The 72,089-nt window shown below is 34.3% G+C and overlaps 2 protein-coding genes across 2 annotated transcripts; one reads left to right on the forward strand and one right to left on the reverse strand.

Annotated features, from left to right (window-relative positions):
- Positions 1–449: 449 nt before the first annotated feature.
- On the reverse strand, positions 450–24,648 carry Riok2 (RIO kinase 2). The gene is made up of 10 exons (XM_026385894.2): positions 24,541–24,648; positions 21,106–21,244; positions 20,341–20,457; positions 17,634–17,809; positions 15,506–15,594; positions 13,674–13,865; positions 9,280–9,372; positions 7,852–8,370; positions 5,245–5,341; positions 450–717 (listed from the first exon to the last, which is right to left on the reverse strand). The coding sequence occupies exons 1-10, from the start codon at positions 24,604–24,606 to the stop codon at positions 553–555; spliced, it is 1,653 nt and encodes a 550-aa protein (XP_026241679.2). The 5' UTR covers positions 24,607–24,648; the 3' UTR covers positions 450–552.
- A 12,253-nt stretch (positions 24,649–36,901) lies between these two features.
- LOC144253681 (stAR-related lipid transfer protein 4) lies at positions 36,902–37,754 on the forward strand. The gene has a single exon (XM_077796302.1). The coding sequence runs from the start codon at positions 36,973–36,975 to the stop codon at positions 37,597–37,599; it is 627 nt and encodes a 208-aa protein (XP_077652428.1). The 5' UTR covers positions 36,902–36,972; the 3' UTR covers positions 37,600–37,754.
- The last annotated feature ends 34,335 nt before the right edge of the window (positions 37,755–72,089 follow it).

The raw sequence follows: 72,089 nt of genomic DNA on the forward strand, positions 1-72,089 counted from the left end.
TAAGATGAATGTCAGTATAATTCTAACAGCTATGCTTTATTAAATGTTTATAATGTGTCAGGCATTATTCTAAATGCCTTATGCACATTGTCTCATGTATTCCTCAAAACAACTGTACAAAATAGGTATAAATCCAATTTTAAAAGTAAGAAAAGTCAGGACAAGAGAAAGAAATATGACTTGCTTTAAATTGTTTGTTATGAAGTGAAAAGGCTGGGATTTGTAACCAAGTAATCTAACTGTTCTTGGTAGACACCAAACAAAATAAAACAAAAATGATGATATTGAGACTTTTAAAAATATGCAAATGCCTCTAACAAAGTTTTTTTGAAAACTTTCTTTTAGTATACTAAAGTCGTATAAATTACTTGAAAAAAATGGTTGTTTTAGCAGAATTACTTTTTCTTTGGAAGACATATTGAGAATGAGTCAAACTGAAGAGGGTTTATTTATCTATTTATTTATTGGCTTTGGTCCAATAAAGAGTACAAGTAGCTGTAAATAGGGTTATGGTAACTTAAAAATATACGTTAAAAATATCCATCCTTTTTATTATTCTCCCCAAAAGCCAGCTGCTTCCAAACTTGATTTAATATTTTGCATGTTTTCTCTCCGCTGCTTGGTAAAAATATTTGCTTCTCCTTTCTGTAATCGACGTCTGACAGCTGATTTTTGCTGTTTCGTCAACTGACGTTTAACCTTCTGTTTCACCAATTCCTGGAAAGATTTCACATATTAGTATTATTGATAACCATTTTGATAAGGAGCACAAATTCACTAATATAAAGATGTACATTGCTAATACCTTATACATTTATATCTTTTAAAAGCATGAGTTTTTACAATTCCACAGTAGTATATAACCAGCAATAAAATAGTAGAAACTGTTACAAAGATTAAAAAAAACTAAAAAAACCCCTAAAACTAAAATTCCTGCTTGACATGGTGGCACATGTTATAATCCCAGTGACTCATGAGGCTAAAGCAGTTTGAGGCCAGCCTCCACAACTTAGTAAAACCCTCAGAAATTTAATGAGACCGTGTCTCTAAATAAAAAATAAAGATTTAAATGACTGTAGCTCAGTAGTAAAGAGTCCCTGGGTTCAATTCCCAGTGCCAAAAACAAAAATGAAAAATCAAATTCCTAACAGAAATATAGATTATATACCTAAAACTTATTATTATATATACCAGTAGCAACAATTATTTAAATACCACCAACAAATGAGAAAACTATGTTGCTTTCTACGTAAAAGTAGACATGGTTTTGTTTTGTTTTTCTGGTATTAGAGATTGAACCCACAGGTGCTTACTACTGATCCACATTCCTAGCCCCACTTTTTTTGTTTTATTGAGACAGGGTTTTGCTAAGTTGCTAAGGCTGGCTTTGAATTGGTGATCCTCCTGCTTCAGTCTCCCGAGTTGCTGGGATTACAGGCGAGTGCCAACACACCCGGCTAGAAATGGTTGGGAAATTATTTTTGAAAGCATTAACTGTTGACAATATATCCAAGAATGCCTTCACAATTTCAGTTGTTGGAATGACATATGGCAGCAGCTACTCATAGAAAAGTTTCTCTATAGTTGTTAGAATGTTTTCTCACAGTAAATGATTAAAAATCCAAAATTGTTTATTAAGATAGGCTGCATGTTCCATGACGTAAATAATGAAAAAGAAATCTGAAATACTTAGTCCACAATGACTTTTTCTTTTTCTGCAGCAGCAGAGCCTGCTGTTTACTAGTATATAACCTTGCACCATTCAACTTGTCTCCTAAAACAGAAGAAAAAATTGCAAAGATAGAAGCAAGGATCATATGCCTTACCAAGTAGCATTTATTAAAAAAAAAAATCTGCTAAGTTAAAAAGTTAAATAACAATGGGTTAGACAAGTAAAATGAGGCGAGATGAACTAGTTGGCTTACTGGACTGTTTCTTCAGTCTTAGGTATAATAAACTGTAAACCAGATAAGTTAAATGCAGTTTAGTTACAATCAATTAACAACAAGCTTTAAAGCTATCCTTTTGTTGTTGTTTAATGATTCTTCATAGAAGGAAAGGTATGAGACAAGAAAGAGAAAAAAGATAGGAAGAATCAGAGCCTAAACAAAAAAAAAGAGAGAGAGGTTTCTACAGAGTCTGATGGCTCCAAATGATGCAGCCTCTTAAACCCAGGAAGGTGGGAGACAAAATAACCTGCCATTCCAGAAGTTTCAAGACTAAAAGCAGAATTAGCTAAGTTTTAGGAGTATTCCCTTACCCCAGAAACTATGAATACCACTCTTTCCCAACTGGAGAAAAGAATCTGAAGCTCTTCTGCATATTCTTAACTACAATACTAATACTGTAAGCTTGAAGACAGAAACAATAATTTCAGAATCCTGAAGGAAAATTATTTCCTAATCACAGGCTAACAGGTAACCAAATTTCCAATCATGTTTGATAACAAAATAAAAATAGTCTTAGTAATAAAAGACCCAGAAAATATCATTCAAAAAAATCACCGGTACCTATATTGCCAAATAGAAACTAAAGAAAAAAATGGGACTAGAAAAGAAAGCATCCAGCAGAGAGAAGATGGAAAGTCACAGGAAGTCAGTAGATTATGTGCCGTGTTTAAATTCGAAAACCAGACAGAGGCCTACATAATATTTCCAAGTGGGGAAAAAAAAAACCTTTGTTCCTAATTATTCTGTTTGAATTTTCCCTTATTTATTTTGAAGAGATTTCCATGTGTCTCCTCTCAAATTCAGACTAACTTACAGATGATACAAAGTTATTTTTTCTTGATGTTAAGAAAACTCCACTTAAAAACTGTGTAAAAATACTTGTGTGTTATATTAGGGAGTATAAAAAAACTAATGAAAAATCATCTCCCTTCATTATTGTTAAAGCAAAAATATTGTTCTACTCGGTGGTAGCTATACATGTATTTATTACAAAGCAATTTCTCTTACTGTTTAATTATAATTTAATTTTGCTATATATTATTAAGAATAGGGTTTATAAATGGCCAAGAAATAGAAATCATAAAACTACTTTAAGGAAGAAAGATTTTATAATTAAATTTTAAGTCACACACACAAAATCTTTTACCTTTGTGCAGGTAACAAAACAACAAATATCAAGTTAATGGAGGTAACAAAGTTTGTTTTCTCCTGGTCCTTTAACAAAATGAAATGTTACCCCCAAAGAAAAGCGTGTGACAAAAATTTTAAGAAAATGTAGAATTAAGATAATAAGTTTGTTTCAAATGATCAGAAGAAATCTTTATTGATCAAGCTAGGTAGAAGAGATATTTTATCCCCTCCCAAGAAAGCAAATTTGTTTTTCATAATGTAACTTATAAAACTCAAGATGTAACAGTTATAGGCCTGACTCCACTCTAAACTCCATTCTAAATGTTCATGATGCTGGCTAGTAAGAGAGATGGTATAAGAATATCAGAGCAGTAAAAATAATGCTTAAAACACGCAAACACAATTTTAACCTGGCTTCTGACAATGTCAATGCCATCATCTTTCCATATGGAAGAAAGCATAAGTTAGAATTTAAAGATGTAGTATAAATTAAGAATCTTTTTTTCAAATTCAATAACTAATTAAAAATTATGCTTTAATTCTGAGAAATCAAAGAAAGAAGGGTAAATAAATCCCAATATTATAGAAAATACTAAAGCCAAGAGTGGACTGGCAGAATAATTATGAGAAATATCTGATAAAGTAGGTTGATGATATTTAAAAGGAAAACTTTTGAATATAATAGATGCTTCATAGATTTCAATTTTATGTTCAGAAAATAGATAAATTGCCAGACCATCATAAAGAGAATAGGGAACCAATAAGATTACTAGGACTTCACATTTTTAATGATGTTTCTGATATCAAGTAAAGGTTCCAGAGCTAAAAGTGTGCTATATTATAAATAGTAGTGTTATTTTTACCTTGTTTTTAATGGCTCTAATTGACTTTTGCAAATATCCCATATTATTCCTCACAGGACATGTATTTTAATTTATTGACAATATTTCTGAACTTGGAATAAGTTCAGAAAAAAGAAGTTATTTTCTTTTTTTAATAAATTTACTTATTTCCTAGCCTTTCCAACTGCTCATTTTATTTCTTCCTTTCTTAGTTTCTAAACTAATTTTATTCTTTTGCTCATTTAAAAAAAGTTATCATTAAAAACTGGCTTTGATAGTACTTAACGTAAATGGGAAAAAGCCAATAAATCAATTATGTACTTTTCATATACGAAAAAAAAAAACCTGACAAATTAGTATGTTGCTTTACTTTCTAATGTTACAAAAGAATCTTAGAACATTCAAACTACAATTTTCAAAACACTGCATAGTCTTTAAAGAAGGCTAGGAAATAAGATAGTATGCTATAGACTTAAACACTAGTTTTTGTTGATTACCAAAGGATTCAGACTTGGTTTTGATAGAAAACCAGGAGTGAGTATATCTCAGTTATCAGAAGAATTATGATACTTATAAATTCATATAATTCCTAAATGGCAAATAAGAGTCACATACAGCTTTATAATATTGATGTCAGAGTGTAGGACAGACACTATCTCCACAGACAATGAGAATGGCTTTGCTCTGTGGGATATAATTAGTTCTAAACTGACTCTTCCTTCTGATCAGCTCTGAAAAAGCTGGCAAGCAAAAGAATTCCTCAGTAGGAGCTAGAATATTTTTGTTCATTGTTCTGTCCAGTGTCCCTTTTGTAATTTCTTTGGATAATTGCTGCTAAATGTTCAAAGGATGTAACAAAAATCTGAGATTTCAAATTTTTTAAATTAACCCATTTTTCTCTTTGAAAATTCAAAAACAAACTAGCTAGTAAAGGAGATGCATCTTTATGCTTTATTCTCACTGCTATTAGTTGTTTCTCTAGATAACTGAACAAAGTTACATAACCTATCTTGGCCGCAATCTTACTCATTGTTAAAATGAAGTAACTAAACCACATGTGAATTTTGGACCTAAAATATCTATGACTTTATCCTTTAAGTTCAAGCTAATTTATATCACTTTTTTTCTGGAAAGCTTTGCACATTCCACTTAAAGTGAACACTATATCTTATATTACTATATTTATACCTGCTATAATTTTATAAAATGTGTGAAGTCCAAATGTCCAAAGGTGTCTTGAAATCCTCACAGTAACTGAGCTCATTAATATGTCCATAGTAGTGATCAAATCAACATTTGGTAAATGCTATGTGAATGCTTACCGGAGGAATTGTTGAACAGCTAACAATACTGCCTGCAGAAGTAACACTCAGAGTTCTTGTTCTTTTCTGATTAATATTTGTCATATTTTCTTCATCTCTAAAATAAAAAAACCACACAATTTCTTTAGTTAATTCTTATAATGTAACTAGTCATACTTGATTAATTTATATTACTTCTTACATAAAAATAAAGCTTAGACATAAAATACCTCAAGATCAATTACAGTTAGAATTTCTATGAAGGTAAAACTACCTAAAATTCAGCCCAACATATTAACAATTTTTCAACATTCTCATAGTCACTATTGAAAATCCAAAATGGCAGATTGTCAGTTATCAAAATTCATTGCTTCTCTTCATGTCTCTTTTCCTCCTCTTTCACTGCACTATACAAATCTTCCTCTCACAATCTAAATCTCTGCTTTACTTTTCCTTCCTTCCTTGTAGCAAACAATAGTAGATAGAATGGGGACAGAGATAGTAGTGCATGATTCTGCTCTGCTAAGGCAGAAAAAACTATAAGCATGGAGCTGGGCATGGTGATGCATGCTTAAAACCCAAGCAAATTGGGAAGCTGAAACAGGAAGATTACAAGTTCAAAGCCAGCATCAGCAACTTATGGAGGCCCTAAGAAATTCAGCAAGACCCTGTCTCAACATAAAAATAAACAATGGCTGGGGATGTAGCTCAGTGGTTAAGCACTCCTGGGTTCAATTCCTGATACCAAAAACAAACAAACAAACAAACAAACAATCCCCCCACCCCCCAAAAAACAAAACAACAACAACAAAAAAAACCTATAAGCATGGGAACTGTCTAACTTGTTTTTCACTTTGCATAAAAAACTCAGACAATATTAATGGGTGATATTTTTCAGCAACACCTATTTGGCTTCTATTGCAAATAATAAGTTTTGCCCAGCACGTGTTCAGAGTGAAAACAATTACTTCCATTCCCTGCTTAGAAAACTACTTAAAGCTATGTAGGTTTTTTTTTTTTTTTTTTAATTATCACTGTGATAGTTAATTTTATGTATAACTTCACTGCACCACGGGGTGCCAGATATTTGTTTGAACATTATGCAGGGTGTATCTAGTGAGACTGTTTTTGAATTGGTAGACAAAGTAAAGGAGATGGACCTCCCCCATGTAGCTAGGCCTCATACAATCCACTGAAGGTTTGGTTAGAACAAAAAGGCAGAATAAAGAGAAACTGCTTTCTTTGCCTGTCTCAGAGCTGGGACATTATTAGTCTTCTGCTTTTGACCTCAGACTGGAACCTACATTATTGACTCTCCTGGTTGTTAGGCCTTCAGATTTGGGTTAGTATTATATCACTAGATCTCCTGGGTCTCCAACAGATCCTGGGACTTCTCAGCCTATATTACCACATGAGTCAATTCCTTATACAGACTGTTTTCAATTATGATTTTACTTTTTTTTTTTTTTAACTTCACACCGAGCAAAAGAGGTATGTATTTACTAAAAACAATATTTTTAATTTTGACCTTTCCTCAGGCTAGTGATATAATATTTTACTTTCTCAAGGTACTGGACAATGACAGTGAAGTTGCAGCTACTAGTCAACCAAGGAATCATGAGGGTAAATAATACATACTCTACAGTGTACTGTGTTACGAAGCAATGATGTTCAACAGGTTAAGTGTATTAAATGCATTTTGACTTACAATATAATCTATTTACGAGTTTTATCAGAATGTAGCCCCATAGTAAGTTGAAGAGCATCTGTAATAAATCTATTAGTTTTTTCTATGGAGAACCCAGACCAACACATTCACTCAAAATTCTGAACCACTGATAAGCTGGACTTTTTTCCTTAAATGCTTATGCTTTAAATTTTAAGTTTATTATTTAAATGGCAATAGCCATGAGACTGAAGACACAGAGCTATGAGGAAAAGGAACAAAATTCTCAAGTTGTGCTTCATAAATAAAAGTATAAAGATAAAGGCAGCCTTGAGATGCAAGCCCAATCATTTAGTAAGTGTGGAGCTGATTTAATTTTGCTCTATTATTATTTTTAGATAAACAAAACCAGTATTTATTGAACTGTAGTTTGATTCTGAATATGCTTCCCAAATCTAGAGGAAAACAATACTATCATATAATTTTAACTAATATGAATAAAAAAGAAAGGGTTCAAAGTCCAAGAAAATTCACTGTAGTCATTTTATATTGAAAGCACATTTACTACACATTGCATATACTTACATGTTTTTATCTAGCTCAAACATACACATTATACATGTCACTATGAAAACAAAAGAACTCATCCATCTAAAATGCAATCAATTTATCAAGATACCTATATTAATTTGTTGAAAGTCATCAATTTGTACTTTAAGCCAGAATTATTTGAAATTTAGTGAACAGATTGCCTCAAATCAGGCTAAATGAAAAGGAAGGTATTTTGAAGTTTTACAACAAAAAGGTTATTTGGCTTTCATTTTACACATAATGATGGCAGACTACAACTGTCATACTATTTGGTTTCTCTTCAAAAACATTCATTTACCAGAAGAAGAAGAAAAAAAAAAGCATTGGTCTCAAGAAAAAAAAAAAAAAAAGCAATCAACAAAAATATATACCTGAAAGGCATGAAATCTTTGTTTAATGATGACAAAGCAATCAGATGAGGGCATTCATCTTCATACTCTTCAGAGCCAGCAGGAATTTCTTCTTGACCTGTCTGACCATCTTGCTTGATATCATTTTGGTTCTTCTCCTCAGAAAATTCAGTTTCTGACTTGTGTTCACATTCCCATCCATTTATTTCTTCCAAAGCTTGACTGAATTCAGTCATTTCAAGTGTGTGTGCCTCAGCACTCTCCTCTGACAAACTGTCTTTTTTTGTTTGTTCAGATTCTCCAGATAAGCTGCAACAGTAGCCACCTGATTCATCTTCAAAGTTCTGTTCCCTTTCAATTTCTGACCTACAATCCTCTGCTTTTTCTGATACTTCTTCATCAGAAAATGAGAAATCAGATCCCTCCCCAGTTTCAGTATTTTCATCATCTGGACCTACTGGATGTAGCAGTTCATCATCTGCCTGCATTTCCTTTGTGTAACCACTGGCAGAAACCTCAACATCAAGAGAATCCTCTCTCCTACGAAGAAAAAAAAGTGTCAAACACTGAAAGAGGGGGAAAAAAATGAGATGGATAAATATCAACTCCTCTAATAAGCTATGATTCAAGTGAGTTCAATAGTCTACAATATTTTTCCTTGCCTAAAATATAATACTTAAATTACTTAAGTACACAAAAAAGATACAGGTGTCACTTTAAGAATAAAATATAATAAGAGAAAAGCAACACATATTAATAACAAAGTTGTAAAGATTTCAGTTGGGGGACTGCTGTTGTAGCTCAGTGATAGAGTGCTTGCCTAGCACAGGTGAGGCACTGGATTTGACCCTTTGCACCATAATAAATAAATAAATAAATAGATAGATAGATGGATGGATGGATAGTTCAATTCTTTAAAAAACACAAAACCAAAAACTTCAGCTGGTATTTAACTTAGTAAATTAGCTTTCAAAAACAGCTAAAGATTTCTTTTAACTTATGTAAGGTATCCCAAATCAAGAATATCTTAAGTACACAAAACAAATGAGGAAACTTAGAGAGTATACATGATTATGTTTCAAGAGTGAATTAAAGACAGTTTGTACTCTGAATAAAGGAAAAAACAAAAATTTAAGAAAGTATTTTGTTAGATTTCTTATGAATAGGTTATTTACACAGCCTTCAAAATAGAATAAAGGTTCTTGAATTTGTAAGAAACTATATATCTATTCCATTTCAAAATTTAAGCAATGCCTTAATAGATCAAAGGCAGATGTTTTCAAATTTTTAAGTTCCATTGTTATACTGTAGGGCAATGAAATTCAAAAGCAAACACAAAGTGTCAAACATTACTATTTGACATCTTTTAAAGTATTAACCTTTAGAATTAAATAAATCAGATATTTAGTGAGCCCTAGCATTGCATTTTAAGCCATGTTGAGGACAAACCTGATATCACTAAAGGCAGGGTAAAGTTCACTTTCATAGCCAAAACGTTTCATGAAGAAATCTCTAATGCATTTAACATCTCTGTCGAAATACCTGCAAAAGCAAAAAATCACTTTTTTATATTGCCTCATCACTTGCCATTTTCCTAATTAGCCAATGTCAATAACATTAGTTATGATATTTGTGCTCCAAGCATAAAGGAGAAAAATGTTACATGAAAGAAATATAAATCAGTGACATTACATTTGAAAAAATGAAAATAGGAGGAACTCTTTAGAGATATAAGCTTGTCAATACAGTTCCTATGATTAGAAAAATCAGGGTTTTCTCACATTGTTACTTAATATGCAGTAAGATACATTGGGGGGTGGGGGACTGAGCATGAACTAATGAGTGAAGAAGACCATGGGTCTACAGGTTGGGAGGTTTCCACTTATCCTCTTTAGTCCCCGATCTGTCTGGTAATGTACCCATTAGCAATACCCACTAGAATCCCTTGCCAACTGGGAAAGCTAAAGATAAAAAAAGAGATTAATGATTCAAGGAAAAGTTTAGAGACTACTGAATTAAGTTTATATATCTTTGCTATCCATTAGCTAAACTATAGTAATACCCAAAGGGATAAATCACGCTGTAGCTTATAAATAATGATCTGAAGACATGTTAATCTGAACTGAGAGCAGTTTAGGTTGTTTTTTGGTCACCAGTATGCTGCAAAAATTGATTCACTTCTGTAGACAATTTCCAGATAATGCAGAATTAAGGACAGGATGACATGGAATTGACCATCTTCTTGGATCTTAACTATTTTTTAATTGATTTTATTTTTAAATGCATGACAGTGCAATGCATTACATTCTTATTACACATAGAAAACATAATTTTTCATATCTCTGTAATATAAGATATGTTCATACCAATTCATGTCTTCATACATGTACTTTGGATAATGATATCTATCACATTCCACCATCATTGCTAACCTCCTGCCCCTTCCTTTTCCCTCCCACCCCTCTGCCTATTCGTCTATTCCATGCTCCACCTCCGTACCCATTATGGGTCAGTTGCCTTATATCAGAGAAAACATTTGGCATTTGTTTGGGATTGGCTAATTTTACTTAGCATTATATTCTCCAACTCCATCCATTTACTTGCAAATGCTATGATTTTATTCTCTTTCATTACTGAGTAGTATTCCATTGCGTATATATGCCACATTTTTTTTTTTTTTTAACCATTCATCTACTAAGGGGCATCTAGGTTGGTTCCACAGTTGAGCTATTGTGAATTGTGCTGCTATAAACAATGATGTGGCTGTGTCCCTATAGTATGCTGTTTTTAAGTCCTTTGGGTATAGACCCAAAGAAGTCAAATGGTGGTTCCATTCCCAATTTTCCAAGGATTTTCCATACTGCTTTCCATTTTGGTTGCACCAATTTGCAGTCCCACCAGCAGAATATGAGTGTGCCTTTTCCCCCATATCCTCGCCAACATTCATTGTTGTTTGTCTTCATAGCTGCCATTCTGACTGGACTGAGATGATATCTTAGAGTAGTTTTGATTTGCATTTCTCTAATTGTGAGAGATGATGAACATTTTTTCATATATTTGTTAACTGATATACAATCAGTTATATCTCCTTCTGAGAAGTGTCTGTTCATGTCCTTGGTCCATTTACTGAATGGGTTATTTGGTTTTTTGGTGCTTAGCTTTTTGAGTTCTTTATATACCCTAGAGATTAGTGCTCTATCTGATGTGTGAGGGGTAAAAATTGGCTCCCAAGATGTAGGCTCTCAATTCACCTCATACATCGTTTCTTTTGCTGAGAAGAAACTTTTTAGTTTGAGTCCATCCCATTTATTGATTCTTGGTTTTAATTCTTGTGCTATAGAAGCCTTATTAAGGAAAATGGAACCTAATCCCACATGATGAAGATTAGGGCCTACTCATTCTTCTATTAGACACCAGGGATGCCCTCTTTTACCACTTCTATTGAACATAGTTCTTGAAACACTGGCCAGAGCAATTAGACAGATGAAAGAAATTAAAGGGATACACATAAGAAAAGAACAACTTCAATCAGCACTATTTGCTGACGAAATGATTCTATACCTAGAAGACCCAGAAAACTTCTAGAACTAGTAAATGAATTGAGCAAAGTAACAGGATATAAAGTCAACACCCATAAGTCAAAGGCATTTCTGTATATCAGTGACAAATCCTCTGAAAGGGAAACGAGGAAAACTACCCAATTTACAATAGCCTCAAAAAACAAACAAACAAACCAAAACAACAATAACAAAAAAACTTGGGAATCAATGAAAGAGGTGAAAGATCTATATAATGAAAACTACAGAACCCTAAAGAAATCAAAGACCTCAGAAGATGGAAAGATCTACCTTGCTCTTGGATAGGCAGAATTAATATTATCAAAATGACCATACTACCAAAAGCACTATCATATTTAATGCCATTCTGATCAAAATCCCAATGGCATTCCTCATAGAAAGAGAGAAAGCAATCATGAAATTCATCTGGAAAAATAAAAGACCCAGAATAGCTAAAGCAATCCTTAGCAGGAAGAGCAAAGCAGGTGGCATCACTATACCAGACATTTAAACTATACTACAGAGCAATAGTAACAAAAACAGCATGGTACTGGCACCAAAACAGACTGGTAGACCAAAGATACAGAATAGAGGACACAGAGACTAACCCACAACATTACAATTATCTTCTGTTAGACAAAGGAGCCAAAAACATGCATTGGAGAAAAGATAGCCTCTCCAACAAATGGTGCTGGGAAAACTGGAAATCCATATGCAACAAAATGAAATTAAACCCCTCTTTCTCACCATGCACTAAACTCAAAGTGGATCAAGGACCTAGGAATTAACTAAGTTATTTTTAGAACAATGAAGTCTCGGAGTAGGAAGACAATGCCACCATTACTTGCTGTCAGGGTATCCTAGGTAAAACCTTAATAAATTTTTAAGTTATCATTTTATACATGTTCACATTTTACCCAATAGACAATAACTTTTTCAAAAGCAGAAACTGGATTTATTTATACTGAAATCTCTAGTACTTAGCACAAGTCCTTTGCCCCAGTATTCTTCCATAAAAATTTGAATTAAATCACAATGTCTCCCTAAAAAATAATGCAGCTTAAACTTAGAACATAGTCATCAATTCCTTCTCTAAATGGTGGTTCCCACATGTTCCTTTATTGTATAACTATATGCTATTCCATATAATAAAAATGGTTTAGTTAATAACCAGAGTACTGACCATCCAAATGTAAGCCATTAATCTTCTAGTATTGTTTTCTTGGAAATATTTTTTAAATGATACTTCTTCCTCTACCATATGTATAGACATTTTCTAATGGAAACCAGGAGGAAGATAAGCTTCACTTAATGTAAACTGCTTCAAGCTCAAACTTTGCAAAAAATGAATATACCCTACTACATAAGTGGTACCAGCAATTACTTTATGAAAAAGATGTTTCTCATAAAACTTGGAACAGAAGAGAAAAAACACACTTAACCTTAATTAGATTACACTGAACTGCATCATGAAATACATGTAAATAAAGGAAAAGGTCATATTTCACAACTTGGCTGGCTTTAGATGGTTAGGTAATATAAAGAATATGATTATTGCAGCATTTAAATTGATTCTGCCTTGTGCCAGGGAAGAAATATTATATGAATTCCAACAAAAGCTAAAAATGACATAAGAGATAATTATTATTGGTCTGGTAATTGAGTCCAGTTCAAAACTACAACTTTTACTTAGGGCTGTCCAACATTATTGAGTTATGTTTGGTGAAGTTCTCTTGAAGCTAACCACAGAAGAGAGAAAAGGGGAAAGTTAAAAAAGTTATGTGGTGGTTCTAGGGTTCCCCCCTTCATGTATGTCTCTATTTCTTCTGAGTAGTCTTTTATGTTTAAAAAACTGTTCCTAAAAAGTCTGTTTGAACAAAAGTTTTCATGGCTAAGAAAATCTAACTTGAATATCCGTCAAATTACAATTACTTCATTGTAGTTTATATACATAAAAGCCTCAATTTCTTTAGCTTTCCAATATGTACATAAGTTTTAAGAATAGGATTTAAAAACTGGATCAAAGCACATTTTTCCCCTTCAAAATACTAAGAAATAAAAAGAGATTATCTTATGGGGAAAATTCTAGTAGTTGAATAACCTTCAATAAATAGGAATCTATTTATCTTTCTAATGTTTGTTATCTTTTTTGTATCAATATAACCAGCCATTTCAAACCAGTTATTGACCTAAATGATAGTGTTCCAAAATTGGAAAATTATACATAAAAAATAATTTCATTCATGCACAAACACATCCTTCTGTATAATCAATTTCAGAATATACCATTCAGCATTGGGATGAGAAGTTGATACCATTTGTGGAAAATCAATCATGGTAATATGGTCATCTTTATCCAATATGAGATTGAATTCATTGAAATCTCCATGAATCAGCCCATGATTTGCAAGTTTCACAATTAATTCCATAGCTTCATCATATACTGATGCAGGATCTTCAACATGGTGTATCTGACATCTGAAGTAACAATAACAGGTTATTTGTATACATTCATGATTGTAATGAAATTAATTATTAAAGTGTGTGTACATATATATTATTTCCATTCCCTATCTTCCTAGTTTTTAAGATTATCTGATCATTCCAAGATCAGGTACAATATGTTCCAGCTATTAAAACAAAAAGCCACAGCCTACTTCAATTCCATATGCTCTTTCCATGACAACCTCCTTTCTTTGGACATTCCTTAGAGCCAAATTCTTTTTACATGAGACTTTTTCAATTCCTTTTTCCCCCCTTCCTTTTTAGTGTCCAGGGCCACTTACCACTGAGCCATATCATCAGCCCTTCTTTTACATTTTTATTTAGAGACAGGGTCTGACCAAGTTGCTTAGGGCCTTGCTAAGTTGCTGAGGCTGGCTTTGAACTTGATATTCTCCTGCCTCAACCTCCTAGCTGCTGGGATTATAGGTGTGCACCACTGTCCCCGGCTTTCCTCCCACTTTCTAATGAACCCACTTCAAACAAACAAGCATCTACTTCATTCCAATAAGTAGCTCTTATCAAAATTTCAGTGTCCAAATTCTTAGTTCAAGTTCCTAGTTGTCATCATTTCTAATTAGTCAACTTCTTTCTCCTCCTTGAAATACTTTTTTTTTTTTTTTTACTTGGGGCACCATGATATTCAGGTTTTCCTCATTAATCAGTACTCAGGCCAAAAAACTTGCTGTAATCATTGACTCCTTGCTTCCTTCACATCCAAATTCAACCTGAAACAAGTCATGTTGGTTCTCCCTGCAAAACATATACAGAATCTGACCACTTTTAATCACTTTCATGATTATCACTAAGCAGAGCTACTATCACTTCTTGCCTAGATTATAAGTCTTCTAATTTATTTTTCTAATATGTTTTTGTGTTTTGTTAAGTATACTTTTAATACAGAGTAGCCAGAGTGATCACATTTCTTCTCTGCTCAAAATACTGCAATGGCATCCTATCTAAATAAAAATTAAAAATCCCTTACAAGGGTCTACAAATCCTAAGTTAACTAGCCGCTTGCTCACCTATCTGATGTTACTCCTTAAAATGCTCCCACCTCTCTTAGTTACTTGCCTCTGTTGCACTGCCCTGTTCTCACTCCAGGCATGGCTGCAAACATGTCTATAACAGTCTTAGATAAATGCATGATATCCTCTCCAAGTTTCTGGACCCAGGTTTCACCTTATTAATGAGACTCTTCCTGATGGGCCTATGTAAGATAGCAATCCTTTATTCCCACCTTAGTATTTCTATTCCTTTTATCCTTCTTATTTTTATCCACAGTTTACTGATATGCCCCATATATATTTCCTTGTTTAGTTACTTATTGTATGTATTCTTCCATCAGAATATAAGTTCCACAAAGGCAGGAATTTTATTTTGTTCATGGCTGAGTTATAAGTACCTGTCACATAACAGACTCAAAAAATACTGAATGAATCAGAGATTACAAAACCAAAATGTCAGAATGAAATTGAGTTTTCAACTTGTCTTAGAGTCTACTCCTTCAAGTCAATTTCTAATTTCCCAAAAGCAGTATTTCACTAATTAAAAAAATAACTGAACTTTGAACTCATTTATTAGGACCTATGATTTCAAGAATGATGAATACTTACAGAGGATAACCATTTATGAGTTCCATGACCACTGCATGGCGATTATAATCAATTGGTTTTGGAACTGGAAATTTCCTCTCATATAATGCCTAAAACATAGCAAACAAATAAATTAATGAAGAGGTCTTTTTGTATTAGCTTTTCCTCTAAAAATCAATGTTTACTAAATATCATGCACTGTGCTAGGGTTATAAAAATGATAGTAAAAACTTTGCTCTCAAGAAGCTCATGGTCTATTAAGACATTTCCCTATTTTGTCTCTACTATTTGTCAACATGTGCTTAAAATATTTCAATGAAAACAAATTGTGATATAGGACATGCTCTGTCATCTAGCTTATTAGGAAATAATGCATTCTAAAGGTCAGGCATCTTGGTTTACAGATCACTAAACTTTTTTTTTCCAGAGCACAATATGCAAAAAAAATCTATTTATATATGTAACAAATATGTAGACTGTAGTCATCTGAATCAAATGTTACTCCAAATCATTCACACATCTATTTTCCCCTATGCATAATTTCTTCTATCAAAGTCCTGTTACTTCTTTCAAAATACATCTGTGCTCTCTGGCATTTAAAAGGGAACATTTCTAAGCAAATCTTTGTCATTTATGCCAGATTACTCTGCTAGAATTCTCTCTCTTGCCACCGAACCTAACTCATTCTATGAATCAACACCAAATCAAGATGCTTACACCAATGCTCCATTTTAAAAAATCTTCAATGGACATATAAATATTGACTTCAGTTTGAACACCTTTTTCTGGTTTTCAAATACTCTTTAATCCATTGTCTTCTCATAGTCAAATCATATCTAAGTTTTATGAATCTAACTCCTAATCACTTCATGAGAACACTTTCATCAATTATTCTATTCTACCAAATTTTCTCTAAATTTATCATATGATTTGTTTTTAAAAATGTGTTCTTCATTTTCTGTGTGTTACAGTACCAACTTTAACACACCACAGACTATACTAGTTATTCCCTTTAGTATCCACTCTGTTACCCCACCCCGACACCAGTACTTAATTTTGAAAGATTGTCTATTCTACCTCCCACCTTTGATAGACAGGATTTAAATTACTTCCAACTCACTAGAGACTTCTGCTTGTTTTTAAAGTTATTTTCCAAATGCAGATCATTTTGAACACGCTTTGGCAGTTTAACAGAAATGATAACCTTAAGGAACATCAATATTTGCACAGAACTTGTGATTTAGTGTAACTCTCAACCTATAGCTTAATCTTTATGTCTTATTCTTTCCCTTTTAGGAAAATACTAGTGCATTTAAGGAGTGTTATTTATATTATGTGCAAACAAGTTCCACTTCTGTACCTTTAATTAAAAAATAAAATAAAATAAATAAATACTCTGAAAAAACACTAATACAGTTTTGGGAAAATGTCTCAATTCCTACCAAACTGCTTACTTACAGAATGAATATCATAGCATACAAATTATCATGTATGTTATCAGTCACTTATTTACACTACCTTAAGAACTCTCCCATGATTGCTAGAAACTTAAGCACATAAATTAAAACAACCTACTCAAAGAACAAACTGAATCTCCAAATAACTGCACACTAAAGCAATTTTCAATAATTCAATTTTTTTGTATTGTTGGAGATCAAATTCAACAATAATTCAATATTTTTTAAAACACAAAGATAAATCATAACAAACTCTATTGAAAAAAATAATAAAACCCATCTCATTTTCTGTTTAGTTATTGAAGATATTTGAGTATTATTAAGGATATTTAATGAATATGCTGAGCTTTTGAAAGTGAAAGATTAAAAATTAAAGATTTTGTAAACATCCTTTTTTATGTTAAAAAAATACTAGTTAACTTGGTTTTGGTTTCAATGGTAATTATCTGATGTTTTCAATTAAAAACAGATAAATATATAGATAGCTATATGTTGAACAAATATTAAACACATACAAATTTGCATTAACAACAATTAAAAGTACCTTTACTAGGAGGAAATCACTAGAAAAATAACAAGCAACAAAGTTAGAAGTGACTTTCTATAGAAATGGAGTTTGAGGTTAATGAAATGGTTACCATTAAGGTCTTTATATTATTTGGTTAAAAAATATAAAATCATTTAGAAATTACCTTCATGTAGGCAAATTCTTTCATGGCAGAGAGACGAGATAAATACAGCCAAGAAACATTATGCCTGTGTTTATGGTAATCCCGCTTGTTTTTCAGATTTCGAAAAGAGGTTCTTCCTAGTCTGTGAAGCTTTAATGCAAACTGCTGTCCTTCTTCATTTGCAACAATGTAAATATCTAGACCCAGATTTAAAAATAATATCTTATTACTTTTATTGCAATAAGATAAAATAATTCTAACTTTACCTGACTTTATTTGTATGTCATCTTTCCCCTTAGTAGTAACTTATCTATTTACATCTATCACTTGTCACTAAGTAGTAACTTATTTGACAAAACTTTTCATGACCATGCATTCACCATTTTACTATATAATACAAAATGACAAGCCAACACATATTCATATCTACTACAAAAGAAAGCAGAGATGCAATGTATTAAAGGTGATTGTTTTCAAAGATGCTCAGTGCCCACATCTACCCTATGTCAGAACAATCAATGTAGTGGGGAAACATTTAATTGTTCCTTAAATGTCCCCTTGTAGAAGTTACTTAATATCTTCCCTTTCAAAAATATAAACTTCAATTCTTCAATTGTGTGAGAATACAATCCTATAATAAGTAAAGACCTAATAGTTTTATCAACTATCAAACAACTTGCTATATGCAATGTCGACATTTAGAGCATGTTCTAATTATTCATGAGGTAATTTAACTTATTTCTGTTAAGAAATAGGCTCTGTTATACACTGTTGAATAGAGTATAAATTGGTACAAGCTTTTTGGAGGAAAATTTGATAATACACAAATTTAAATGCCTATTAATTTTCAATGCCTTTTGCCCTGTTATGGACTGAGTTGTGTACTCTCCAAAATTCCTTTGTTGAAATCATAACCTCCAATGTAACTATCTGGGCAGAGGGCATTTAAAGAGATAATTAAAGTTAAATGAAGTCATAAGAGTGAGGTCCTCATCTATTAGAACTGGTGACCGTATCAGAAGAGGATGAGATGTAAAGGACAGAACAAAAGCCATGAGAAGACACAGCAAGAAGGCTTGTATCCGCAAGCTACCTTGAGGTTTTAGGAGAAACCAAACACTGATCTTAGACTTCTAGCCTTCAAAACTGTGAGAAAATAAATTCCCATTTAAGCTACCTATTGTATTTAGCTATAGAAGAAGCCCTAGCAAGCTAATACATGCCCTGATAATTCAATTTCAAGAATATATTTACAAATTTATTTGTATATACATATAGAGGCATCTATATAAGGGTGTTAATCATATTACTACTCACAAAAATGAAAGTAACTTAAATCAATATGTGAAATAATACTGTTTGCTGTCACTTGTGATTAAAATTAGTATGTGAATGTATATACATATTATTTTTAATACATATAATATACTAGTATTTACACAGAACATTTCTAGAGGGTTAACTAAGTGTGTTAGCTTCAGGATGTAATAATAGGAGACAAAGACTTGAGTTAGGAGTAAGATTAGTTTTTATTGTATTCTCTTTTGTACATTCATTATTTTGCCAAGCAATAAATTTCTTAAAAATCAAAAAATGAACACTTTTTAAGAGTTAATGGGAAGCCTACCCCAAAGTTTATCTATCTATCAATTTATTTATTTATTTTTTTGCGGTGCTGGGGATTGAACCCAGGGCCTTGTGCATGCTAGGTAAGTGTTCTAACACTGAGCCACATTCCCCAGCCTCCAAAGTATTTCATTACTTCTGTTTATATATTACACACACAGACTGTATTTAGTAATCTTATATCACTTTTAAATATATACCATAATCTAGATATAGAGAGGACATACAAATCATATGAACCTTCTTTGGTGGAGATTTCCTAATAATTCCTTTACTTCTAATTTTTGTTTTCTTTAAATTTTGGTACCAGGGATTGAATCCAGAGGTGCGTAACCACTAACCAACATCTCCAGCCTTTTTTAATATTTTATTTAGAGAGAGGGTCTTGCTGAGTTGTTTAAAGCCTCATTATGTTGCCGAGTCTGGCTTTGAACTCATGATCCTCCTGCCTCAGCCTCCCAAGCGGCTGGGATTTAAAGCGTGTGCCACTGCATCTGGCTCGATCCAAGTTTAATTCTGCTCCCACAATTTAGACAAATAATGGAACTAGAATAAACTACATAGGGTAAAATAATGGTAATAAGAGGGTATGCTATAAAAAAAATCATCTTTTTATTCCCGTCTTCCACATACAAAATAAATAAACACACAAGTATTTGTTCAATGCTATCTTAGAATGCTTTTTTTTTTGCCTGCATTTTACACATACTCATCGTTCCTTTAATGGTCAGAATTTTGCGATGGAAAAATAAGTTTATGGTTTCAGATATTAATTGTCTTCTACTACATCTATGTGGTACATATTTTTAACTGATGTAAATGTACAATTTATCAAATACAAAATAAGAGCAAATAAAATATGTGCCAAAGATTTGAGTCATTAGAGAAAAATTAATTCTTCAAATGACTTTTCAGAGAAAGACCTATGGAAATAACAATAACTAAACCAAACTAAGGATGTTTCTAATCTGCACTGCTCCTAACCAACTTTACAATTTACTATTTTGTTGGAAAATATGGAAACATGAAAAAGAAATGTTTCTCAAGGGAAAATATAGACTAAAGACAAAAAAAAGCTGTTATCAGTACAATTAGCACTTACCTGATTCTTTGCCAACACCCATCTGGTTTCCAACAGACTCAACTACCTGTCTGGAGGAAAGTGTTTTCAAAGCTAGATAATCATAGCCTGCATTTGTCAATCGATAGCCCTGGACAGCTAGACAAAAAATCAAATGAGAAAGATTATATTTTAGTTGTATTATATTAATAAGTCACATCAGTTCAAGTCTTAAGAAGAAACTTAAAGTTAGGAAGCTTTAGTTGGAATAAGATAAACTATATAGATTTATAAGTTTAAATTTTTTTCTGTAATTTTCATTTTTTCTCTACTGTGCAGTTACTCAAAGTGTGCCCCATATACAGACAACAGTCTGTAAGCATCTATAAAAAGATAAATGTTTTAAGCTCAGAAATTTTTATGTTGATTTGACCAATAATTTGTACTTTTGTATACACCTGTTATCTGCCTTATTACAGGTTAAAAAAAAAAAAAATCCTTCACCAAACAAGTTTGAGAACTAATGCTCTGGAGTCCTGTGGCAGAATGAATTCACAAAAATGGTAACAATAATATCTCTATTCTACTTGCTCTTCTGCAGTATAATTTTGCTACTCCTTTGTCTACTTCCTTTGATCTGCACAGTTCTGTGACTATTTCTGACCAACAGAATATGTCACAAAAGAATGATCAGTTCTTGGTCTAGTGCTTTACTTGTCTGGCAATTCTCATTTCTTGCCTTTCAAACACCTGCTCTGGGGGAACCAATTATTGGAAAATTCACAAATGTTGCCTCAAAATACTTACTTTTGGTACGCTCCCAAGCTATGAGTTTATGTTTCACTAATTCTCTTAAAACTTTATTACAGCCACCATGTTTCAGGCTGGCTATAGAAGCAATCAAACTGCAGGGAACTATTTCATGGTTCTTCATACCCATTTCAACCTGAAATTAAAGGAAATGTTATGAAATTATAATCATCACCAAGTCTTGAATATCAAAACCTTGCTAAGAAATTAACTTCTTGAAATTCTCCTGACCACACAGTTCTCCAGCTACAGTTAGGTGTCACATAGTTTAATAATAAGCATACATTCTGAGAAATGTCTGATTAGGCAATTTTCTCCTTGTGCAAACATGATAGAACATACTTTCACAAAGACAGTTTTGATGTCAATAGGTGATATAATCTTATGGGATAGCATACAAGTGGTCTATGGTTGACTGAATGTTGTCATGTATCACATAACTGTAATTCTACATTATTATTCTCTTTTCTTAATATTTTCAATTACAACTTGACATACACAGTAATCACTGATATTCACTTTTACTGTACTTTGCTTTATGGACAGGAATTGTGAGTGCTGGACAAAGTTAATGACACATGGCAAATACCAAAATACTTGTAGTAGTATAGCATAAGATGTAGGCATTGTATTAGGCAACATAGAGAATAAAAGGAATATAAAAGTACTATTTACCCCTGGAGACTCAAAAGAAGTAGCTTGGGGCAGACTGAGAATAGTTCTAGCTGAGGGATCACTTTTAAGGAAGGAATACTTGAAATTGACTTTGAGGGCATAAGAGAAAGCAGACAGCAGGATAGCAGAAATAAACAAAGCTTGTACAATGAATTGTAGAGTTCATGCAAATAAGGCTAGAAAATGCTAAAATACAGAGGGCCCTGAAATGTAGACCAAGAAAAGAGAGGAAGAGGAGGAAGAGAAGGAGGTGGGGGGGAGGGGAGGAGGAGGAGAAAAGAACAGAACATATATACGCATACACACAAACATATATGTAATATGTGCATTATAATTACACATAATAGTGGGGCTCATTTTGACATATTCATAAAAGCATATAATAATTTTCTCCATTCAATTCCCAGTAATTCTATTTCCCTCCCCCACTCGCTTTCCTCTATTGGTCTTCTATTAATTCTTCAGAGCAGTATAGTTACATAAACAATTGGGATGCATTGTGATATACTCATACATGCATATAGCATAATATAATTAACTTTCCTTTTCTCTCCCCTCCTCCCTCTTCCTGTCCCCACTTTCTACTCTACTATCTCCTATTTTCACAAATTCCCCACCCCCAGCTTTTTTTCATTCCTTCTTTTGTCTCTAGCTTCCTCATATGAGAGAAAACATTTTACCCTAGAGTTTTATATTTTATACTGAGGAAAGCAGGAAACTCTTGAAAATGGTTAGGTGCAGGAAATACATGAACAGTTATTTTGGGGACCTTAATTAGCAGGGATATGCAAGTAGTTTAGAGGGCAAAAACTGGAGGAAGTAGACTGGAGAATTAAGATAGCTTTCCAGCTCAGAGGAAATAGCAACCAGAACAGGTTAAATGGCAGTGATAATGAAAGGAAGAAATGGAAGACCTTTAGGAAATAGTATGGCATTATGGCATAGCTTGGCAAATGGATGAGAAGGTAAAAGGAATGAAGAATCGAAGTTGGAAATGAAGACAGAGAAAGCTTTAAAATAGATATATTTTTGGTGGAGTTAAAGAAAGGAGGAAGACAGTTGATGAAACTGCCTTGAACAGTCAAATGAAGATGTTTAAAGGAAAACTAAGGGTCTATTCTTAGGAATGAAGTCTTAAATTGAGGGAAATATTACTTAAATTCGCCAGAGATGAAAAATGAACCTGTGAGGTGGATGCAATCACCAGCAAGATATAAATGGATAAAAAAGGAGGACTATGGGACAGAATTTGGGGGAAAATTTATACTGAAAGTTAAGGTGAGTTAAACAATCATAATTGATACAGAAGGAACCAAAGACATTAAGGGGAAGGGGAGGTCAAGGAAAGGTAACAACACTGATAAGATTCAACTGAGATTGAGATGTTACCTTAATGACTAGGTCTCTTTGGTGAGATTAAAAAAATAATTTAAATACTGCAGACCTAAATAAATCTGGCATAATTTCAGTAACCCACAAAAAGTCATACTTAAACTTTACTCTTTTCCCATGCTTTGTCCCTGCTGCTGCTAGCATCCAACACTCTTTCTTTGACTCCCTTATTTCTGTCAGAGGCACTGAGAAATGAGTATGTGTTCTGAAGAAGCAGAAAGAAGGTATCTTTCAGAGGTGACAGTAGGTATTTAAAGAAAGCCCAGAGGAATTGAAGAATCTACATGAGAAAGGAAGGTGCCTCCCAACTTTCATACTGATCTTGCATTGGATAGTCTAATCCTTAAGTATTGCTTATTTAAGACTAATTTCAAAAACCCAAAACATGAAGCCTTAAAATAATACAAGAATCAGTGAGTCACATCACATTCTAATACATAATTACAACAATATAGAACCCCTTATCATGGTGCTTATTCCTTACCAAAAGATAATGGATCTTAAATCAATACACTAATTTATTCTGCAAATGCCGAGATCTATGTATTGATCTTTGTGTCATAAGACTAATAATAAAATCACATTTTATCACTCTGATTAAAAAACATTCAGTGGCTTCTGCCACACTACTCTGTTCAATGCCTACCAAAGGCCGAATTTGAACAAAAACCCTTATAGACGTCGGTTACAGATTCTTGTATTCAAGTTGTCTTTCCTGAAAACATTTCAGATTGTACTTGCCCCCAGCTTCCACCAGCTGCATTTTGTTATCCTTTGTCATCTTCATAGTATTTATTATCTGATGTTATCTAGCTTATTTATTCATTTACTTGATGATGAAGAGTATATCCTTCCGTTCTTGTCTGTTTTGTACCCTAAAATTGCTACTAAAAACTTGACAAATGTTTTCTGAATTAACTATAAGGAACGCTTTGTGACTGAGTCTGTGAGTGGGAAAGACAATGCTCTAAGTCTAACGAATCCTTTCAGGAGAGGACTTAAACCTTTCTCAGCTGGGTCGGATGCCAACAATCAGAAAAGTTTCCCAAGCCAGAGATGCAAGCGTCTCGAGCTCAAGAAGGGGACAGGAAAGAAAAAATTAGAAGAGGGGGGCTTCTGCTCTATTTAGCGAAAGATAAGCACCTTAAGAAAAGCAGGCGAGTGCGTTACTGCTTTAGCCACATCCCCAGCCCAAGAAAAGCTTTTTTAAAAGTCCGACTCCATGGTACTCTGTTCCCCCTACCCAGTCTCTGCTAAGTCCCAGGGACCCGAGGGAGCCCACTCAGTTCCCAACAAACCTAAAGAAACAGGAAGAAGGAAGCATGTTGTGGAGAGACAAGGGAGAAGGTGAAAGGCGTTTCTTACCGCGGTCAAGACCCTGAAGTCATCCCGGCTCATGTAACGCAACTTAGCCACATTCACCTTCCCCATGGCTGCAAGCCCCAGAAACCTCTCCCAAGACAGCCGGACCGCGCAAAGCTGCTGGGTAATCTCGCGTGAGTTGTAGCCACCGCCGTGCGCATGCGCCGCGTCACTACAGGTCCTGTTACTAGATAAAAATGATATTTTCACTTGCATGGGAAAACGAACCATCTTCTATGTCTTATGAAGCCCAACATATGGAACATAGAAAATTCTATCTTTAAGTGACTCTGTCATGTGACTCAGTTGTCAGACTGTAAATGTTCTCTAAAATATACCGTTTTATTTTTTATATCTGTCAAGACTTGATGCGCAGGCTCAGAGAGTAAGTCTGGTAACAGAGAGAGGAGCAATTTTTGTCCCCAAATTGCAACTTCTACTTTTTGTAAAATGACTTTTGACAGTGGAAGCCGGGGAAAAGACCCTGATCTAGATTCTAGGCATCCAAAGTAGATAATGATAAAAACGACAGTAGTTACGCAGTCCCTCCATTCCTAACCACGCCTGCTCTAGGCACGTGAAGATAAGGTTAAAGAGAGCTCGGTGGCACTTGATCAGTACCTGGCTTTGGTTGACGCTAGAGGATTCGGAGTCACTGAGATTGTTTGGGCGGGGTTAAGTAACACGTGGAAGCCTGGCTCCTTTGCGTTATTCTGCATCCGTTTACAGAAAAAAAGTGGTATGCATTTAGTCCTTTTCAGGTGGACCTGTGCTGGTAGCACTTTCAAGGTCCGGGAGCGATTTAAGGTCTTTAGGAGAGCTACCCACCCTGGGTCTGCAACTCCTCTCCATCCGGTTTAGGACTGTAAACATCTTGCACCCACGCGAATGTTTACTCTACCATAACGTCGCCACAACAGCAGCAACTGGATAACAATAAAGCTTGAATGATACTATTTGCATTTGTGTTTTGTTTCACGAACTACACTTTAAACATTTAACAAGCACATATTTTGGTACCTAAAGTGTGAGTGCTATATATTGTCATACAGGATTGTGGTCCACTTCAGCCTTGACCTCATTTCTAGTTACTGATGTTTCACCTCTTTCTGGGTCCTTACTCAAAACTTTCAGTGTAAACGTTGATAACTATTTCGAAATAGTTATTTCGAAAGTTCCATTTTCCCCTCTACGCTTTCACAGATCAATGTGTTAATTTTGCTTTCAGACCCATTTTGAGTATGTTGCTCCATACAAAGAGTTGGTCCATTCGTAAAACAGGGGCTAGATTTTGGAGACAGGTACAGACTACAATCTGTCCTGCCTTTCCAGCTAAGATAGTTGGTACTATAAAATCATAGAATGGAAAAATAAGATCAGCCTTCTGTCTTCTCTGCCCCAACCTTTGACTTCTTTTTACTTTAATGTAGCATTCTTTGATTAACTATGCTCAACTAATGGACATCTCCATTTAAATGGAAATGCTCTTTCTGTACTTCACATAAGAATATGTAAAAATTAAAACTTTTTAAAGAAACCAAGTAACTAATTTCTGGAGCAAGAATGGAATAGCAAGCACAAATCATTTGGGTGAACTCTTCAATACAGCCCTTTAGCAAACATTGCTAGTCTGTTATGGCACAATCCTTACAGACAGCTACCACTAATTGAATAGATTTGGCTAGAATTGCGATCTAGTTCTTGAATATACCCTATGGATAATCACATTGGATCCCAAATTAAACTTTCACTAATTTTTTATAGTAAAATCATTTTAATAATCAGGGCATTTAGGAATAAAAGGGATTCAAGTTCAGTCTGGTATTCTTTTCTGCTCCAAAATACGATGCTTAGTAAGACTAAAACAATAAATACACAGCGTTCTTCATTCACTTTTTTTTTTTTTACCATTTATCAAAGATGTATGTCAGATATTTTGCTAGGTTCTGGGGAAACTATCATTTCCACCTATGGTAGAAGGAGATAAATAAATACAGAGTATGTGACAGAAGCCCAAAGTACTTTCGTTATTTCCTCCAGATCTCTCCATTGTAATCACACGCATACACACCCAGACCTTACAGGCAACAGAGGACTGTCTACATAGTAAAGTTCAAACTTCTTAGGCTGCCATTCAAGATCTTTAGCAAGTTGTATCGTTACCTTTGAAGTAGTGCATATTCTTATCTAAGTGAACTGTTTTTTTTCCCCTTGTATAACTTCCTTAAAATTTTTTTCCTGCTACCTTTATTCTTCTTCTGTAATACTCACCTTCTCTACCCTTATTTATTTTTACAATCACCATATAGGTAAGTTTATGTACTAGTTTTCAACTCTACACACCCCATAACACTTTTCTTTATTGTTTCTATTTCTGTTTATTTCCTGTAACAAATTACCACAACATTGGTGGCTGAAAACAATAGAAGTTTATTCTGTTGTAGCTCTAAAGGCTAGAAATATGAAATAATTTTTACTAGGTCAAAATCCAGGTGTTGGTGGGACCATGTTCTCTGCAGAAGCTCAGGGAAGAATCTATTGCTTATCTCTTTCAGCTTCTGCCAGCATTTGGAGACTGCTGATATTCCTTTAGCTTGTGGTGTATCATTTCTGTCTCTGTCTCTATAGTCACATTATTGCCTTTTCTACTTTTGGGTATGTGTAGTTTTTCTTCTCTATCCTATAAAAACACATATAACTGCACTTACTGCTCATCTAAACCCTTAATTACATCTGCAAAATATTCTTTTTTTAAAAAAATTGGTGTTTCTTTCTTTCTTTATTTATTTATTTTTATGTGGTGCTGAGGATCGAACCCAGGGCCTTGCATGTGCTAGGCAAGCGCTCTACCACTGAGCCACAACCCAGCCCCAAAATATTCTTTTGTTTGTTTAATATATGGTAAATTCATCAGCTTAAGGATTAGAATGTGAATACCTTTTTTGGGGGGTCATTATTCACTTTATAACATCCTCAGAAGTAAGTAAATATTCCCTCCTCTAATCTGTATTCTATTATCTTTAATGATTCTGTTTGCTTTTTAACTTCCTCTACTTTCCCATAAATCAGGTTAATTTCGGAAAAGTTTGAATAAGGAGATTAAAAAGGAAAATAAAAATCGCACATTTATGTTTAAGATACTATAATAACATAAACTCAGAAAAATTACAGTTGATTTTTCTACATATGAGTGGTAGTGCCATAATATATCAATAATGAGAAATAACACAATATGTAATCTACGGATGTGTGGAGTTTATGGAAAGTTCCAAGGAGAGAGTCACAATGCAGACTTGTAAAGTTTTGGGAGAATGACAGACAATGCAACAGAAAATTACATACCTTTTTAAAACAGCTCCTGGCCTTGCTACAAAGTCTTGGAACAGATGGTGTGCTTAGCATTGGAGGTATCAAATAACACTGACTACAATTATCCTTCAGACACTGGATTTTGTCAAATCAACCATTGTTATAAAGGCAGGCAAGTTAGCAACTATCCTTCATAAGATGACGATAGTACATTTAAGATTGAGCTCAAGCAAACTGCATGGCAGCCACTACTGATCTCTCCCTCAGCTCATGTCTACATGGGTTGAAAGCACATCAAGGAAAACACCAAAAGAAAACGAAAATGGAGGGAGAACTCATGGACCAGCAATGCTTTATTCAGCACATCTTTGTGGGTGGGGGAATGGCAGGGGGTCATCATGAAGGTCGGGTTTTATAGAGTTTAGCAGAGCCAGGTCATGGGAAGAATTACTTTCGGTAGGCATAGAATATCTTTCTAAGAGGAAGGTCTTTCAGAGGTGTTCCTGGTCATCTACTTGTGTAGCAAGAGAAATAGCTCAAGTTTAAAATATACGTGATCTCTGGATCAAAGGTGAATAGCTTGGGTAGCTGGCCAGGGACATTAAACAGAAAAAAAAATGGTAGATTGGGGACAAGGAAGTCCAAGATAGAGATATATAAGAGGTCTATGGGAGTGAACAAGAAATAGGAAGATCTTTGGATAACACCCATCAGAAAGCATCTAACAGAGAAAAGACACTAAATAACCAGATAGATCAAAATCTTGTCTAGTTAACAACAGTTATCCTCTGTCATTGGGGTCTTCCCTCACAGTGAAGGTACAAGGGGTACACAAGTGAATTTGTGATTATAGCCAGGATGGAGGTTGGTAGGCACAGGCCTGACTACATGGGCTCCAACTTACCATGGCTGAAGTACCAACTGCTGTTCCTGAACACTCAGTCTGCCTTTAATAGACACCAATGCTGAGTTTCCAGTATGATGCCATCTCTTGAGTCATCAATCCTCACCAGCATTGACTTTGTGTGTGTATAAATAATATTGCCATGGGTTTACTATTCCAGTCTATAGGGACTTAGTTGTGTCAGTACCTTAAGTCTTATAAAATGTTTGCTTTAACAGCATGTAATAGCATGTGTCTATATATCAAAATAGGTACAGAAGAATACACGTTACTATAGGATTCCCTGCTTATATCCCACACTACACTACTAGAAGCAGCATGATGGAAAATGCCACAGGCTGTTGAAGGAAAAACCTGTTTAAGGTAATACTTTTGAGTTTTATATGGTCCCCAACAAGCTGACTACATGAGTAAGATCAAGAGTAGACATAGTATTGGCTTTAGCTGCTATCATTCTCAGTGATCCACTGGGGGAATTTTGATCTCAGCAACTCTAGGCTCAGAGGTTTTAGAGTGTTGTTTTTCAAATGAGAATATTTCCACCAAGGGACATAGCCAGAATTCAGTTGAACAATAATCTATGGCTGACATCTTGTTTCAAGATGAGAAGGCAAGAAGATTTTGGAATAAAGATTGAGATTATACTGCTAGACAAATCAAAGGGATTGGCAGCATCCCAGTTTAGGGTGAGAGGAATTTAGAATAGAGATCATATAAGAGTTATTATTAGTATCAATTTTAGGCTAAGCCTGCTATAGTGATGGGGGATATGGTTCATTTAATTTTCCTTACTTTTTTAAGATTACCCCCAGGAAGAGATAGATACTCACTGGAATTCTGAAGTAGTTGCTTGCAGAATTTAAACAAAGCATGGATCCAAGCAGCATAAGGTTGGACTCTGGTACACACTGTGACATAAAACCCAGAAAACCCTTTTCAGGAATGCAAGATTTAGCTCCCCCCACTACGGGGAGTGCTGCCAACAGAAAGTGCTTAGCTGGCAGCCTGTGTTATAGCCTGTGTTATGAAAAACTTCATATTTTCCTATTACCTCAATATCCCCACAAACAGCTTGTAAGTACCCCACCCAGTGATTAGATGCACCAGTGTGCTCAACGCTGGCCCTGCTATAAGTTCTCTGTCTTTTCCTCCCCTGGCTGTGACCTAGTGATATCCAAATACTCTTTTGCTAGTGTATTCCTTGACTCTGAATAAATGTGTTTACCGGGGCTCCTCACTTTTTCTCTCAGTTCCTCACCAGCATGTTTGAGGATACTCCTTGGCACTCCTGTCTTATTGCTCCCTGCATGCAGTTCTGTGCCCTTTTATTCTAGAAAGTGTGAGTGTAATAAACCACTGTCATAGTTGTACACCTCTGTGTAGTGGTATTCCATGTCTGCACCAGGACTAATCATAAAAAAAGACCCATTTTAAAATATAGTCAGGTGTTGCTTCATGATGGGGCTATTTCTAAGGAATGCATCATTAGGCAATTTCATCTTTCTGTGAACATGATAGAATGTACTTGCACAAACTGAGATCTTATTACACACCTACACTATATTGTATAGCTCTCAGACTACAAAACTATATAATATATTACTGTAGGCAATTGTAACATAATAGTAAGTATTTCTGTATCTAAACATAGAAAAGTTACTGTAAAGATACAGTAAAAAAAGTTAAAAAATGGTACATATGTACAGAATATTTACCATGAATGGAGATTTTAGGGGTGGAAATTGCTCTGGGTAAGTCAGTGAGTGAATGAAGGCAAAGGCCCAGAATGTTACTACACTGCTGTAGACTTTATAAACACAATACACTAAGCTTCACTAAATTTACTTTAAACTCTTCTTATTTCTTCAATAATTACTCTTAGTTTACTTTAAAGTTTTACTTTGTAAGCTTTTTAATTTTTAAAAATTTTGACTCTGATAATAATATATTTTACAACATACATTGTACAGTTGTACAAAAATACTTTCTTTGTATTCTTATTCTATAAGTTTTTTTCTGTTTGTTTGAAACTTTTTAAACTTGTTAAGAATTAAGACAAGGTCAGGAGTAACTTGTGTTTCTCTCCTTTGCTAGCAAAACAGTAAACCTTATTTTCCCTTTTACTCAAAACCATGTCCTCATTATTGGATTGGCATCGGGGACAAGGACTGAGATTTTGGCAAAAAATTTGACGACCCAACTGACAACTACCTGAAAGTAGCCCCTGCCCTTTTTTTCCTGGACAGGCCTGGCTCTCTAAGGAACCAGACTTCCATGCTGAGGATTCATGGTGCTGTCAAACTTGTTGAGAGCCAACTGCAGGGGAGTTTGTCCTTTAATTCATGGACCATGCTGCATTGATGTTACTGGTAGTTTCTTGATCAGAGAGATTTTGATTACATGGGCCACCTATAGGGATATGCCTAAGAGAAACAGAGTTTACTGTAATACAATCTGGTCTTTAAATGGTTTTTCTGGATTATTATACACTCTTTATGTTGAAGTTGGTCTGTTAGAGGTAAAGTATATGAAAGAGATTCTGTATGTACAGGCATTTATGCAGTTGCATGATAAGGAATCTGAACCATCAGGAACTAATATGAAGGTGCCAAAAGGCACTGACTCTGGTGTGCAAGGTAGCAGAAGGTTTGTGAAAGGTAAATCTCAAAAAGTTTGTGTTTTTGATTACATTAAAATTTGGTTGTCATTATCACAGTCAGTTAAAGTTACTGCACTTTAATGTATTGATATGAAGCAAAGTCTGAAACACTGATCTGGTCTTATCTATCAAGAGAATTTTCTGGTATTTGTTAGATTTTATTACTTGTGGAAACCAAGTCTTAAAGGAATTAGGGACTTTGTGTCTAGTTAAACAAACAACTTTCACTTAGTTTATAACAATATAGTTGACATCCTAAATATATGTGACTTAGTATATCTGAGAACTTAATCTTGTCTAAGTGTTATGTAAAAGATTATAAAATGAAAGTTTATGTAAGTTTACTGGCAAGATAACCAATAAGTGCTTTCTTTTATACATTGTATCTGCCATAGAAGGGCCACACTGTCATTTGAAGACCTGTCTTATATGTTTGCTTTGACTAACTCAATTTATGATCATTAACACTGTTTCCTAAATTTGTAAGAGGTTTAAGGCTATCTTTTGATTTTTGTTAACCCATGCAGAACCGTGATTATTGTTACCATACACTCTGAATTCTAAATTGTACTTTAAATGTTAAATATAAACCTTTTTTTTCTTTTTCTCAAAAAATAAAGCAAAACTAAGACACAAACACATATGTTGTCTCTGCATACACAGTGTCAAGATCAAGTTTCACTGTCTTCCACTCCACATTTTATCCCACTGAAGATCTTCAGGTGAATAACACCATGGAGGTAGTATCTCCTGTGGTCACAGTCTTTTGGCATACTTCCTGAGGAACCTGAAGCAGGCTGTTAGTGAGAAGCTGTCACTCTTTTCACAAATATGTCCTTGGTGGTTTGCTTATTTGTTTGTTTATCATTGCAGATTTACTTGTAAGCAGATAACATACCTTGAATATTGCTCTCAAAGAAAGTCTTGATGTTGTTGTCTAAGTTTTCAAATTATTAGGAGCTTGTGGAGGTCTATAAAAGCTCTTTCTATACTCTTTACTGGGAATTTTCTTGGGGGTTCTTTATATTCATCTTCAGTTTTCATTTGCATCTTCGTTAGCTATGTATTTACTAGGTGAAAGGATTTTTCAGCTTCATTTAAATCCTGTGGGACCACTGTCATTTTTGCAGTTCATCATTGCCTGAAATGTCATACAGTACCAGATTATACTGATTGTTCCTTGTACCACACAGTTTTTACTTTGATTGCCTATGCTGAAAGGAGCCAGCTCACCTAAGATCACACTTCCATTTGGGGCTTACTTAGATGCATGAAATGACTGATTGATGTGATCATCTCAAGGACACATTTGTCCCAATGCAGCATAATTTCAAAGGATTCTGCTGTCTTCACAATTCCCTGTAGAGTCAACCGAAGCCTCCTTTGGTACTGCATTACATTTCAACCTCTTTTTTTAAAATTTTTTTTCTCAATCCTACTTATTTCCCTGCTGTCCTCCAAGGATTGGTAATAAGAACACTCCATCTTGTACTCCTACACACTAATCTCCAGTACAAAGTCTGCTTTCTGGGGAAATCAACCATCTCCAGTGTTTTTTTTTTTTTCCTGAACTCTTAGCCTAGTGTTAATGGGACCCTTCCAAGGAAGTGGGATGGACAGGATAAGAGCTCTAACTGAAAGATAGGTAGTTGGCTTAAATCCTGTCACTAAAGAACATTTTGACTGTGGGAAAATTCAACTTACCTCATTCATAAAAATTTCCATTTTTAATGTTTACTAAATAATGTTTTTTTGTTAAGACAAATATCAATTAATTTCATCAGGGAGCTTATAGATCTAATGGATATTAGTTTCTTTATTTCTGTCATGAAGGAATTGGGCCTGAATTAATGTTTCTAAACCTCTTGTTAAATCCCCATTTCAAGTCACCTGCATTCCTATCTGGTTATGTTCATTTTCTTCTGTGTTTCTTTCTTTGGTTAACTGAGTATCTCAAACAATTTGAGCAAAAAGAAAAATTTGGAGGTATCACACACCCTGATCTAAAAAATGTAAAGTGACTGTAATAAAGGCATCATAGTACTGGCAAAAAAAAAAAATCAACCAATGGAACAGGATAGAAAATCTAGAAATAAATACATGCATTTATGGTCAGTTTATTTTTGATAAAAATATCAAGAAATTGCATCAGGGAAAAGATAGTATCTTCAATAAATTATGTTGGGTAACTTGTTATCCACATGCACAGGATTGAAATTGGTTCTGATATCACACTGTATAAATCTTCAACTCAAAATGGATTAAGGACTTCTATATAAGGTCAATAGAAGAAAACATGGAACGCTCCATGACATTGGTCTGGACAGCAATTGTTTTTGGATATGACTCCAAAAGCACAGGCAACAAAGCCAAACATAGACAAATTGAATTTCATTAAACTAAATATTTCTTTACAACAAAAGAAATGCTTAACAGAATGGGAAAAAATATTTTCAAACCACATATTTGATAAGGATCTAAAATCCAAACTATTTAAAAAGCTTAACTCAGTAGCAAGGAAAAAGATAACCTGATTAAAATAAAATGAACAAAGAACATGAACAGACATTTCTCAAAAGAAGACATACAGATGGCCACTAGGTACATGAGCAAGCACTTAACATATCTAATCATTAGGAAAATGCAAATTAACAATATGTTATTACCTCACATCTTTTGGAAACCTTTTATAAAAGTGATGAAAGGTAACAAGTGTTCAAGATGATGCAGAGAAAAGGGAATGAATTCTTGTGTATTGTTCATGGTAATGTAAATTAGTAAGGCCATTATGGAAAACTGAATGAGTATTACTCAAAATATAAAAAAGAGAATGTTGTTATGATCCATCCAACTACTTCTAGGTCTATAATCAAAAAATTTGCAATCCATTTGTTCAAGAAATATCTACACTCCCATGCTTATTGAAACATTGTTAACAATAGTCAAACTATGCAATCAATCTAAGTTTCCATCAATAGATGAATGAGTAAAGAATATGTGGGATTTAAACATGTTTTATATAATTTTCCCATTGCTGTAACAGAATACCTGAGTCTGGATACTCTGTGAAGTAAAGTGATTGATTTGGCTCACAGTTCTGGAGGCTTAAGAATATGACATTGGCTTCTGCTCTGCTTTGATGAGGACCTCATGGTAGATGACATTATAATGGTACAGTCATATCAGGCAGAGGTCATATGGAGAAACAGAAAGCTAGAGACAATCAGGGGTCATGCTTACTATTTTACAATAATCCATTCTTGTGGAACTAGCATGGATTCCATGAGAACAACCATAATCTCTTCTGAGAGCAGGACCCCCAATGACCTGTGTGGCCAACACCCTTAAACAACACCCTCAGCACCATCATGCTGAGAACCAAGCTTTCAGCACATGAGTTTAGGAGATGTACTGAAACCATACCATACATGGTAAAAAAAAAAAAAAAATTCATCCTTAAAACAGAAGCAAATCTTGTTATTTGTGACAATGTGGACAAACCTGGAATGCATTATGCTAATTGTAATAAGCCAGGCACAGAAAGACAAATACTACTTCTCACTTACATGTGGACTATAAAAAAAGTTGAACTCATAGAAAAAGAGAGTACAATAATAGTTACTAGAGGTTGAGAGGCAGGGAGAAGGAAAGATAGGGGAATTGTTGGTCAAAGGATACAAAGTTTCAGATAGATTGAAGAAATATGTTTTGAAGTCTATTGCAAAGCAGGATGCATAATATGTATTATATATTTTAAAACAACTAACAGTGAATTTCAAATATCTTACCACAAAAAAATTATAAAAGCAAGGTGACTGATGTTAACTTGATTTAATCAATCTCTGTGTGTGTGTGTGTGTGTGTGTGTGTGTGTGTGTGTGTGTGTATCACATTATACCCACAAATGTATAAAACTGTGATTTTCACTTAAAAATAAAGAATATTTGGTTAAGTTATATGTTATGAAAACATTTTTAATTTTCTATTATTTGAAAATTATTCATTTTCAAAAAGTTTGCCTCAAACCCTTGGTGATTTCAATAGCATCACTCACCTAAACAATCACAGGACAGGTGATCCGTCTGGGTCTAATTAAGTTAGAAAATATGTTGGTTATTTAGATAGAAAATTTAATATTAAGAATTGTAATTAGGCATAAAATTAACTAGATAACTGAAAAAGGGTAAAGGACAGCTATCACTACTCAGATGAGAGGAACAAACAATAAGAAATTGAAATTATTTAAAGTTAGATGCTTAAAATAGAGTCCTCATAGACCTGAAACCCAGACCTTTGAGAAGGGGGCACTACCATACTGGTGCAAATATTGCTGGAGCAGGAGGATAGGATAAGCGTTTTTCAATAATTTGGAAAAATTGTCAACTAGATTCATCTGATGCTATGGGAAGACTCTGCTCCTGCTGGGAGAAAAGGTGTTGAATGATGCTAAAAATACCCAACAAATACACAGGAAGTTTGGTGGAAACAACCCAAGGACCAAGTTGATGCTTCCTTGTAGGACTCCTTTTTGGCAGAGTCTGACATGGAGCTAGTGGGCAAAGAAATGTAGTTTACTGGATCCTAGCCCTTGTATCAGTGAGTGGAGTGTAGAAGTCTGAATTTGAAGGTAAGAGGCAGGAGCTGGATATTGGCACAAACTCTGAGGCATTTTTGAGCTTTAAGATTCTATTTGTCTGTGAGTTCTGCATTGGGTAATAAGTAAGCTTCTTAAAGTTTTCCCTCTTTTTAGGTGTTTTCTTTTTGTGTGGCTTCATTTAGAAATTAAATGACTTGTTTCAGATTTTTTTTGTTTGTTACTTTATTTCCTAACTTGAATGAGTTTTCCTGTTTTAGTCCTGAGTTTGCTATTGTTGTTGTTATATCTTCATTTATACAAATTGAAAAATAATTCCATAGCTTTTTATGAGATTCTTTTGTAACAGAACTTTTGACCCTCAACATATTCTTAGCACATTATTCCAGGTATTCTGTCAAATGCTAGAATTTTAAATGCATATACACATTAAATTTTACAAAATTTTATGATTTTTTTCTTTGGATAATGAATCTTGGCTTTAATAATATTCTCTAAACTATGAGATTTTTAACTTCTCACAATTTGGACAGCATTTTAAATCTAAGCTACTGCCTGACTTCCAAACTTGGTTAAACATTCTTACTACGTCCCTTTTACGTGGCTTAATGTGCTCTTTAACATGAAAACATTACTTGCTCAAAAGGAGTTCTCATGAAAGTAGTCTTTCTGTAAAATGTGGTATTAAACTTTCAGTAGGAAATGGTCAAATAAATAGAGAATATTAAAAATGAGGTGTTCAAAAGGTGGAATGGTGGTTTAATTAGCTGAAGAGTACTTAAAAATGTCTGTTGACTTAAAACTAACAAACATGAAAATGTAGTCACTTAGTCACTTGTGTTTATCAGTGGAAACCTTATTATAAATAATAATCTATGGTGTTGCTGGAGGCGGTGAGTCCGGCGTTTACCTGGAGCACTGGAGCTGCACCCTAGAACCTCTGGTGTTGACGGGGAGAGAGAGAAAAATATGGAAGGCCTGCCTGATGTTGCTTCTTTTTCAAGTCAACTCAAAAACACTCTTATCCAGTACCATAATATTGAAGATGACAAATGGCGAGTTGCAAAAAAAACGAAAGATGTAACAGTTTGGAGAAAACCTTCAGAAGAATTTAATGGGTATCTCTATAAAGCTCAAGGTGTTATAGATGACATTGTCAATAGTGTAATAGACCATATACGCCCAGGGCCCTGTCGCTTGGATTGGGACCGTTTAATGACTTCATTGGATATTTTGGAGCACTTTGAAGAGAATTGTTGTGTGATGCGTTACACTACTGCTGGTCAGCTTTGGAATATAATTTCCCCAAGAGAGTTTGTTGATTTCTCTTACACTGTGGGCTATAAAGACGGACTTTTATCCTGTGGAATAAGTCTTGATTGGAGTGAAAAGAGACCTGAATTTGTTCGTGGATATAATCATCCCTGTGGTTGGTTTTGTGTTCCACTCAAAGACAATCCAAACCAAAGTCTTTTGACAGGCTATATTCAGACAGATCTATGTGGAATGATTCCTCAGTCTGCGGTGGATACTGCCATGGCAAGCACTTTAACCAACTTCTACAGTGATTTACGGAAAGCCTTACAAAAGGCATAATATGTTCAAACTTGCAATACTGTGACCCCTGACTCTGCTCTTTCCCTCCTGCTGCAAGTCCTCTAAAGATCATCTATTTTTCTCTTCTGCAGAACCTGTAGAAACATTTGGGATGTTTTTTGTAGCGTAATGTTTTATTTTATTCCTAAATTAAATTTCTGTATAAAAGAGATTATTGTTATTATTACATAATATTAATAATGTAATAATTGGTAATAATAATTAATAATCATTGCATATTATTATTATTACATTTTTGTTTGTCCATTGTCTGGTATGATAGTGTGTCTAGGAATGGAGAGTGTGACAGAAATGCATAAAGAAGTAAGTACAGTTCTTTGGCCTAGACTGTTCACATAAATTGAATAGTGCCTCAGTGTGAATATTTTGATTGCTTAGAAATTAGATGAAGCACAAACTTCATGTTTTCATACTATTTAAGAGCTTTATGAACATTTGTAGGATTTTAATTTTTTTGAAGGTAAATGTTAGTCTTTTCCTTTTGGTGTTTTCTATTAGTTTGCCAATGTCTTGAACAAAAGAAAAAAAAGCCTTTCTTTATATTTTATAAGATAGACTTCAATGTCAATTGAACTTGCACTATAAATAATAATCTATGGAAAAACTTTCATTTTGTATGTAACTGTATATGATGGTCCAAAAATATATTCTTCTTTAAGTTCCAAATTGCAAAAATGGGTTCTAGTTAAGTTTAATGAAAGGCAGTAACCATGCCAGGTCTCCAAATACTATAAATTCTTGTCCATAGGTAAATTTATAAATACCTCAGAATGCTTGCTGAAAGCCCAACATGCACTGGGAATTTTATATACAAGATTCTTTCATGCTAGTTTTGGGACCCCCACCCCTTCTCAAGACGTGTTCAAATGGCTCTCCTTTTATTAATACAGGTGTCCCTTTTCAAACAAGTCTCTCAAGGATAAAATTATTTGTTTTCTTTGAATTCTCAATTTTATTAAGCTGCCATCCAAAGTCTCAGAAGACATTGGAAAATATTGAAGTTATTCTTGAAAGCAGTGACTGTGGTTACCATAGTCACAATTACCCGATATTCCAAACTCATTTATTAACCTAGGGTGTTCTTGTCAAGGAAGTCAGAGGTTGGCATTAACTGATCTGTAGTTGCCATCCAAATACCAATTTATGTTGAGATGATTTTGTTCTGAAGCATATCTAACATATGTTAAGCCTGTATGGAATAAAGCTTGCACAGTGTAGTTTAGCCAAAAATAACCTGTTGACTGGCAATTTTGGGAACTTTCACTATTTCTATAAATATTAGTGGTAGTATGTTCTAGTACTTAACACATGGTATTTTATAGTCACTGGAGCAACTTATTATTCAGTTTGTGAATAAATTGAATCTGCATTTTGGATTTTTCCTTTTTAGTTCCTGCTCTGAGCATTTCACTATCTCTGTCACTCAAAGTAGTGGTTAAAAGGAAGTGAGATGAAATGAAAATTCTGCTATTTTTATTGCTTTTATTTCTAAGAAAAATACAAATCCTTTCCCTAATTCCCATTTCTTTTCACTCAAAATCTGAGTTCTAAATGATTATATAAAATCTTACAAAGCTTTCTTTCTTCCTTTCTTTTAATAAAGGTTGTTTTTATAAGTGCCAGAAGAATAGGGAATACTTACCAAATTATTCTAAGACCCTATGCCAAAATCAGATAAAAATATCACAAAAGAGAAAACTACAGACCAATATCCTTTATGAACATAAAACTAAAATATCTCATCAGAGTATTAGCAAACTGAACTCAGTGATATATGAAAAGGATTATATACTATAATCAACCGGGGTTTATCCTAGAAAAGCAAAATTGGCTTAATATAAAAGAAATTGATAAACTAGAGCATACTAATAGAGTAAAGGATAAAAATCACATGATCATCTGAAAAGATGTAGAAAAAGTTCAATACTTTTTCATGATTGAAAGCATTTGAGGGGCTGGGATTATGGCTCAGTGGTAGAGTACCTGTTTAGCATGTATGAGGCACTAGTTTCGATTCTCAGCACCATATACAAATAAATAAATAAAATAAAAATTTCATCAACAACTAATATAAATATTTAAAAAACAAAACAAAACAAAACAAACAAACAACAACAACAACAACAAAAAACACAAGCTCCAGTAATTAAACAAGTAAAAGAAATATATGGCACCTAGACTAGAAAGGAAGAAGTAAAATTATCTTTATTCACAGGTGACATTTGATATTGTATAAAGAAAATTCTGAAGAATGTACAGAGAGAAAAACTGTCAAAATTAATAAATGAATTCAACAAGATTTTAGAACACATAAGCAACATGAAGTCTTAGAGACTGGAGAAGATTAAGGAGATAGTGTCCAATCCAAGTGTAAAATGGTATCTTGATTTGGATCCTGGAGACAAAAAAAAGTCATTACTGGAAAAACTGGTAAAATCGAATCTGAACTTTGATAAACAGTGTTGTACGACTTTTAATTTCTTAATTTTAGATAAGTCTACTATCATTATGCAAAATGTTAAGATTGAGAGATTAAGGGAAGCTTCATATAACACTCCTACAAATCTAAAATTATTTCAAAGCCCAAAATTTTAAACTTCATATAATTTCTCTGTTCTGTTATTTATTATTTTATGTCTTTTGTGTGAATTTTGATCTCTCAAAAAGAATTCATGCAAAATAATGCTAATTGCCTTGTGGGCTATTTATTTGCTTTTCCTATTTAAAAGGAGCAGTCTACAATCCTTATCAATCCAACCATTATGCTTTAAAACCTATAACAACATGCTTTTGTTCTCATGATTGCAGAAATCATATTATTTGGTTGAACAATCTGAAGGTCACAGAGCTTTTGATCCAATAAAAAATCTGAACATATATTTAAATTCAAGACACTATTTCAATTTATTTTAATCTATAATGTAGATTATTTTGCCTTTTTATAATGATAAAAATAAGGTTAAACTGATGTTAGGGTAATAGTGTTAATATATATTTTATATTCTACCAGTGTTCTAAAAACTTTTGAGTTAGGTAACAACTCAAACACACAGTTATTTAAAAGCCATATTCTAGAAAAATATTTGAGCACTTGAAAAAGGCAATTTCTACATTAAAAAAGTGCATAAGACCTTCTAAAAATATAAAGTTTTTAGTTTCTTGAAAGAAAAACTAAATAAACCAATTTTCACAGGGGTAATTATCTTTCAGTTGTGGGGTTAAAGGTTTTTTGTTGTCCCTTTCTATGTTTTCAAAAGTTTGCAAAGTGTATGTTCATTACTTTTACAATTAGAAAAACAGTAAGTATTAAAAACATATATATATAATAGAATTATTAAAAATAAAGAGAAAATAGAAACAGCACAAAGTAAAGAAAGTCAATTAATTTTGTTCTGAATAAATGAATCTAAAATTTCCAAGATTTGTTCACTTTCTGAGACTTGTAAAACTTCTAATTCCTCATGCTTAGTGTTTTACTTTACACTTACTCATTTAAACAGATGCAAACCTCATATCTGTCTCCATTAAGAGATTAGACTTATGCCCATATTTATAGGGTGGTGACTTCCCATATAAATGATTCTTTGTCTATTGTTTATATTGCTGACCAATATATTGTACAACACCACTCACCTAACTCAGATTATAGAGATAATATATAATTAAAAAACAAGCTTAAAAATTTATTAAAATTTTGATTTTTATAGAGATTATATAGCATTTAGAAATAACAAAAACAAATCTGTATCAAAATTTGGGTTATCATTCCATCACAAATTGAATGATTTCAGATTATACAGAAGTAACGAGAAAGAGGAAGAGGAGAAGAAGAAGAAAAGGAGGAGAAAAAGAGAAGAGGAAGGAGAAGAAAGAAGGAGGAGAAGGAGTAGGAGTAGAAAGAAAAAGAAACAAAAGAGAGAAGAAGGAGAAAGAGAAAAGCTCTGATCTTTGTAAGTTGCCTACCAGCCCTTCTTTCTCACTGGTTTTTTTGTCCACATAGAATCATGATGACATGGCCCATCTGTTTGTTGGAAATTCTACTTGACATATCATATAATTTCATGATAGGGTTTATAGGGCTTTCAGACCTTTTATTTTTAACCAGCTTTTAGTTCAAGGCTATAGATTGTCAGAAGTTTGACCAAGATTAAGTGGAAGCATTATTATATTCTTATAACTAAGTTAATTAAAAGGATATTACCCAATGATTTGAGACTACTGCTTGCTTTTGATCTAAAAACAACTTTCTTACATTTTTGGCTAATCTCAATTGCAGAAGGCTGTAATTAAAGTACCTGTAGTAAATCCTTTTACTGAACAGCATATTTGGCTCTTCCATGGCAAGGTGTTTGCTTCTCTTGTGTAAACAATAGCTGGATCAATCCCACAACATTTTGAAGGGATTGAATAGAATGTTTATGTAAAGGGCTTATAATGTACTTGGAGCATAAAGTGCACAGTAATTCTTATCTAGGAAAGGAAGAGAAAACCAGTGTGTTGAAGAAGTGTATTCTATGCCATTAGAAGCTATAGAATATATAGAAATTTGACCAAGATTAAGTGGAAGCATTATTGTATTCTTATGATTAAGTTAATTGTATTCTTATGACTAAGTTATCTTCTAGATACTCAGATAGACAAGGGGAAAATCAGCCTATTAGCATTTTTACTCTATTCCAGATTAAAGTAGAAATCATTGAAAGGTGTTCAGCAAGATATGATGTAATCAAATTTGTATTTTGAAAGAATATTTAGCTATTTGAAGATTGGATATCAGAGAAGTGAGGGTACATGTTCTTTCCTCTGGTTATATATTTGAATTGAAGTGAGCATTTAAAAAATTTAAACCAATGGTTTAAGTTTTTCCCATGAGTACAGGTGGAGTTTCAGCTTCTTATTTTTATTTTGACATAGGCATAGCACATGTGTAACAAGGCATGCAGCCCTAGTTTCTTGGTATTATTTGAAAACACTTGTGCTAATAGGGCTACCACATTCAACAGAGAACAGGTAGGATGCTAAGGAGGAGACCATCTTTTAATGTGGCTTTGCATTTCAATGATGTTGACTTCCTTGATTTTGCCTCCTAGATTCTCATGACTTTTACATGGAAGCTTTGTTTCCACACCAGTTTTTATTACTTCAGCTTTCAGGTTAGAAATTACAATGCTGTGGTATAGATGCTACTATTTCCTTCCCTATTCCCCCTTCATCTTGTATACCACCCCCACCCTCATTCTATCTCCTCACTTCATCTAATTAATATGTCTCTATTGTTGCCCATATCCCAGGCTGATTTTACCCATTTTTTTTTCCTGATTGTCTTTCTTCGGGGGTAAATAAAGTAAAACTGAACTATAAATTGGTGAAATACTATGTTGTTTGGAATTTGCTTGTAGAACTCAGAAAAACCAATAAATTGACAGAAGCACAGATAAAAAAATTAAAAAGACACAAGTTAATACTTGTTAAAGCCAAATGATGGCTATTTCATTCTGTTTTGTGTATATATGCATATTGAAATAATAGAAAGCAAGAAAGACACATATAAAATTGGAACATATTAATTTCCAGTCAAGTAGAGGTCCTGGGGAAGTGGGTCAGAAATATGAAAGCAATTGGTTAATGGTCAAAAAGAGGGTGCTCTTTGTCATCTTGGCATATTATACAGGCCAATCATGTTATATTATGCATACACATTATACATTATATTATATATGACATATTATACAGTCTCTCTCCATTCCACCCCAAATTGTGAGAACCCAAACTTTCTCTGGATATTTTCAAATGCTCTCTAGGGAAGACAAGTTGCAAACCACTGAAGTATGGTGATGATATATATATTTTTCTATCTTGGTTCTGGCTATGTAGATGGGGATAGACTTGATATAAGCATTTGGATGCCATTGTTTCTCCATGCTAAATTAAAAGCTGATTGTACTATAAATAAATAATTTAAAAATAAAAATTTCAAGTACTATATGTTTGTTAAAACAACGTTAACTAATGTCCTGCTTTTTCAGGTCTATCATATGAAGCCTTGGTATATGTATATCACATAAGATTTTCTTAGGATCATTATTTTTCCAGTATCTTCATAAAATACTGATTTAATAATATCTTTTGTACATTGTTCCTTTTATCAATTTTTGAATATTACTTCTTCATTTTTTTTCTTTGTGTCTTTAGATACAATTATGTAGTTGTAATTTTTTATTTTTAAGTTAACCTAAATTTTGCAGTGTCTTTGGAAATGTAAGCTCTACTTGGATGGGAGAGTCTGGAAATTTATTTGATAAATTTTGTGGTTCTGGGCACAGGGTAAATGAGACATTTTCAGGTGCTACAGTATATAAATAAATGAATGTTTTTCCTGGCTCCGTTTTGTACCATAACTAGCCCACAAGTCTTGTATTAACTTCTTCAACTGAATGGAAGCACACTAGTACATACTTCTGATTTAATAAAATTCTCAAAATAGGTTTTTGTGCTAATATATTTATAACATGCAGGTGTTTGACATAGGAAAATAAATTACATATACAGAAAATTGGTTCAGGGAATTACTAAAATGTGCTGGGGAGGATATTAAAATATATATTTTTACACTTATTTTACAATTCAGCGTGAACATTTTTCAGAAGTGGTAGAGTTCATTGCTCTGTTATATAATTCATTTTTCTGTTGAACATTTCTAATCTTGTATGTTTTTTTTGTTTTTCTGTTGTCTTGAATTTTTAAAATTATTTACTTAATCTGGTTGTGTAATTCTTTTTGGAACACACACAGAGATATGAATTCTTAAAAATCTGTTTAATTATACCCAAGAATATTTGTCAGTTCTTTTTTACTCTTATTTTCCCCCTTGGTACTGGGGATTGAACCCAGGGATGCTTTACCATTGAGCTACATCCTCAGCCCTCTTTTAGTTTTTATTTTTAGGCGGGCAGGATGTCACTAAGTTGCCAAGACTGGCCTTGAACTTTTGATCCTCCTGCTTCAGCCTCCTGAGTACCTAGGAATACAAGCATGTGCCACTATGTCCAGTTTCTTTTTATTCTTTAGAAACATGCATAGTATATGGTTATCTTGCTCCACAAGAGCCACAAGTCTGCTAGTTTATCAAGAATGATAATCATATTTGTATGTTATGTTAAAAAAATCAGTTACATATTTAAGTGATTTTAGAGACACACCACCAATGAATTATTTAAAAAAGACATTTAAGTTGGTGAAGGGTGATCTCTGAAATTCAAGCATGCTAATTTAATTTGCCCCATAAAAGATATTTATTAAAAATGCATTGAAATATTTATTGAGTGCCACTATTTGACAGTGTTTTTCATTTGATTTTTTAAAGAGATGTAGACTTACACCAGTGGAAGGGAAGAGAGGAAAGCAAAGGGAAATACTGGGGAATTATATGGGCCAAATGATATTATATCGTGTGCATGTGTGAGTATGTTAACAATATATCTCACCATTATGTACAACTGTAATGTACCAGTTGAAATATGGGGAAAAATAAAAATTAAAAAAAATGATGTGAACTTGCTATGTTATTTAGGTTGGCCTTAAATGATCCCCTTATCTGAGTCTCCTGGGTAGCTAGGACTATAGGCACAGACCATCATAACTGGTTTGAATTTTTTTGATCATTGTTTTTCGTCTGTTATTGCAAAGATTTTTTCATGATTAAAAATAGTATAAATAATTAGAGAATTAATTCTCAAAATAAAAAAAATATGCATGTTTTTAGAGTGATATCCACATGGCTAAGTTCCTTGGTTCCTTTAAATCTTTTCCTAAAAATCCTTTTCTTAATGAGACTTACTATGATTATCCAATTTGAAATTATACTCTCCCTCCCAACCTCCCTGTATGCTCAATCTTCACAGTCTATGCTCTATCTTTTGGTAACACTTGTTCTTTGATGGCATACCATATATTACATATTTATGTTTTTTTGTTAATTGTCTGCCCCCATCAAACAATAATATCTTTAAGGAGTTTTTGTTGTTTCATAGGATTGTCATGCAGATGTCTTGTATACAGTCGTTCATGCATTAGAAGGGTCTTGAATTTTAGCTGTTAGTTCTTTACTAATTGCCTTTCTGCTATTATTTTGTTGTTTTCAGGAATGCAAACTAAGAATTCTGAAAGATCTTGAAGTTTGACCTAGTGAGCAAACAAACAAATAAACAAACAAACCCCAAACACTGGTATGGATTTTTATGGTTTAGTTATTTTTAAAAATATTGTTTATTTGGAATGATAATAGCTACCCTTTTTTTTAATCAAATGCTATACCACATACTTACCTATTTTCTGCAAGTCTTCTCACTATCTTTATTGAGATTGGCAGGCTTCTTAGTTCATTTTGTATTGCTATAACAAAATACTAGATTCTGGGTATTTGTGAAGAAAAGTGGTCTATTTAGTTCATTGTTTTTGAGGTCCAAGAACATGGTGCTGGCATCTAGTTGGCTTCTGGCAAGGGCCTAATTGTGTATCTCAACATGATGGAGAAGTAGAAGAAGAAAGGACGCATATGAGAAAAATATATACGTAAGAGAAGAAATGAGAGAGACATGGCTCTGCTTTAACATAACTTGGCCTTGTAGTAAGTAATCCAGTCCTGCAAGAGTAAGAACTCATCCTTCCTGGCAAGACAGCATGAATTCATTCATGAGGATTTGCTCTATGACCTAATTAACTTTCAAATGTTCTATCACCTCTCAACACCATTATTTTTATTGGGAACTGCAAGCAAAAATAACGAAAATGGGAACAGACCTCAATAGATCAGCAAGCTTTCTTTATTAAGCTGCGGTGGAATGGCACAGTTTCAGGGGAGAAAATGGCAACTGATTACAAGAGGGGTGCATTTTTAAATAGATTTTAAATGAGATTTAATCATAGTAGAACGTTTAGTGTGACTTAATCATTAAAAACTCAGAGCATGAGGTTGGGTCCTCAGGAAACTAGTTGTGCAGGTTCAAAGTCTGAACAGTTGCAAAAGTTTGAAACCCATTGTTACTGGAATGAAAGTCCAGAGCCCAGAGCCCATTCATTATTTGTCTTCTTCCTCCCTGGGGTTATTACTCCACATCCTTCAGGAACAAAGCCTCAACATGAGTTTTGTTTTTTTTCCCAATCACTATTTTATTATTTTGTTTCTAATGATATTAGCAATGTTTCAGGACTTCATTGTCCAATTCACACAATTGAAACTGGGCCATAAAATGGCAACTTACCTTTTTACTAAACGGGAAATTGTTCAATCTGATTTCCAGGCCATAGGCTTAGAAACCTAGAACCTGATCTAAAATGATTTTGAGAACGTGGTGGAATCAAAAGTCTGGGAAAAGTGAACCTAATGAATAAAAACAGGCCCTCACAGATGTATATTACAAGTTAGGGTGCTATCAACAGTAGCAAAGGGATTAGAGTAGTGGAGAGACTATGTACTAAGTGTACGTAAGTTCATCTCCATGATCTCCATCTGGACCAGCAAACTGGTGTGGACTGAATGTACTATCAACACTCTCAGGATTAATCCATCAGTTTCTATTTCCATTTTCCCCAGGATCCTGAAATCCCTTCACTCTTGGCCAACTGGGAGACAAATTTGAGCTGCCTGTTGTCTTCTTGTCCATCACTGTTTCTTTTGCAAAACTTGATGTCACAGTATTGTCTTCTATGCAACTCTATGCAATGTCTATGACACTTCTATGCAACTATGCAGCAAGTCCTTGCTTGGTTTCAATATTCTTAACTATTTACCTTGGCCTGAAGTTTCTCTACTCATTTCTTTTATTTAAATTATTATTTTATTTTATATAAGACAGTGGAATGCATTACAATTCTTATTGCACATATAGAGCACATTTTTTTTTACATCTCTGATTGTATACAAAGTATATTCACACCAATTCCTGTCTTCATATATATACTTTGGATAATAATGTCCATCACATTCCACCTTCATTTCTAACCCCTCCCTTCCCTTCCCACCCCTCTGCCCTATCTAGAGTTTGTCTATTCTTCCCATGCTCCCCTTCCCTACCTGACTATCAATCAACCTCCTTATATCAGAGAAAACATTCGGCATTTGGTTTTTTGGGATTGGCTAACTTCACTTAGCATTATCTTCTCTAATTCCATCCATTTATCTGCAAATGCCATGATTTTATTATCTTTTATTGCTGAGTAATATTCCATTGTGTATAGATGCACACTTTTTTATCCTTTCATCTATTGAAGGGCATCTAGGTTGGTTCCATAGTTTTGCTATTGTGAATTATGTTGCTATAAACATTGATGTGGCTGTGTCCTTGTAGTATGCTGTTTTTAAGTCCTTTGGGTATAGTCCGAGGAGAGAGATAGCTGGGTCAAATGGTGGTTCCATTTCAAGTTTTCCAAGGAATCTTCATACTGTTTTCCATATTGGCTGCACCAATTTGCAGTCCTACCAGCAGTGTATGAGTGTACCTTTCCCCCCACATCCTCACCAACACTTATTGTTGTTTGTTTTCATAATAGCTGCCATTCTGACTGGTGTGAGACAAAATCTTAGAGTAGTTTTGATTTGCATTTCTCTAATTGCCAGCGATGATAAACATTTTTTCATATATTTCTTGATTAATTGTATATCATCTTCTGAGAAGTGTATGTTCAGGTCCTAGGCCCATTTATTGATTGGGTTATTTGGGGTTTTTTTGGTGCTTAGATTTTTAAGTTCTTTATGTACCCTAGATATTAGTGATCTATCTGATGTGTGAGGGGTAAAGATTTGCTCTCAAGATGTAGGCTCTCTATTCACCTCACAGATTTTTTTTTTTAGCTGAGAAGAAACTTAGTTTGAGCCTATTCTATTTATTAATTCTTGAATTTAATTCTTGTGCCAAAGGAGTCTTATTAAGGAATTTAGGGCCTAATCCCATGTGATGGACATTAGGGCCCACTTTTTCTTCTATTAGATGTAGGGTCTCTAGTTTTATTCCTAGGTCCTTGGTCCATTTTGAGTTGAGTTTTGTGTATGGAGAGAGATAGGGGTTTAATTTCATATTGTTGCATATGGATTTCCAGTTTTCCCAGCACAATTTGTTGAAGAGGCTGTCTTTTCTCCAATGCATGTTTTTGGCACCTTTGTCTAATATAAGATAATTGTAATGTTATAGGTTAGTCTCTGTGTCCTCTATTCTGTACCATTGGTCTACCAGTCTGTTTTGGTGTCAATACCATGCTGTTTTATTACTATTGCTCTGTAGTATAGTTGAAGGTGTGGTATAGTGATGCCACCTGCTTCACTTTTCCTGCTAAGGATTGCTTTAGCTATTCTGGGTCTCTTATTTTTCTAGATGAGTTTCATGAGTGCTTTTTTTTTTAATTTCTGTGAAGAATGTCATTGGGATTTTGATTGGAATTGCATTAAATCTATATAGTGCTTTTTTGGTAGTATGGTCAAAATTTGATGACATTAATTCTGCCTATCCAAGAGCAAGGTAGATCTTTCCATCTTCTAAGGTCATCTTTGATTTCTTTCTTTAGGGTTCTGTAGTTTCTTTTTTTTTATTGTTGGTTGTTCAAAACATTACATAGTTCTTGATATATCATATTTCACATCTTGATTCAAGCGGGTTATGAACTCCCATTTTACCCCGTATACAGCTTGCAGAATCACATCAGTTACACTTCATTGCTTTACATATTGATATACTCATGTCTGTTGTATTCTGCTGCCTTTGGGTTCTGTAGTTTCATTGTATAGATCTTTCACCTCTTTCGTTAAGTTGATTCCCAAGTATTTATTATTATTTTTTTGAGGCTATTGTAAATGGGGTAGTTTTCTCATTTCCCTTTCAGAGGATTTGTCACTGATATACAGAAATGCCTTTGATTTATGGGTGTTGATTTATGTCTTGCGACTTTGCTGAATTCATTTACTAGTTTTAGAAGTTTTCTGGTGGAACTTTTAGGGTCTTCCAGGTAGAGAATCATGTCATCAGCAAATACTGCCATTTTGAGTTGTTCTTTTCCTATGTGTATCCCTTTAATTTCTTTCATCTGTCTAATTGTTCTGGCCAGTGTTTCAAGTGGTGAAAGAGGGCATCTCTGTCTTGTTCCAGTTTTTAGAGGGAATGTTTTCAATTTTTCTCCATTTAGAATAAATTTGGCCTGGGGCTTATCAGAGTTAGTGTTTATGATATTGAGATGTTTCTGTTATTCCTAATTTTTCTAGTGTTTTAAACATGAAAGGGTGCTGTATTTTGTCAAATGCTTTTTCTGTGTCAATTGAGATGATCATATGATTCTTATCTTTAAGTCTATTGTGTACTTTGTCTTTATTATCTGACATTCTTTCTTCCAAGTTATCTAGTCTGTTGGGTATGCTTTCTATTGAGTTTTTTATTTTATTTATTGTATCCTTCATTTCAAGGATTTCTGGTTTTTTTCAGAGTCTCTCTCTGAAGTAATCTTTTTATACCCATATTTGCTCTCATCTCTTTGTAGGAGTGATCAATTTTTGTCTGTATTTGCTCATTTAGGTCATTCTTTAATTCACAGATCATTTTTAATTATGAACCTTCTGAATTCCTTCTCTGATATTTCATCAACTTCGCTGTCCATGGGTTCTGTTATTATAGTGTCCTGGTTTGTTTGGGGCACTTTTCTCCCTTTTTTTTTTTCATTTTGTCTATGTGTCTTCCTTTCTTGCAGTGTAGCTATAAGATGTTACAGTTTCTTCCCTATATTCTTGTAGTACCCATAGGGATTGTCTGAACCTCACCTTGATGTTAGGCTTCCAGACCCTGCTGGTGTTCCTCAGTGTATGCTACTGCATCTAAAGATGGTGGCAGCAATAGCAGAAGTAACTCGAGATAATAGTTAAGGTGCCCCAAGATGGAAGCAATGTCTTACAAAGATGGGACTGAAAGGGTGAACCTTATTCTCTCCTTGGGATGCCTGCTCTGAGATGCAGCTGCTTCCAGGCCCTGTCTACTGTCAAAAGTTAGGGGCTACTGTGTGGGGAAGGCTATACCGATGACTGCAGTGTCCTAAGATGGAAGTGAGTTAGGCTTAGGCTCCCAGTGTGTGTGTGGGGTGATCTCAGACCTACTCTAGATCTGGGCCCTGCATAAGTCAGTGTGGGTGAATTTGGGCTGGGTTTGGGGTCCTGTGGTAATCTGCTGGTTAGAAGAGGTGGTCCTGAGCTGAAGGCTGGGTTCCATTGGGTATCTCTACTGCTGGTAAAGGGGTGGACCCGGGCGTACTCTGAGCCTGAGTCCTGGGCAGGCTGGTGTGGACAGATCTGGGCTGAGCCTGGGCTCCTGCTCAACATGAGTTTTAGAGGGGATAAACCAGATCCAAATCACGGCAGCAGTGTTACTCCCACTTTATAGATGAGAAAACTGAAACTCAGAGAGAGGCTAAATAATGATAAATGGAAAACCTAGGAACTAAGTTTGTCAGACTGAATTTAAAGAGTTCCTCTTTTTCTTTTATAAAAATCTATCTGTATGTGAAAAGGGAATTTCTCTATTAACAGTATTATTTAATGAGAAATCTTTTTCAATGACCATATTGAATAAAATATTTAGGAAAGTTTATAGTGTAATTATTAGCACATAATATACTTATATATTCCATTCATTTATTAAAGTACTTGTTATCTATGTGCTAAGTACTAGGTATGCCATGAATACAATAGATAATGGCTCCTACCCTTAAGGAGCTTGTAGTCTACTGAGAAAGAGATGCAACATCAAAGATTCAGAACTCTATTCTCTTCTTCACTTAATTTTTCCCACCCTTACTTCTGGCATTTTGCATCATCACTGAAAATAGAAAATATTTTGGTAACTTTTAATTTTTGTATTGTTTGTTCAGAAAACATGGCTAAATGTTGCTTTTTCAGATGATGTCATCAGGGTTATATGGTCTAATGCTTCCCATCACCTGCCCCCTGCAAAATTTTTTCTTTTCACTTTCTTGACCCTTTGCAGTCTGAGTCAGAAGGAAAAGTCAAAACAACAGCAAAATAGGTTGTTTATGATCTATTTTATTCTACTATGGTGAGAGTAAAAGTTAGTTATATATAATGTTATAAGCAACTGAAAGGTAGCTTGAATTTTTGAAATACCGAATTTAGCCAAAAATACATACCTTCGTCATTTTTAAGTCATTTGCATATTGCTCTGTTCAAACACTTTGTAATACATTATTTATTTAATAATGCGACCTTGAGTATTTAAATTACTTTCATTAAACTACTACAAGGTTAATATTTTCACTCTTTGTGGATTGTGACCAAGTCTTATGTATAAATAAATTCTAACAAATCTAGAAATTGAATAAATCTAGGATTGAATAAAGAATTCTTGATTTGCATTTCAACATGGTATCCCAGTTTGTGCTAAATGATAAACTTATATATTTTCAGGATAACTTGATGTTTCTGTATTTCATAAATATCTGTATTTTTATGATGAATGAAAGATAAGTAACAGGAAGTAAAACTAAGGCATTCATCATCAGCTCTGAGTAATTGAGATTCTGGGCTATTTTTCCTTTCTGCTTGTATTTGCATAATCATAATCTATTCAAAGTTCCATTTCCTTTAGAGATTATGAGTCTTAAAAATCCTTTTAAAATAATATTTTATTAATAAAGTAAAGACCTTACTGTAGTGCCACCCCTTCCTCCAAAGGAAATCTTAACTAAGCTCCTCCAGGGATACACACCATAATTGTTCTTAGACTATCAGTAAGAATTTCGATAAAAAAGTTCAAATGTGAGTAGGTTTCCTATTTCCTGTTGCTCTATCTCGCAATAACTAAAATTGGTAATAGCCCCAGAGGAGATCAGCACTCTCGAATCAGAGCACCCATTACTAGTTTTTCACATCATTTATAGACTATCTAGTGTCATAAATTATCTAGTCTAAAACTAAAAATAGTTGTGCACAGTTTTCAAAAAAAACTTATATATGACTGTTTGTAAGAGTTTTCAGGTGGGAAGTGTGTTTACAAAAGCAGAGTGGTTAAGGACCATGGGCTTTTCTTACAAGGCCTCTAGCCTTGGGCCTGGAGCCTTCACAGAAAGGTTTATGCTTCAAAGAAAAGTAGTTAGATCCTAGGGAAAGTCCTTTACCATCCAAAAGGTAAGAGTGAATGGTGTTAATTAGGTTCCTTAAAACAAGCTGACATGCAAAGGGAGGGAAACCCTCCCTTTTCTAAATACTAATTTTCAGAGAGCTTCCTTGGTTTATTTTTGTATTCAGGACTGGGTTAGTTACCCAGTACATTAAAAAAACAAACAAGGCTGGGGATGTGGCTTAAGTGGTAGTGTGCTAGTCTGGCATGTGCGCGGTGCTGGGTTTGATCCTCAACACCACATAAAAAGTAAAAAATAAAGATGTTGTGTCCACTGAAAACTAAAAAATAAATACTAAAAAAAAATTCTCTCTCTCTTAAAAAAACAAAAACAACCTAAATTGTGGTATAAAGGCGTATTAAGAATTGCAATGCAAAAAAATTATGAATGTAATGCACTTCTCTATTGTGATGTATGTAAGAAATAATAAAAAAAATTAAAAATAAATAAATAAAATTTAAAAATCCCCAAACTCTACTTATATAGACTTTTGCAAATTATGAAACTTTGAGCCCCCCAGCCCCCACCACACACTGGGTATAAAGTTCTAAAAATTTCTGGACTTGGGGTTAAGTGGGATGAAGTGATTTAGGGGAAAGCCCGGCTCTGGACCAGCTGCAGCCAATAAACCTGCTTCCTGCTAATTCCTCAGTGTCTAGCCTCCTCTGTCCTACACCATTACAACAGATATTTTGAGCATTTAGGTTTTGACGTCATCCAGATGCACAATTCTGAGGGGATATTTCTAATAGAGTATTTATATCTTTGATCTTTCAGAATAGCTTACAACTGGAAGCACTTGTAATTTAATGTTTCTGAGAACATATGATAATAATGGAAAAATTATAGGATGGAGGTTGAAGGACACTTTTTGCATGTGTTGCATAAAGACTTTTAAACCTACCAAAGTCAAGGATTAAGAAAAGAAACAATTGAGTATCATTATGGATTGTGAAGTTGGTTTTAACCTATATGCTTGGATCTGGAGGGGTCAGAGAGAACTACAGGGGGAGATTTTAAACAGCTACTTTATGTGCTGATCTAGCCTACAGATATATTTTGTTTGGACTACATGGTATTTTTGAAAAGTGGGAGTTAATGGCAAGTGTTTAATAGCTTAGAATTTTTACACAAAAATTCAGATTTCAACTTCTGAAAAACTGGAATATCTAACCATGGTGAAACTGCTTTCCCACAAAGCAACATTTAACTGGGTTGAGTAAGTGGTACCTTTGGAACATACTCCAGTTTCCCATAGTTCTAACAATTCCCTTTCCTTCTTGGATACAGACATGTAGTTTCAATTGTCATTTATCATTGTGTATGTACTGTCTTTTTTTTTCTTTTTGTATTTGGTATGTAGTTATGAGTTGCTTTCTTTCCCTATAGCCTTACCCCCAATCTTCAGTATTTGGCTTCTTCTTACTGCCCTCATAGTACCCTCATAGTACCCATAGTACACTTTTTGGATCTGTAAATTTTGAGTTTTCATCAAGTTCAAAAAAATTCCAGGTGTTATTTCTTCAAATGTTTCCATTGTCTCCTCATCGTCTTCCTATTTAGAGACTCTACATGTATACTGGTCTAACCAAAGGTACCCTGTAGCTCACTGACACGCTTTTCATTTTTAGTCTTTTTCTGTTTGCGTTTATTTTGAATTGTTTCTATGCTATATCTTTGGGTTCAATAATGTTTTCTTCTGTACTAATTACTATTAGTCATATCCAATGTATTTCTCATTTCAGACACTTACAGTTTTCATACTTAGATATTTAATTTAAATTTTTAGTATGTCTTTTATATCTATGTATGAGATGCTAAATTTTTCCTCTCACCTCTTTTTATATGGACCAGAATAATGGTGATCATTTTAACATTGTCTCTTAAATCTAACCTATATGTTAATTATGGATTAGTTTCAATGACTGATTTTTCTAATCATTATGGACTGCACTTTTCTGCTTCTTTGTATGTCTAGTATTAGATGCCTGACATTGTAGTTTTAGTTTGTTGGTTGCTATATATTTTTGAATTTCTATATATACTCTCAAGCTTTGTTTTGGGACTTAGTTAATTTTATTATAAACAGCTTTATCCTTTATAGGTGATATGAATATTTAAGGCACAGAGAAAAAAGAAACATCCAGGAATACAGCTGTGGAAAGGGAATTGTCCTAGAGGTCAAGGAAACAATGTTAAGAAATAGAGAAAAGTAAGTAGATCACATGCTGCTGGGACTTCAAGCCGGATAAGAACTTTAAAAACCTAAAGAACAAGTTTATTTATTTGATAAGAGAATATTTTGTAGCCTTTTGAGTAGAAATCAGATTATAGAAAGTTTGAGGAGTGAGTGAAAAAATGAAATAGGGTTAAGAGTAGATCCTTTCTCCCCATCCTCCTTCTTTTTCCTTTTTCTACTTTTTCTCTCAGATTCTTTTCCTCCTTAATTTTTACTCCATTTTTAAAGCAAATTAACTAACAGCCTTATTATGGAATATATTCTTTCTTGAAAAAATCTTTTGATATAAAGTATATTTACATAAAACACATATTCAATTCAGATATTATCAAGAGGATAAAATACCTTTACTTTTGGAGGTTGTCTAGTAACTACCAATTTTTATTTAGATATCTTTCCTCAGCTTACAAGATAAGTTGTAAGGGAATTCACGACCACCAGACCAGTTTTACAAAAGATGCTAAATAGAGTCAGACACCCAGAAATTGAAGAAAATATAACTACTATCGTGATAGCATCTGAAAGTATAAGTCCCACTAGAAAAGTAGACATATAAAGAGAATTAGTAAAGAATCAAACATTATTAGTACAGTAAACTATCAAGCACAAAGATGAATAAGAGAGGAAGAAATAAACAGAAAGTATTCAAAACAACCAGAATAAAATTAACAAAGTGACAGGTATAAATCCTTACTTTTATTAATAACTATAAAATATAAATGATATTAATTCTTCAATGGATTAAAAATCTCAGGGGCTGGGGAAGTGGCTCAAGTGGTAACGCACTTGCCTGGCATGTGCAGGACACTGGGTTCGATCCTCAGCAACACATAAAAAAATAAAATAAATGTCTTGAGCAAATAAGAAAAAAAAAATAAAATAAAGATGTTGTGTCCACCGAAAACTGAAAAATAAATGTTAAAAATTCTCTCTCTCTCTCTTAAAAAATATCTCAAAAGAAACTCACTTCATAATGTGATAAACTTCTTCATAATGAAGAAACTCACTTCACATATTGAAAGTGAAAGAATAGAACATGTTATCCCAAGAAAGTGGAATCTGAAAAGAAGCAGGGATAGCTATACTTATATTTGACTAAATAGACTTTCAGACAAAAATGGTAAGAAGAAACAAACAAGGTCATTATGTAATGATCAAGAGAGGAATTCATCAAGATGACATAACAATTACAAGTTTATATGGACTTAATATCAGAGCATCCAGTTATAAAACAAGCGCTCATATCTAAAGGGTAAGATAGGCTCCAATACAGTGGTGGTGGTGGGTTCTAATCCCTATGTTTCACTACTGATAGATCAACTGAATCTCCCCTGAAATCACCAAAGAAGCACCAGAGTTAAACTACACTATGGAGCAAATAGGCTTAAAAGTCATTTATAGGACACTCCATCCAATAGCTGTAGAATACACATTGTTTTCATCAGCACACAGAAATCTCTCTAGAATCAACTATATATTAGGTAACCAAAAAAGTCTTAACAAATTAAAAAAATTGACATCATATTCTATACTTTTTCTCACCCCAATGGAATTAAACCAGAAATCAATTCTAAGGGAAATATTATAAATTACATAAATACATAGAGACAGAACAACACACTTTTGAATGAGTGGTGCATCATTGTGGAAACCAGAAGAGATATTTAAAAATTACTTGAGATAAAATAAAATGGAAATACAACATACCAAAACCTGTGTGGCACAGCAAAAGCAATACTGAGAAGGAAGTTTATAGAAATAACATGGGCCTAGGGTTGGGGCTGTAGCTCAGTGACAGAGCACTTGCCTAGAGTGTATGAGGCACTGGGTTTGATCCTCAGCACCACACAAAAATAAACAAATAAAATAAAGGCATTCTGTCCATCTGCAACTACAAAAAAAGTTAAAAGAAAGGAAATGACATTGGCCTACATCAAAGATATAGAAAGAGTTCAAATAAACAGCATAATCATGTTGTCTCAAGTTCAAAAGCAAGAAAAAAATTAAGCCATATCCAAAATTAATAGAAGAAAAGAAATAAAAAATATCAGAGCAGAAATAAATAAAGTCTAACAGAACTATACTAAGGATCAAACAGTTGGTTCTTTGAAAAGAAACAAAATTGACAAATCTTTAGTTAAACAAATGAACAAACAAAAACAGAAAGAGAAGACCCAAATAGGGGCTGGGGATGTGGCTCAAGCGGTAGCGCGCTCGCCTGGCATGTGTGCGACCCGGGTTCGATCCTCAGCACCACATACCAACAAAGATGTTGTGTCCGCCGAGAACTAAAAAATAAATATTAAAAATTCTCTCTCTCTCTCTCTCTCTCTCTCTCTCTCTCTCTCTCTCTCTCTCTCCTCTCTCACTCTCTCTTTAAAAAAAAGAAAAAAAAAGAAGACCCAAATAAATAAAATTATAAATGAGAAAGCAGATATTACAATTGATACCAGAGACATTTAAAGGATCATTAGAAATTGTTTTGAAAAATGACCCACAAATTGCAAAACTTAGAAGAATGGGCAAACTTTTTAACCAAAATTAAACCAGGAGAGTATAAAAAAACCCAGAATAGACCACTAGCAAGTAATCAGATATGATCAGGAGTAAAATATTTCCCAGCAAAGAAAAGCCAAGGACTGGATAGTTTTACTGCTGAATTTTATCAAACTTTTAAAGAAGAACTAATGGCAATGCTTCCCAAGGTAGTGTTAGACCAGGACGCAAGAAAAGACCACTGACTCCAATTAAAATCAAATTAAAGCAAGCTTATTATTTCGACCGGCCGGGCTGCCTTTCCCTCCCAAAACGGCGGGAACAAGACAGCCCCGAGGCTTCTTTGTGGCCCAGTTTTATAGCCCAAAAAGTTACACAAAGGGGGTTACAGATAACAACATTCTGAAGAGCATAACACAAGTTTACATTTTTGCTGGCCCCGGCATCAGAATTTATGGAGATCTTAGAGACTCAGAGAGGGTCATTGTCCAGCCAGGGAAGGCCAGAATTTATGAGGCGTCACTAAGGTTTAGGAAAGGGTTGTTATCTGGTCAGGGAAAACCGGACCTGGGTGAGTTCAGGGCACGGGCAGGCATTCCAAGTAGGTTCAGAATTTGCAGTAATTTATAGTAAAGCCGAAATTATCTTTTCATGGTTTTATGGCGAGATGCCCAATTTTAAGAAAGGTTGGGTCTATCAGTAGTTTGTAGAATTAAAAGGCGGGAGAAAAGTTTCAAACTCAATCTGTAAGGCTGATATTACCTTGTTACCAAAACCTGACAAGGACACAACAAAAACAACACAAAACTATAGATCAATATCCCTGATGAACATAGATGTAAATTTTGACCAGACTACCAGCAAATCAGATTCAATGGCATATCAAAAAGATCACACACCAATCAAGCTGGTTTCAATCCGGGGATGCAATGATGATTCAAATAATGACCCAAATCAATAAATGTAATAAATGGAATTGCCGCAGTCTGGCTGGGCACAGATTCAGGAGCCACCACACAGCTTTGTAGATTCAAACAGCAATTCTTTATTCCCGAACTTACACTGGCCTCTACACACGTTCTGGGGAAATCCAAGTTCTGCTGCCAAATTCACCTACTCCACCAGGCTTTCAATCCCAAAATCTTTCTGAATTCCACGAGAACTCAAGGAACTCAAGGGGAACTCAAGGATCGGGCATGCCTGAGGCAGCAGGATACGCCCTATTCCCAGCAGGAATAACCTTAAACCTGGAACTACCCTAAACCCAAGGATGGACGGGATACTCCCTAAAACCTGATCAGCTCTAAACCCGGATCCGCCCTGGTCCTTGAGCAAGGTCACCTTACTAAAGCATACATACAATGTCACAGCAAGTCCATTTCCACGAGTCCTTCCTCAAAGCAACATGGGGTATGCTGGCAAGGAAATTTTGATGCATCATTCCTATTTGGCAATGGCCCTCAGCATCTCCCCCCTTCTGATTAATTAAACAACAAGCAATGTGGCTTAAGGACCATGCCTAGTAGGTTGTCCAATTCAACATATGGTTCTTACCCCTCATGGGAAAAACTGACCTCTAGGCGTCAGCCTCCTGTCTTAGGTTGATACCACTGCAACTGGATCATACCCGTCACTGACTACCAGTCCAGCATTCAGCCATACTTGTGGATAGGCCTATGCACCAGTGGGGGGGGGTGAGGTTCTTGCCTCACCTCTGTTGGCCCCCAAATTTTAGACCATCACTAGCAGAAGGGAGGAGGATACAGAATAAAAATCACATGATCATCTCAAAAGATGCAGAAAAAGCATTTGATAACTTTCAACACTGCTTCATGATAAAATCATATGTGGAAACTAAGGGGGGAAAAGTTGACCTAAAAGTAGAAGAGGGATTACTAGGGAAGTGGAATGGTGCTGGGTGGGGCAGAGGGTGTGAAAAATGAGGATAGAAGAGTGGATGAACATGATCAATGCACAATGTATAAAAGGACAACCAGAAATTGTATGAATAAAATTTCAAAACAAAATTGGGGAATTCATCAGATAGTGATTTCTTTTGATAATAAAATGGTAAAAAGGATATAAAATTTGCAGAAGGAGCCATTGAGTGGGCTCTCTTTTGTCCAGTGAGGGGATCCATGGAATAGGGTAGAGGAGAGTGTGGCTGCAGAGTTGCTAATCAACACCTCAGGAGACAAGCAGGAAGCCAGTCTGCGCAGTTACCATGTTTATATACTGAGACAGCAGCTAAGCAGATTTCAGGCAGCCACCAATGCAATTTCTGCTAACCACCCTTGCAGCGACCAATCACGACCAATCGAGTAATGGGCCACAGAGCAAGCACAGGACTGCAACACATGGCCTCACGCCCAGGGCTGTGCCTACTGGGTAAGTGCTTGCCACTCACACACCTCCTCACACACCTAGCACAAGGGGAGTAGCCTGCCACTCAGATGGTCTGCCATGCATGCAGTACTCCATGCACTCACTTGTCCCCACAAGCAACTAGAAATAGCTGCTTTATTGACAACTTGTTTATTAACACATGGCTTGTGGAATTATTGCTCTACCTTTTTTTTTGTGTGTGTGTGGTACTGGGGATTGAACTCAGGGCCTTGTGCAGGCAGGCACTCTATCAACTGAGCTATATCTCCAGCCCAAGCTTGTGAAATTAAATCTAAGGAAATATACTCTTCAGCTGTAGAAATTGTCCCATAGCATACATCCTCTGAAGAAGAGAGAAATAGCTACAAAGGAGTGGTAAAATTAGAGTGTTTTCTTGGCAAATGCTTTGTTCTGGGGCTACATTTTCTAACAGAGAGTATTCATATTATACTGATTTTCTATTTTATGATGTGTGCTTTCTAAAGCCTATTAATTCCTAGTACTTTGCAAAGATGCAAATGAAAAACATTTGATCCATGAAAGATGTAAATGACAAATTCATGCATTTTAATAAACTGAGAATTTAATGTTAGAAAAGAACTCTAGGATCATAGAATTTTATGAGGATATGTTTGGCCTAGTAAACAACACTGGGATCATATTTGTAGAGCAGACCTGTGTTTATTCATTTATGGTAAATAAAAAAGATAAATACTGTTTTGGGTAATATGAATGGTTTGTTTCCTATTTAGGATTTTTCTTGAAAAAAATGTCCATAATCTTTACCAAGAAACCTAAATCACCCTATTGATCTGGCAGTAAAATGTGAATCTCATTTGATTTTTTTACGTAAGGGCAAAATAATCAGGAAAGCTTTTGTAAGCCTATTATGGTAAGTTGGGAGTCAGAAATGGAAGAATTTCACAAGTCAAATGAGATAGAGCTATATGTCAATATTTGTGTACTGACTTGTGAAAACGAGCTCCAGTTGCCAGTTTCTTATAGAGCCTTGCAATTTAAATTTACATTAGTAATCAAAACGAATGACCACAAAATCTCCATTTAAAAAAAACCTGACTTGCAGTTTTTGAGAAAAATAACTTTAGATAGTTTTGGCAACTGCTCATTAAATATTTGAATCTGGTTTTGTGCACATGGAACACATTCTATTCATTACATTAACCATACAGTAAAAAAAAAAAAGCCATTTACTTTTCTCAGTACAACTAAAAAGTTAAGTATTAAGTGTGTAATAAATATATAGGAATGCAAAAGTAATTAGAAATATTATTTGGATACTATTATACTTTTCTTGAAATTTATCTGCATAATACTAATTTTATTTCTTATTCAATTACATAAATTTTTTGGTTTCAATTTAATTTTGACTTTCTTTATTTCCCTAAATGATTTTTAAATATTCCTATAATCCCTGAGCCAAAATTTGTGTTTAATTTTCCTACTGATAACACTTAAAAATATTCTTAAAAGAACATTTAATTGTCTGTGACTTCAGATATTTTTTCTTAACATTTTATTTTAGGCACTATTATCAAGTTGAATAGTTAAATCACAATTTTAAATATTATATTAAAATTATGTATTATTTGAGCTTTAATAAAATGTCACTTATCTCGGAGTTATTTTTCTTCTTTTGCATGTTTTTTACATCTTTTTGGTGGGTAAAGATTGAAAGGAATAAGAAATGTGCCTTTAATCAACATCTATCTGATGATAGAATCTTTTATTCTGCTAATTAAATCTGAAAAATTAGGATTTCAGATAATGTTTTCAATGATAATTAAATTTCATATTGTCTGCCTTCAATAAATTTATGCATATTTTTTGCATTTATAAATTTAAATTTGGAGGGGGTAAGTTATTTGAGTTACTTGGAGGGAAAACTGATAGCTATGTTTACTATTTTAAATAAGATAGATTAAATTAAATGATATAAGCACAAATAATATAAATCTGAAATTACTCTGGTGATGGCAATATTTTTAAGAGCTCTGAACAAATTTTAATGTAATATTAAGAACTCCAGATGATTAACTTTCCTTTAGGTATTTTTAAAAAATATTTTATTTCTTATTTACTAGTTGGACACAATAACTTTATTTTATTTATTTATTTTTATGTGTGGCTGAGGATCGAACCCAGGGCCTTGCATGTGCTAGACAAGCGCTCTACTGCTGAGTCACAACCCTAGCCCTTTTCTTTAGTTTTTTAATGAAACTAAAGACGTGTCAGAACCTCAATATTTAGAAAGTAAATAAAATAAAATTAGATCTTTTAAAATCTATTTTTGCTAATAACCATTACTGGAATATTATACAGATTATGTTACTTTTTATTTTTTCAAATATCTATAATGATTTCATGAAAAGATGATGGTAATAAAGCATCACTTTTGCTTTTGCTTTCAAGAAAAGAGTTAGAAAGTTTTTGGCTTACTGTGAGGTTAATGACCAGAATATACTTGATTTTTAAAATTCTTCACGGAATGGAAATGAAAATAATTTAGTATGAAAAACCCTAATCCAGACTCAAATTCCTAATGTAAGAAGAAATTTGCTTGAAAAAGAGTTAAAGGGAATAACTTAATTAGAAATCAGAGTTCTAACAAGAAGCTCTATGCAGTTTCTATTATGTATCAAAAATGTTTCTTCTGCATTTTATACTCCTCAAAGTCAGCTGACATTTATACAAAGTCAAAGTGGATTTAGTATGAAAATAGGGAAGTTTAATTTTCATGACCCCTGTGTTATTCAGCTTTTCATTGTTGTGACTCACATACCTGACAAGAACAACTTAGAGAAAGAAAGATTAATCTTGGTTTGTGGTTTCAGAGGATTTGGTTCATGGTCAGCCAGGTCCAAGGCAGAAAAATCACTGCAGAAGGGCAGAGGAAAGCTTCTCAGAAGATGGGAGCCAGAAAGGGAGGCAGGGAGAGAGAGAGATGGAGAGAGAGGGAGGGAGGGAGGGACGGAGGGAGGGAGGGAGGAAGGAAGGAAGGGACCACATATAAGAATCCAGGAATAAGATGCAGTCCAAGGCCATGTCCCCATTGACCTACTTCCTCTAGCCATCACTTACCTGCCTATAGTTAACATCCAGTATCCCATTCATGTTATTATTCCATCAAATGGAGTAATAATATGATAAGATCAGAACTGTCATTACCCAGTATTTTCACCTGAACATTGCTATGTTGCTTAATACATGAGCTTTCTGGGGGATATTCCTAATTCCAAACCATAATACTATTCACTTGAAGAAAGACTTAACTTATCTATCTTGTCACTATAGAAAGTGATATTTTAAACAATTATATTTAAAGAAGTGGTGAGAGAATATGCAGTGAAAAAACACAGAAAAAATACAATTGTCAGGTCAAGTTATTTTTTTTGTGATTTTTGTGATATCCATGGTATTTTTCAGTTTATTAAAATTTGTAATTTGTTGTTATTTCTCAACAAGTGTGTACTTTCATACAAAATTTTATATTGTCACTCTTTCTTTATTTTGGTACTGGGGATTTAACCCAAGAGTGCTTTATCACTGAGCTACATCCCCCGCAATTTTAATTTTTTTAAATTTTGAGACAGGCTTCACTAAGTTATTTAGGGCCTCACTAAATTGCTGAGGTTGGCCTTGAATTTACAATCCTCTTGTCTCAGCCTCCCAAGATTCTGGGATTACTAGTGAGTGCCACTGCACCCTGCTTGTCACTCTTTTTCTTAAAGAGGAGCCCCATATTATAAAACTTCCAGCTTTCCAAGATCTCAGCCCAAAGAAGTATCTTTGCTTTTATGTGGTAATTTGAAAATAATGTAATAGTCATATTTTCATAAGGCATTACTTTCATTTTTCCACAGTTGAATTTTTGTGAATTTTAGTTATCCACTGCAGTGGTAGATGAGTCATTTTAAGTCAATCTCTCATTATGATATCACCATGAAACATATCTCTTATAGAAAATTAGTGGAATGAATAATTTCATATTGCAGCTTCAGGTTTGTGTACTACTTTTCCTAATATGGATATATATATTTTTTTGTTTTTCTGAAGGTAAATTTAAAAAAAAAATTTTAATTGTAGATGGACACAATACCTTTATTTATTTCTTTGTATGTGGTGCTGAGCATCAAACCCAGTGCCTCACATGTGCAAAACAAGTGTTCTACCACTGAGCTCCAGCCCTAGCCCTAAAGGTAAGATTTTTGTTTTGCTAATTAATAATGATATTTTCTGTGATTTAACACTAAGTTTCTTTATCTTCTTATAATAGCTCTTTAATTTTTTCAGTTGTTTGAATTTGTAATGGTTTAGATATGAGGTATCTCACCAAACTGATGTGTGAGAAAATGCAAGGATTTTCAGAGGTGAAATGATTATATCATAAGAGGGGTAATGTAAGCAGTGGATTAATTCACTGAATTAACTGGGAAATAGCTGTAGGCAAGTAGGGTGTGGCTGGAGGAGACGGGTGACTGGGTGTGTGACTTTGGGGTTTATATATGTCCATGGTGAGAAGAGCTCTTTCTCCTTCCTGACTGCCATGTCCTGAACGGCTTTCCTCCACCAGGCCCTTTGCCATGATGTTCTGCCTTAGTTCAGGCCCCTGAAGTTGGCTGAGCCAAACCTTTGAAACCTTGAGCCAAAATGAACATTTCCTCCTCAAACTGTTCTTGTCAGTTTTTTTGGTCACAGTGACAAAAATCTCACTAAAACAAAATTTAAAAAAATTCAGAATGAAAAGGCTTACTTTCAGAATGTAAACAATTTTCAAAAAAGCCTACTTTCAGAGCATAAAAAAATTTCAAAAAAATGCAGAACTAGATTCATTTTGAAAAGACAGAGTGCACCAAGTATATTGGAACACACCTGTAATCCCAGTGCCTCAGAAGGCTGAGGCAGAAGGATCTGAAGTTTGAGGCCAACCTCAGCAACTTAGGGAGACCTTGTCTCGAAACAACAAGATATAAAGAGATGAGGATGTATCTCAGTGGTAAAACACTCCTGGGTTCAAGCCCCAGTATCACACACACAAAATAAACAAGAAACAAACAAAAAGCCCCTGTAACGACAGAGTTCTATGGGTAGGAGTGTAGCTCCTCAGTGTTAGAGCACATCCTTACCATGTGCAAGGCCCTGAATTAAATCAATCTCTCTCTGTCTCTCTCTCTCTCTCTCTTTCTCTCTCTCTATCTCTGTTTCTCTCTCTCACACACATATACACATGGTTCTAAGAATTATTTTTCCGTTTTAAAACTTATATTAAGAGTGTTCATAGACAATCTATGTCTTTAAAGAATTCTTTTTCTTTTATTGTTAGTGAAAGAATTTCTAATCATGGCATTTTATCTGTATCTTTTCTCATTTTTTAAAACAAAATATTTACTGTCATTCTAAAGCAAACTAACCTGGTAGTATACATTTCTTAGGTGTGGGAATTATCAGTAGTATTGATAAGAATCTAGGCATATATTATCTCCTCACAGGATTTTTTGGAGGCATTCAACATAATTACTATTAGTTGGGGTCTGAAACTATACTCTTGAGTTTCAATCCTGGCTATGCCACTTATTGACCTAGTGAATTTATAGAGATCATTTAATCTGTTTGTGCTTCTCTTTCTTTTTTGTCAGATGCTAATAATGTTAATATGTAAACAAATGCTTTTCTTATATAACTCCGACTTTATCTGTTTTGTGTTGCTTTAACACAATACCTGAGACTGGGTAATTTATAAAGAAAATTATTTCTTATAGTTCTGGAGAATGTGAAGTTCAAGGTCAAGGGAACTGTATCTGGTGAGGGTTTTGTTATTACATTATTTTGTTATTACATGCATCACAGAGGGGAGTGGGGTGGGGCAGGGATCTCAAAATAGGACCAATTCACTTTTATAACAAATCCACTGTCCAGATAACAAACACACTTCCTTTATAACAGCATTAATCTGTGCATGAGGGCAGGGTCTTCATAATCTGATAATATCTTATTAGGTCATAGCTCCCAACACTATTGTATTGGGGATTAAATTTCCAAGCCTGGTCTTTGGGGTATACATCCAAACCATAGCAAGTTCATAGTAAACAACAAAATAGATGAGAGTTGTTATTATAATGGTGTAATAATAATAATTTGGGGGCATTTGGTTTTCAACAAGGGGACTGAATGCAGGCTTTGTCCTAGTCTGTGAGGGCTACTATGAATATTTTAGACTAGAAATTTATAAGCAACAGAGATAGAAAACTCAAGATCAAGGTGCTGTGGCAGATTTGGTGCTTGTTGACACCTCATTCTCTGCCTCATAGATAGTGCTTTTTATGCAGCATCTTCATATGGTGGAAGGGGTGACAAAGATCCGTTGGGCCTCATTTATTTATTTATTTTATTCTTGGGGTACCATGGATTGAACTCAGGGGCACTTGACTACTGAGCCACATCCCCAGCCCTATGTTTTATTTTATTTAGAGACAGGATCTCACTGAGTTTCTTAGCTCTTGGTCCTCTTTTATAAGGCATTAATTCTATGATGTATTTAATCTCTTAGAGACCCCACTTCTTACTACCATCATATGGAAGACTAAGTTTCAACATCTAAATTATGGGGGAGCACAAATCTTTAGGCCATAGCAGTCATATTCCCCTCCAGGAGGCTTTGGATGTTTTTGGAAAATTGAAGTCCACTTTGTATGTATAGTGTCATATTGGTCATGCAGCCAGACACAATACAGAGACTTTGATCTTATTTAGGGGGACCTTAAGAAAGCATGATTACATTATGAAAATTATTTATTCAAGATGGCTAACATAATATAATGTCTTCCTAGTTTTAGTAAGAGAAAATTATGTGTAGGATTTGAATTGAGAGCTGGATTATGATGCTAATTATCAGCTGTTTTTTGTAGAAATTTCTGGGATGAAATCATATTTTTTAATTCTATATATATTCTAATACCTGTACCTCTGCTTCACTATATCAGACATTGTTTTAAGTGGGAGGGTCGTTTTTAAACCCAGTTATATGAAGTCACATTATTTTGCAGTACCTACAGATGCAATGATTGAGTTGGGGAAGGAGGGAATTTATGGCCTATCAGGTGGGACTGAAGAGGTTGGGAGAGGTTGGAGGCCAAGGAGGTGGAACAGTGATAGAATTTGGCTGACTGGAGGGGTCAGGAAATAGAAGAGCTTCTGAATTTTATGCCAATCTTTCCAAAGTTCAGAGTAGTAAGCAATTCTTGAGTGTTAGGACAAAGTGGAGCCGATATCCTAGACTTATCCAAGAGGAGTTTGGTTTATTCTGTGATGGTGTTGCCCCTTGTGGTAACTGCCTTTTGGAAAGGAGGTAAAGACAAGCCAGGATTGTGTGGTAAGCCTGGCCAATTTGGATTTCATGACTAAATGAGTACAAAACATTTGTGTCCTATAATTCCTCATGCCTTGGTAAAAGAATCTTTGCTAAAACAAGGCTGAGATTTTTAGAGTATGATTGATTACCATGATGCAGAAAAGACTGCTTTCCAGATCCTGTCCTGAGTAGTTTAATCTTGTGGTTGTGGAAAAACATCAGAGCAAACAAGAAATGTCTGTTGGCAGTTTCCCTTAATAGTTCATTAGAACTTCTCACCCAGCTATTTTGAAACATATTTGTACTTCTATAAATATACCGTGACACTTTGGAGTGAGATAGGAAGTAAGAAGAAAATGTCTAATTGCAAGTTGGTGTGAGATCACTGACAGGTATATGATGTGCTTAAGAAGAAAAATTCTATGTCATGTGCATCCTATAGTTTCTTTGACCTCTATTGTAAATGCCATTCTATAGAGATTTTTTGTTTGTTTGTTTTATTTTTAATTTACTCAAGAATCTTCCATAGTGTAGAGTCTTCATTAAGAACATATGATGGGCAGCTGGGGTGTGGCTCAGTGGTAGAGCACTTGCCTCCCATGTGTGAGGCACTGGGTTCAATCCTCACCACCACACAAAAGTAAATAATATAAAAATACTGCATCCATGTATAACTAAAAAAATATTTTTTTTTTTTAAAAAAAGAACATATGATGGCCTGCCCAGATTGTACCCCTTTGCCTTTGCCTCAGGCTTCAGTTTGCATTTAGTATGATCTGTCATTTATAGGAGCTGTCTGGAGGCAACCAGACTTTTACTGCTGCCATCCCTGGAGTAAGAAAAATAAAGGAAATAGAGTTATACGATGTAAGAAGAGAATTTCAAGAGACCATCTCCAACAGTTTTCAAGCAACTTTTTCTTTCTCTTTCCTTTTCTTCCTCTCTCCTTTCTTTGCCCCAACTTCTTTCTCCCCTTCTGCCCTCCCTCCCTCCTTTTCTCTTCCTTCCTTGTGTCTTCCCTCCTCCTCTCCTTTCCCTTCCTTTTCTCCTTCCTTCCATCACATCTCTGTTCCTTCCCACACTCCTTCCTTTCTTCTCTCTCCCTTCCTCCCTTTGTTCTTTATTTCCATCTTCCATTTCTTCTTCCTTCCCTTTTTAACTTATAAAGCAATTTCTTCTGTGGAGGGTTTCTATGGAAACCCACAGGAAGACAAGATGAAGGCTGCTCTCCAGGATGCATGGATGAGGCAGTGCCCAGAATTCGTCCTGGTTGTGGTCATGAGGAAATACTTTAAAGAACATTTGTTTGGTTCTATTAATAGAAAAAAAAAAAGACATAAAATTGACTTGCTTCAATTTCTGATTTTGGCTGTTGAGACAATGAGCACATGGGACTTTCTGGTGATGGGGAAATTCTTGACATGGAATGCCGCATCTCGCCATTGAAGTTTGAAATTATCTCCCCATTTCTTTCTTTCTAAAAAACTGTTTCAATATTAAGTGTCGATGTGGTAGCAAAATTATATGAGTCAATTTTGTTTCTTTCTGTATCTCTGGGGTTGTGGTTCATTGATAAGAGTGCTTGCTTAGCAAGTGTGAGGCACTGGGTTTGATCCATATAAAAGTAAATAAATAAAATAAAGATATTATGTCCATCTACAGCTAAAAATTTTTATAAAAAGAGTATGTGTACTGTATATATAGCTTTATTGCTATAATAACTGGGGACAAATGTTTGGTATATGTAAAACTACATACTTAAAAAAAAAAACCTAAAAACTTCCCTTTTTCTGAAACAAGTCTGCATTATGTAATGACAGTGCAAAGGCTTAAAAAGTTTATAAAATAATGGTCCCTCAAAATTAGTTTACCAAACTCTCGAAACAAACACCAAATTTGTTATAAAATTTTAACACTTCCTACGCTGAATAGATTTTATGTTTCTTCTCAATGCCCTAAAGATTATCTACTTGAAATTAGGACATTACCTTGTGTAAAGCAGCACTTCATTAAGGTGAAGCAGCTGCCTGCTGCAGAAGCCCTTGCTCCTCTAGGGGGCAATGCTTCACTTTCACATCCATAACCCAGAGGGAAGTTGAGAACAGCCTTCTTCCTTAGGAGACTAGAAGTGGTTTATTCTCATTCTCTCTTTCTCTCTTTCAAGAAATATATTGTATAGCCAAGGCATTTAACAGACATGTGTTTTACCAGAAAATATCCAAGATAATTAGAACTTCCATAAACTAATATTTGATTTGGATTTTTAGGGAAGATTTCTTTGGCTTTTCTTTTTTTTATTTTCTAAGAAAGCATAAAAAGAGCTCTAAATTTAGGTATAACTGAGTTCTTTTTTTTATGAAATAAATTTTTTTTTCTCCTTAAAAACCTTTTGATTTAAAGTTCCAGATTTGTCACTAGACTTGCTAAAAACCAAAACAAACCTCCAAAGCCAATCAAAACAAGAATAGTATGCTCGCCCCCCCAAAAAAAAAAGAAAAGGAAGGAGAATGAGGAGGAGGAGGGGGAGGAGGGGAAGGAGGGGGAGGAAGAGGAGAGGGAGGAAGAGGAAACAGTTTGAAACTATTTGAAACTCTCTGGGTCTACTTCTTTTAGTTTCCCCAGAATGTAGTTTTGACAACAGACCTCACTGGTTTACTTTTTTTTTTTAAAATTTATGTTTATCATGCTATTTAAAAATTTAAGTGATTTCCCTTGTGCCACAATCATCACTGTCTTCTTCATCATCTTTTTTCTTTTTCTTTTTTCTTTTTTTTTGTGATATTTTTAACAAAACTAATGGATTTATTAGGAGAACAAATGTCTTTTCCATACATGTCAACCAACCATCACTTCATCATCCTTGGAATCAAAACCAAAATATACTAATGCAGTAGGCAGAGTTCTAAGATAGTCCTCAATCTATCTGACCCTTGGTATAAATGTGCACGTTCACCAAGTTGTTCTGTGAAACACTAATATAGCTACTGCAGTGAAAGAATTTTTACAGGCGAATTAAGATCCTAAATAGTTAAAGTAGGAAATTTTGGGGGGTGTGGGCCTGACCTAAATCACAAGAGCCATTTAAATTTGTGTCTAGAGATCACAGACAGAACCTGACAGAAATGCGAGAGGGATTCATCTCAAGAGAGGTTCTCCTTTGGTGGTGTGAGATAGACTGGAGCCATGGAGCAAAAAATTGAGAGTGGCCTCTTGTGGCTGAAAGTGTCCACAGTTGATGACCAGCAAGAAAACCTCAATTTTATAACCCAAGAAACTGAATTCCACCAGAGTCAAGTGAGCTTGGAAGTGTCGTTATGTAATACTGATTTGTTTCAGAGGTAGGGAAGTTTTTAGTTTTTCTTAAAGTATGTAGTTTTACATATACCAGACATTTGTCTGCAGTTATTACAGCAATAGAGCTATGTGTACAGTACACATACTCTTTTTTTAAAAGATATTTTTAGTTGTAGATGGACACAATATCTTTATGGTCATGAAGTCCAGACATCTTTGATTTTGTCTTTCTGACACCCTAAGCCAAGTGTAGAGTTTTGACCTACCCACTAGTAAGATAATAAACAGGTACTGTTTTAAGTCTTTAAGTTTATTGTTATGTGGCAATAGAAAACCAGTATAAGTTAAGTAAATTCTTTTAACATCATGTTTAAAGAATTGACCTGAAAAGTGAAAGCTGTCATATGATCAAATATGAAGAAATAATATTCAACATATGGGGATTAGTGTATCCTATTATAGTGCTGTTTTGCTGGCCAGTGTCCATGCTCCCTTCTCCTGGCAATGTTCCCTAATGGGTTGACCTCATGCCTAATTCTAAATGTGAGACAGTTAGCTCAAGCTATTTAGAATGTACCATGCTAAGACAGGGCATGTGGCCAAAGCTGATTTAATCAGAATAAATCTCAGAAGAATTTTGGTAGGAATATTAAGATATATACTCTTTCTTCTCTGAGCCTGGTGATGTGAATATGAGATTTATAGATATTGAATATTTGAAGGAGAGCCTAGAGTTTCTCAGAGGCTGCCAGGATATGCCTAAAAGTCAAGCAACCCAGAGGAAGCAAAGTTAGGAAACGGATTATAGTTTTGCATTAAAATGTGTGTGAATGTAAACACAATCATTGACTATTCATTTCCACCAGCCAATAAATTTTCTGTCTTAAAAATATTTTTGTTTAAGCCTCTTTGTACTGAGTTTATGTTTCTTCCTATTGAAGAAAGTCCAAACCAATAATCACTCATTATCTCTTTGACTTTCATAGTATCTTTCTTCTTCTTTCAACTCTCATCATTTAGACTTGTTTTCTTTTGTTTTTGTCTAGTTTTTAACATGTAAAGATAGTAATTGGTGAAAGTATTATAATAAGGTATTATAATAACTATTGTTCTTATATTAAATCTTTTTATACATCCAGAAAAAGAGGCATCATGTCTTTCACAATATTCCTATATTTGAAGAATCTTAATCGCTGTTGGTTTTGTCTAAATTTGTTTCCAGAAATTCTGTCAACAGAGTGAAACCCCATTTTGTTAAATGTTTTGTTTCAAGCTAATGAAAATATAAACTATATAACTCTCATTAATTTCCATTATAATTGCCTATAATTCTGTTGACAGAAACATGTTGAAGTTAGTTGTGTGTGAAAAACAATAATTAATATTTGTCCTGTGTAAAGATGAAAACAATTGGTTTGTATTATTAAAATTAATATTCAGTACCTGCTTATAATTATAATTTTACTAGCAGGAGTGAACAGACTCCATGATATAATGACTTTTTAATAAATAAATAAAACACCTTTG

The sequence above is a fragment of the Urocitellus parryii genome, chromosome 1 (genome assembly GCF_045843805.1).
Source record: "Urocitellus parryii isolate mUroPar1 chromosome 1, mUroPar1.hap1, whole genome shotgun sequence".
In the NCBI taxonomy this organism is placed as follows: domain Eukaryota; kingdom Metazoa; phylum Chordata; class Mammalia; order Rodentia; family Sciuridae; genus Urocitellus; species Urocitellus parryii.

Bases quoted from the DNA above. Each gene is read 5' to 3' on its own strand.
- Riok2 (XM_026385894.2), bottom strand. From the start codon at position 24,606: ATGGGGAAGGTGAATGTGGCTAAGTTGCGTTACATGAGCCGGGATGAC. The intron at 15,595-17,633 runs GTAATTTCTAAA...GCTATGTTTTAG, and splicing joins AAGAATTTGCCTACATGAAG to GCATTATATGAGAGGAAATT. The intron at 13,866-15,505 runs GTAAGTATTCAT...TTGTTACTTCAG, and splicing joins CTCATAAATGGTTATCCTCT to ATGTCAGATACACCATGTTG.
- LOC144253681 (XM_077796302.1), top strand. From the start codon at position 36,973: ATGGAAGGCCTGCCTGATGTTGCTTCTTTTTCAAGTCAACTCAAAAAC.